This window comes from Lutjanus erythropterus, chromosome 14, assembly GCF_056507025.1.
Source record: "Lutjanus erythropterus isolate fLutEry1 chromosome 14, fLutEry1.hap2, whole genome shotgun sequence".
NCBI lineage: Eukaryota > Metazoa > Chordata > Actinopteri > Lutjaniformes > Lutjanidae > Lutjanus > Lutjanus erythropterus.
This window is the reverse complement of record NC_139330.1, coordinates 26,577,451-26,638,398: the sequence shown is the minus strand read 5'-3', so window position 1 is coordinate 26,638,398 and position 60,948 is coordinate 26,577,451. Positions and strand designations below refer to the sequence as shown.

The 60,948-nt window shown below is 39.8% G+C and overlaps 1 protein-coding gene across 1 annotated transcript; it reads left to right on the top strand.

Moving 5' to 3' along the window:
* The first annotated feature begins 23,059 nt into the window (after positions 1 to 23,059).
* Positions 23,060 to 28,327, top strand: etaa1b (ETAA1 activator of ATR kinase b). The gene is made up of 6 exons (XM_084736604.1): positions 23,060 to 23,377; positions 23,867 to 23,992; positions 24,633 to 24,691; positions 24,802 to 24,911; positions 25,474 to 26,840; positions 27,869 to 28,327. Exons 1-6 carry the CDS (start codon positions 23,239 to 23,241, stop codon positions 27,979 to 27,981), a joined length of 1,914 nt encoding a protein of 637 aa, XP_084592730.1. The 5' UTR covers positions 23,060 to 23,238; the 3' UTR covers positions 27,982 to 28,327.
* The last annotated feature ends 32,621 nt before the right edge of the window (positions 28,328 to 60,948 follow it).

Sequence of the window (60,948 nt, the reverse complement as noted above, 5' to 3'; positions counted from 1 at the left end):
GGACCGCTCGACTGGAAAAGTGGACGCGGTAGGAAGAGGAGGAAAGAGAGAGTGAGGGCTGTGATAGTGAGGAATGTGTGTAGGTTTGCTTTATGTTTTGTGTCTTAATGGCTGTCTGTGTGTATGTGTGTGTGTGTGTGTGTGTGTGTGTGTGTGTGGGTGGTGGGAGCTGCGGTTGTTCAGAGGGCCTGAATGGCACCTGTCAGGCTCTTGATTAACGAGGCCCTCTGCCCTTCAATTCCCCAGCCTGTCACTCAGAGAGGATGCATTAATCTTCATCGCCCGCTTGTCAGGTCAGGGCCGGTCCAAGACACCCACCAGTGTGTGTCCGTATGTTTGTGCGTTTAATGCGTGTCTGTGTGTGTTCAGACGGCGGTTGCACGCATTTCGGAGTGTGTAAGTGCATGTACTGTATGTGTCCTTGCTCGTGTGTGAGATTAAATGCAATGTGTGTGTTTGAGCGCATTGCTTGGGTAGAGGAGGCAAAGCAGGAGGGGGAGGTGTTTAGAGTGAAGTAACAGAGAGGGGCACCACCATGGAAGCTAAGCAATGTACTGCTGTGGACAGGTCAGCATCAAAAGGTATTTTTCACCACTTTACTTTGCCATCAGACAGATCAATTTTCTGATGGGAACCTGCCATTACAGACGCCAAACATCGCTCATCTGCTCTTGTGTTCTGCAAGGTAAAATGACATTTTTGCCTATGGAGTTTGGTTGGGTTGGAGAGAGCAATATTTGGCTTATACAACAATAGTTTCCTTTTAGAAAAGGCTGTCTGATGGCAAAGTAAAACGGTTTTGGAGGAATTACTGTTATACAAGTCTCGATTAGTTAGTTTGGTTGTGTTATTGGGTGATTTTGATGTTTTAAACACACAATAACACAAACTAACTGATTGAGGCAGTGGTATATTGGCAACAGCAAAGTAAAGCCATGAAAATATTCTAAATACAGCGTATACATAAACTGATATTGGTTTTTTTTTTGTGTGGCCGGTGGAGGCACAGCAGGAGGGGGAGGTGTTCAGAGACAAGTAACAGGCTGGACAAAAGTACCAATGACACGACCACAAGGGCAAAGTGTCATCAATCCGAAAACACTAAATCACCAAAAATGCTTATAATTAATATTTGGCCCATCAACAGTAGTCATTTGCATAATTTATTAAGATTCACAAGAGCATGTGCACTCTGTTACACCCACATCATTCCCCTGTGTGAGAGGTGAGAAGAAAGGCTGGGGTGATGGGGGTTTGGTAGCTCATCACTAGGAAGAGTGTGTGCTTGTGTAAATGTGTGTGTGTGTGTGTGTGTGAGGAGACAGATGGAGAGTAGGGCTGCCACTCCTGCCAGCCGCCAATCGCACTCAGCCAACCAGCACCCCACCCCTGAACCCTCGACACCGTCAGTCCAACCAATCGGACAAGCCCAGCCGCACGACCGCCGGCCAATCAAAGAGCCGGCAGTTCAATTAGAGCATAATAAAGGGACATTCATCATTCAATTAGGCATCTGTCACCGCGCCACAAAAGGGGGAAAAACTTGGAGATGCAGAGAGAGAAAGGGTGGGACAGAAATGAAGACAGAGAGCAGGAGAGGGGGAGAAAAGCTGGGGAAGGGAGAAGAAAAAGAGATGCAGGCGATAAATAAACAGACCTCCACAGAAAGGGATGGATAGAAAGAAACACTGAGAGAAAGTGTGGTTGAGATTAAGTGGAGTTGGAGGTTAAAAAAAAATGTAAAGGGTGTAGAGAAAGAAAAACAAGGCGGGGATGCAGAATATTCATAATGTTAATTACAGTGCCATCGCAGTGACATTGTTATGACTAACAGCTAGCTCTGGTGTAATGAGGAGCAGAAAAAAAACAACATATCAGGACATCAGAGACAGATCAGGGAGATTATCTGCTGCTGTGCGTGTTATCATAAAAACTTTTGCTATCAACAGTTTCAGGAAAGTTCTTCTGTAATCAGCCTCCAAAGACTTTTCTCCAGACCACTCTCATCTTTTTTTTAATAAAATATGGAAATACAGAAATACAAAATGCTGCTTAGAACAGCAGATTGGGCAGTAAAGTAGAGTTTCTGACAGTGATAGCTATCGCGACTTAAAGCTAATTGGTCACTATGATGATTATTATGACTTTCTTTTTCTTCATATCCAGATTATCTAATTGGCATTTGTTTATTACATGAAAATAAAGTTATGAAGCTTCACTATTTAGTTATTTTTATTGACTGTTTCAAAATTCAGTACAGTTGTTTTCAATACTTTTCAAATTACTGTACAAATTAAAGTTACTACAGGGAACTTTCATATTTTGGTGCTTTTGGAGGCCCCTATGGACAAAAGTGGTAGTGTTTCCACTGTAATAACCACACAATATAATGTCAAAAATAAAATTAATAATGAAATAAAAATCTTAAAATAAAAAGCTCAACTGATTTCAAGGAGACTCCAACCCAGTGGCAGCCATTAAGAGTAACTGTATAGAAATAGTCAATCTCCTTGCAGATGGTCTTGTTAATTTATGTTAATTTATGTAGGTCATACAGAAGCATCAGTGATAAATGAAGACTCCTTCATAACCAGTTTAAAACTCCTTGGAGTATCTTAAAATGTCCATATTGTCTAAAATTCAAATACACTGCAACACAGGAGAGTAATGTATAGAAAATAAAGCTGTAGCTTTGCTGCTACATTGTGAGGAAATGACTTTCATGATTTTAAAGTGCACACAGAAGCAGCCAGAAAGCTAGCCACAAGCAGACAGGTTACTGCGAGGCAAAGTATCATGGGAGTGTTAATTAAAGAAATATTTAATCATCATAGTTTTAATTTTTTTTTTAAATATGTTGTCATGTAGGAAAAGTCCCAAAATGAACACTATAAAACAGACTACTTGATAAGTAAAAGCAAATTATTTAAACAAAATCTGTATAGGAATTATTCTGTCCCAAGCTTTTTGATCCATATAAGTAGATGATCATATAACCACGATCACAAGTGGTTTCCACTGTAGTATTTTTTAAAACATATACCGCATGGGAATCATCATATAAATCAAACAGATGAGACCATCACTCAAGACAGCTGGGTGCCTCTTTACCACATCAGTGGTATTGTTTATGTTTTTCAAAATTAAGGCCATTTCCTTGCTGAAAGGAGGATGTCTCCACTCGTGGGAGTTGTGGTTGTACTTGTTTGTTTTTCTTTAATCATACAGTAGACACTGAAGGAGACTCTGAAACCCTCAGCTCTTTTCACTCCACAAGCCTCTACCTGATTCAGCTGTAAAGTAAACCAGCAGATTGTTAATCGCAGCGTCTTTTTAGTGACAGTCATGCCTGTTCCTGGAAATTGATCTGGTGTAAAAATGAATGTGGTAACACATTATTCTTATTAACATTAATATCAGCCTCATTTCGATTGCTAGCATGACACGGTGTCAATTTTTACAGGACAGTGCACCTTAAAAGAGTTAATAATGATCAATCAGAACACGTTGAGGTGGGCAGTCACATTCTTTTCGCCACATCTCTTATCATACATATGTCATGACAGATGTCATTTTCTCCATATATTGATTGGATGTTGGACATTTTATGTCAATAAGAACACTGGCTCTATTATTTTGCATATTTCATTGCTTATTACACTTGTGCAATAAAGTCTAAATCTACTGTATAATATGGAAGCAGAAAATGATGTGATCGGCTTCTTCTTGTCAGTAACCAAGAAATTAATTTCTCTTTCTCCACTGTAGCCAAACTTTGTGATTTAAGATATTTTAAAACACAATCAACACACCCGGTGTAGCCTTAAATAAATACTTGTCATAAAAATCCTACTTATTTCAAACACGCTCATCACATTGTCTCTTTCTTGTCTTCCATCGCTCCTTCTCCCTGTCTCTTTCTCTCTGCCTCTCTCGTGCCAGCTGTCTCCAAACCCCTGTGGTCCTCCCTCCTCCTCCCCCCCCTCCGTCATTCCTCCTCCCCTCCGTCTCTCTCACCCCCAAGTCCCCAACCAAGCAGGAAAATGATCCCTAGTAAATAATATATCAAGATAAATGATAATTGCTCAGATTTTTTGTGTGTTCCCCGTCACTTAATGAGCGCCATAAATTAGCAATGAATACGGCTGACAGCGTTTGTCAGAACACGCTCGATGCAAATGCGCCTTGGCATCCCGATGGTTAAAATTTCTTGTCTGTGTTTCTTCAGCCTTGAGACTGGTCCTTTAATTCAAAATATTAAAACTAAAAAACAGAGAGTTCATTACAGAGTTCACTTACTCTTGTATTTTTTTTAGTATTTAGTATTTTAGTATTTACACTTGTAAAGATAAGTTCTTCTAAGTACTTAAAATAATGAGTTAAGTGATTAATAAATCTACTGCACAGAATTTAATTAAGTCAATAAATTAAGTTTCTTAAGAAAGGAAAATGTCAATGGAAATCAAATGTGTTTGTTACGTTTGTAAGTGTGACTGAACAGTTGTTGGTTCAACTTAAATGAATTTTCTGATTATGAATTAGAAGAAAATATTGCAAAATTATCTCAACTTATCATTTAAAATTCAGTCAACATGAAATTTTAAGGCAGCTGGACACCAACTTTAAACTAATGTTAAAACAACTAGCTTATTTTTACAGTGGAGGAAAAGTTTGTATTAAAAAGGTTAAAATGAGAAATATACTTTGTCCTCATGACTGATTTGTAAAGAAATACAAGTTTGACCTAAACTTGACTCGCCTGCATAAAGAAGTCATATTACAGTGAGAACATACTGCAGAAAATAGTTACTATTTTTATGGAAATAATCATCTAGTTTGCTTCATGACATATATTACAGTTCATTATTCCTCATTACTTTTGTAAATAATGGAAAATATCCTGCAATATTATGTCACTGTGAAAAAATACCACTCTGGTCAACAGCAGTAAAAGCACACATACACACACGCACATCCTGTACAGTAATTGTGGACTGGCTGTGGGTGAGCACTCGCGCTTAAGCCCTGTCCCTCCGTCCCTGTCAGACATCAAACAGGGGGCCTTGGCCACAGATCGCACACGCGGGCGTCCCCTGAGACCGCCTGATTGAAACCTGGCAACAGGACCAAACAGCTGCTTCAAACAAAAGACATCTGCATATTTCAGATTTGTTTTTCATAAATTAACACCGCAACCTGCCAAAAATCTGGGCGAGGGAGTCTATCGACTTGTGTATAATTAGATAAAGTTTACAAGCTTTGAAAGTTGAAATTAGCATGAGGTAAAGGGGTGCTCACCGGGGAGAGGTTGGGCGGGGGGGCCCAGCTTACAGGCATGTTCCTGCCTTCTTTTGTAATGACTGGGAGGTGGTGGGGGGTTGTAAGCTGTTCAAGCTGAGGGAAAACATACAAACACAACTCCTCTGGTGTCTGCTGAAGCCACAACAGTAGCTCAGCTTTGTTGTTCTCTTCAGTGAGGTTCAGGGTGAAGTTTTAGCGCGTCTGCGACATGCTGGCAGAACACTCTTACAAATAAAGCTGCTAACCAGAACCATGAAAAGTTCTTCAGCTTGTCCCCAAAGGAAAACCTTTAATAGTTCCTGGAAGAACCTCTTATAAAGATTCCACCTGGAACCCTCTGAGAGAGTTCCACCCAGAAGCCAGCAAAACAGTTATACTTGAACAATCTGTGAAAGAACCATTCTGTGGTGTACTGGTTCCAGTCAGAACCCTCTCTGGATGTTCCACCTAACACCTTTCCACCTTGTAAGAGTGCTAACAAGAACCCTCCCTACCAAGAACCTTTTTATATTCCACGGGCTTCTTCTAGCATCTACCTAGGCAATTCTCTCAACAACCCTTTAAATTACAAGGGCTTTATCTAGAACCTTCCCAGGGGTTCTACCCTTTTATATTAATTATATAAGATTCTTTGGATGAAAAGCGTTCTTAATGAAAAAGGTTCTTCAGAAGCAAATGGCTCTGAGTAGAACCTCAGCCCACCAGGAAGAACCCTTATATCTATGAGTGTTGGTGATGCTGCTGGCTGCAGCCAATTAAAAGCTGTCTGGCTTTTTTAGGCTCTCCCTTTGACCTGATGACGCCTACTGTGCATTTGTGTGCACATGCATGTGTGTATCTCTGTTAAGCTCTGATAGGCCCCCGTGTGGTGCCTTTATGGGGTCAGATAGCGAGCTGTTTCACTTGTAAAAACCCCTTCAATTATTCAGTGAAGTCAAGTCTCCCCTTTATCTCCCGCTTGTCTCCTGGCGCGTTTGGGGACAGCAGGGAGAGAGCGAGAGAGAGGGCAAAAGAGAGGGATGGAGAGCGAAGGGAGGGAGGGACGGCGGGTGGGATGGATGGATAGATGGATGGACGGATGGGAAGGAGCGGATGTCTCCTCAAAAGCATAGCTGCCTAATTACTAGCTCATTTAGATCAGCAACCACAGTTATAAATAACCCAACAGCTGGCGCGATGGAACCAGACAACACCAAACACGGAAACGCAGCACAATATCACAGTCAGCTGAAATAAGCATTGGAATGATAATGGTGTCTGTGGTGCACGCAAAGAGTCCGATGTGTCTCAACATGGTTGTGGTGTTTACAGTCTAAAAGCCCTCAAATGGTCCTGGGGTAAGGGTGAGGTTAAGTGATAAGAATAGATGTTAGGCTGGAGTCTCATTCCAAGACTGTGCTCATTCTGAAAAATATTTGTTGCCTGAACGCCATATCTTAGATGTGAATATATTAAAGTCTTCCCATGATGTCAAAATGCTTTAACTTTGCAACCAAAGTGTTTTGACATAAGCCATCACATTGGCAGTAAGTCACGGATGATAAGTTTAAATGGATGAATGAAAACATAAGATGGTTGGTCACTAAACTCTCAACAAATGGAGAAAAACGTCAATCAGTGTTTCGCAAAACCCAAGATGACAATCAAGATATTCAGTTTACTGTCACAAAGAAGTAAAGAAACCAGAACTATTCAGATACAAGAAGGTGAAATAAGAGAATTCCAACTTACCTTTAAAAAGAAATTCTCAAGCAGACTAACCAATTTGCCATGTGAAGGATTTTTGGTCATGATTATACTGTTAACTGAAAATACAAATGTCATGTTGCAGGAAACTTTTCAAGGTCCAATATGGAAGATTTTTATCTATGTTTTCATTACAGTATACAGTATATCACCTGGAAATAATAAGTGTTTTTGTTACCTTAAAATGAGCCATTTATGACTACAGGGGATGGGGGTCCTCTTCCACAGAGACCACCATGTTGAACCACCAAGTTTCTACAGTAGCTCAGAACAGAGAAACCAAACCACTGGCTCTGAATATGGCCATTCATGTTTCGCACAAGTTTTGTGGGCACTTAAAATTTTCGTACACATTTGCAGGGGTGTAAGACGAGGTGTTTGCAATCTGCAAGATCACCTCTAGATGCCACTAAATCCTACACACTGATCCTTTAAAGTTAAGTTATTCGCCTGGGCAATAAAACAATAATGATATGCTGTCAATAGACACTTCATCAGCACCAATAAGAAAACTGTCTCTCACCAGTGTGTGTTGATAAAGTGGTTAAATTCAACCTTTTTTCACCTGGTCTTTATGAAAAATAGGCCATTATGGATAAAAAATAATTATCAAAATCAAAATGAAACACTTTACATAAAAATGTTCAGAAATTTTTGCACTGTATCATTCAGCCTTTATGAATTGAAACTGAGTTGAAGCTAATCATCGTAACTGTAACTCTCTCAACTCCTGCCTGTTTCTGCACATCTCCTCCATACAACCCTTTGGTTGTGGGCAACATGTTTATGGAGCAGTTTATGGAGCAAGTCATAAACTTCCTCAGACCAGGCTGAGGAGAGGGATCAATGAAAGATGCCCAGACAACAGCTCCCATATTCCTGTGAATTCCAGACATTGTCATCTGTGTATTATCCCCAAGGCGAAAAGGAAAGATTTTTAAACATTTCACTGTTTGCGTCAAACCTCCCGCGAATGCAGGGCTGCTTCTTCTGTTAAGTGATTATACAGACAACTTGGGAGTGATATAATTACCTCAAACATGGCAACTCTAGTGGTGGAGCTTGTGGAGGTGATAATATATGGTAATTACCAGTTTCTAGGGCTGAACAATCTGGAAAGAATGTATTTAAGATAAAAGCATGAAAACAACCCCGGCAGCGCTTTTACATGTACAGCATGGTGTTTGCACTGTAAAGGAAGACAATGGCTGTAAACATTTAAGAAATGGTAATGAGATAAATGCCGTATCCCTTCCGGAGTACACATGTATTTTTGTTCATAGACGTAGAGTGTAACAGCCCTCGCAAGGAAAGGATTTAACAATGGAAAGATTAAAATCTTTATCCCCAGAAACCAAGTAAATAAAATGACTGTCTAGATGGTTCTAATTAGGATTTGATTGTAATTAAAAGTTTATGATTTTGTTAGTTCATTCTGTTCACTTGAGGGGAAGGTAAAATCATTCATGTTTGTTTTATTCCAACCCAAAAATACTATTAAGTGTCTGCAGCATTGATAAAAGCCAAAAAACACAGTCGAGAAATATGAAATAATCAAACTAAATGAATATGACTTTTCCCCAGGCTTGGAACTAACTACTTACACTTATTACTGTAATTAAGACATTTTTGTACTTTCATTTTTTTTCAGGTCTGTGACTGTGCTCATACTCAAGTATTAATCACATTATTTAATCTACTTAGTTACTTTTAAAATCATTACTGAGTACACTTTGAATTAATATCTAAATCTTTGATCTACATATTTGTAGCCAATAAGACTATGTGATTGTGAAATGGCCTCATGAAAACTATGACATATGGACAGATTAAAAAAGTGTATTTTCACCAAAGTGAGAAGAGGCAGGCAGCAGATTTTCAGCTATTTACACCTAACCAACTTAGTTTAACTAAAAGGAATGACAAATTCTCAGTCATTGGAGGTTATGGTGGGTGAGTGAAGTCAGAGTTAACTCTAAAGTTTTAGACTTTTGTTTTTTACTTATTATTATCAGGGTTTTTTATTATCAGTCATTAACTATTCACAACCTGGGTGTAAAGAGCCACATTGGCCACTCTACCCCAGGTGCAAATAGCTACAGTGGTTGTTCCACCCCGAATGCAAAGAGCCACATTGGCTCTTCCACTCCGGGTGTAAATAGCAACGCTGGCTATTTACAGCCTGGGAGCAAATGGCATTGTTGACTATGGAGACATGGGTGCTTGTCTGTGCCATGCTAGTCTATACTGTGGCTATTTAAGTTTTCATTGTTAAATAGCCACATTGGCTGTTCCATCCCAGGTGTACATTGTTACTGTTCCACCCCGGGCGGGACTGTGTCCACTGAGCAAAACAGTGCAGGAGTTGGCAGTAATTTAGACTGAAGGGTGAAACTAATACTCTGAGTAGTTTTTGAGAACAATACTTTGCACTTTTACTTGTTTTTTTTTTTAACAACAGTACTTTTACTTGTAACTGAGTAATATTTCAGTAATGTAACAGTAGAGTATTTTTAGTACTCTTTCCCCCACTGCTTTTCCCTGACATCAACTGAAGGTGAATGAAAGGGTTTTCTCCCAATTAAGCCCTGAAATTTCATTAACTGCTTTGCGGCAAGTGGTGACTGTCAGAAACCTTCACAGGGGAAACACAACTCTCAGACTGAACTCTCAGCGAGCATCAGGGGAACATCGGTTTTCAAAAGGTATTCATTCAGTCGGAGCTCTTTGACGAAAAGCCTGTGATACAGTGGATCTGCTTTGGTCGTTGTCTCTTGACGGACGTTTTGGCAGCAGATGATGGCTCCTCGGCTCGAGACGAGGAGACTAAAAGACTGTAGCTCTCTGTTAGCAAACAATGGCCAGGTTTCTGTTTCAGCAAAGCGAAAGAACAGAGCAAGAAAGGTGATCTTCATGTCCCAGAACACACTCCCAGAAAATGAAAAATCTGATGGGCAAATCCAGTTTTCCACCCCTTATATTAAAGATATTTAATATTACAATATATAATATTTAAACTGGTGTGTCATCTGGTGGTTCACATGGACGACCGCCTACATAGATCATGGTTCAGAAGAGAGGAGAGCAGGTGGGTGAGATCAAGATATCAATTTACTGCATTTATCTTTATGTCGCTCATTTTTCAGGTTCGCTGACACTCGGATATTTAAAAGCCTCTTGAGTCTATTAAAAAAACTTTGCCTCGTAAGCATTGCTGTCATAGCTACAACAGTGTAACTAATTTCCAACATCTCTAAACCCAGAGTGATGGAAGGACTCGGGGAATAGGAGATGTTAAGAGTGGGCGGTCCCCCCTGTTGTAGGAAACTCCGGTGAGGGGTGTTCGCCATATGCTCGCCGGGTTCCGAGGGAAAAGGGCTCAGAGGATAAAAGTGAGCGCGGCGGCAACGGCCCTCCATCAGTGTGTTCAAAGCCTCCATATGAAAATGACTGTGTACAAGACTTCTACTGAGGCCAAATTTAGATCAAAGGCAGCCCAGGAGGAGGGGAACAGAGGGAGGGGGAACAGGGTTGGTTTGGGGCAGACGGGGGAGTTGTGCATGAAATGAAAGTTTGTGCAATGTGATGAGCAAATCTGTGTGTGCATGGGAATGTTAATAATAATAAATGGGGAAATTTGTCAATTTATTTTTCCCCTTTACACTGAGGATGTCAATACCAAATTGGAGCTGTTAACTTGTGATGTGACTTCCAGCTGGGTGAAATGAAGTTGTGTCTTTTCCAGGTCACCAAACTGGCACTTTTACTGTACAGACGCTGTACAGGATTGAATTTAGAGAACGGGACGTGTAGCAAGAGATGCAAATTATCTTTTGATGTTTTGACTTACAGTATGTTTGTTTCCTAAATTTAGCTTTAGCTGTTAGCTGATGTAATGCAATAATTATTTATAAGGCATTATGACCCATCTCTTGAATAAATGATCACATATAAATGATTCCTTAATCATTTAAAAGTTATTTTTTTCCTCCCAAATATCTACTGTACATGCAGTCACAAATGAAACTTTGTGATTACATTAACAGTTCTTTTTTTGTTACTTAGATACTTTATAAGCTGTTTCTGCATTTCTGCACTACAAGGACTAGAAATCTCATGTCAACCAAACAGCGTGGGTGACTCCAAAACATGTAGTATAAGACAGACATTCCTTGACAATCTTAAAACTAACTAGTTCATCTTACTGCATTCTAACTGAAGATGTAATTTAAAAAAAAAACAGGTCACAAATATATTGTTTTGTTTTTAGAAATGCCTGAGTATTGACAAATAGGTATGGCTGTAACAATGAATCGATTAATCAATTAGTTGTCACCTATTGGATTAATGGTCAACTATTTTGATAATCAATTTAATCAATTGGGTAATCATTTAAAAATGAAAGTCATCTCTGACTCCAGTTTCTTAAATGTTAATATTTTGTGGTTTCTTTACACCTCTTTGACAGTAAACTGAATATCACTGGGTTGTCGACAAAACAAGACATTTGAAGACGTCATCTTGAGTTTTGAGAAACACTGATTGACATTTTTCACCATTTTCTGACGAAAAGTATGTTTTGGTGTCAAGATGCTATTTTCCTAAGCTCTTGTGAAAAAATCTTTCCATGTGACTCGGCATGTTGAGGGAGGGGAGCGGAGGGCATCGACACTCTAGCATATGTCACTTTAAGCTGAGTAGGAGTTTCCAATTGAAAATTAATCCCTAAAAAGAAAGCAGATGAAGTTGCCTTTTAAACCTAAATACTAAAAGTGTTTGTGCATTTCTGCACTACACTTCCCAGAGACCACACAATAAAATAATGTGGCTGGCATGAAAATGTGTCTTTGTAAAGGATAATGCTAGTTTCTGACTTCTCTACTCTGTCTGTGGCAATTAATCCAAGACTAACTGGCTCTTGTACAGCTCATAAAACCATTTCATTTTTAGAAAGGACCAAATATTAACAAATGCGTAAAGCTGCAACAATTAATTGATTAGCTGTCAACTATTAAAATTAACTGACACTTATTTGCAATAGCAATTACTCTGATTGACTAGGAGTAAGTTTTAAGAAAAACAAATCTAAATTCGAGTTGGCAGGTGAGAAACACTGATTGACATTTTTCACAATTTTCTGACATTTTATAGACCAAACAAGTACTATATTAATCAAGAAAATGATGAGCAGGCAATGAAAATAATTAATAGTGGCAGCCCTACAGCTGGGCACTGACATTTTTAGCAAATGCTACTCATACAAAAGTAAACTGTCCATTACATGGGGACTATTTTCAGTTGTGGATAAATACATATTTGGTGTGCTATTGGGAACTAATGGCACCCAGACTATGTATAACAGTTTTTGGACAACAATGGAGCTCTACGACATACTGACATAAGATAAAAGATATAGAGTTTGGCTAAACATGTAACATTTGTTCATAGGATCAATTCACCGTTAGTTTTGGTCTTTTCATGGGATGTGCTGACAAGTAAGAAAATCCTACAACTTGGATGCTCAGAACAGCTAATGTACTGGCAATGCTTTCAAGATCTGGCTACATGCTATATCACTGTGTTATATCATTCACAGATACAAAGCAGAACAGCGTAGATTTATTTATATAAAAATGTTATTGACTTACAATGTGTATTACCATGAATCACAATCTTAAAGCTCCTGATCTTACTCCTGGAACAAACGCTAACACTGATATATGAACGGCTTGGTCGGCTCCACTCTTCACATCTTTCTTCCATCTCTTCACCTCCTTTCCTTAATCTCAGTCCCCCCCGTGCCTCCCTCCTCCTCCTCCTCCTCCTCCTCGCTCCTCCCTCCTCTCCTCCTTGCTTCCTGCCTCTCAAGAGAGGAGGTCACATGCTGCAGACCTGCTCTGTGCCATCTGGCTGACTTCCTGTCATCCTTACCCCAGGAGAGAGTGGCTCTGCAGGGTATACGACTGGAGAACCCCCCCCCCCATACTCCACCTTCTCCTCCTCCTCCTCCAGGCTGCCGCACACCTGAGCAGAAAGGGTGAGAAAAACACACAGGGAGAAAAACAGAGAGAAAAGAGCAAGACAAAGAATACAGTGGTAAAGAAACAGATAAGGACAGAAAAAATGGTGGAAGAAAGAGAGGAACATTAGAAAAACCTGCAAGCAAAACTTTAGTGCTGCACCGAGGAAAAGTGATTGATTAGTATGATTTTAAACCATGTGGTTTGGGAAGAAAAAATAAATCTGATGCCATGATAATGACAAATCAAATTTGACCACAAGCAAAACGCTGAGGGGAAGTTATTATGTTAGTATACATTTGATAATCTGGCATTGGAAAGAGCAGCCCCCCACTTTTTCCTTTAATCAGCGACAATTGCGCATATTAAGTTTGGATTTTTTTTTTGTAGCTTGACATTAACCATGAAAATTCAGAAACATCATTAGAAACTGTGGTTGAATTTACATCAAGGTCCTTCATGAAAGCGTACCGCACTTTGTTTGGCACCTTCTCACCTTCCTATCACACACAAGAACGATAGAATTGGTTAAAAGCGCGTACATGCCAGATTAATCTTAATGTCCCACCCATGGTCTTGCATATTCATATAAATATAACATGACTGCCGCTCACATCTGAATTTATTGGTTTTCCTCCTCCAAATTAGGGGGCCTCCAATTGATGAATATTTTAGCACATGTGCACTCTGCGGGACATTTATCATCGGCTTTGCTATTATAAACAGAATAAATGAGCAGTCAAAGTAGGCTGCTGCTACAGTGTGCTGTATGCGGGCACACCGCCCCTCTGCGCTCTCCCGCTTTAGCCTTCCTCCACAACTGCTGCTGCGTCTTAATTCTGTGAAATGGCTTCCTCTTTGGTGTCTCCTTTGCATGTTATATGACGCCGCCCAACACATATGGATGAGGATTTACCATAACGCATTATATTGCAGGTATAGGCCCATAAATGTTGACTATGGAGATCATGACAGGAAGGTCTTACACTTAATCTGTAACACCTAAAGCAGAGCTGCAGTCAAGACAGACAACCTTAGTTGAATCTATGTTAAGTGAAGCCCTAAGGGGGTCGAGACAGAGGTTAATTGGATATACTAAAATTATGTTATTTCATTACAGATACTAAGTTTTGGAGGTTAGCCTAATAAAAAAGATGATTTTTTTAAAATAAAGGTATTGCTTAACACTGAGGTTCTTTTTTCCCTATTCTTGTTGCTAAGCTAATCATTGCCTTCTGTGCGGCGCTCTCTAGAGATCAGCCATCAATCAAATAGTTTGGATGGTGCTACTGATGTCTTTCTTGTTGGATTTCTGAGGATGAAGTTTGAGTTTTATACAGGAGTTTTCCTAAAACAAAAAAAAAGCAGAGGTGGGATTAAGTCACACACGTGCAAGTCTGAAGCAAGTCCTAAGTTACTGTTGTGATCTGAAAAGTTTACTTTTATGCAGTCAGACAATACAATAAAAACACTGTACTGCTATCTAGCAGTCAAAGGTTCAAACACAACACAAAATGAACTACAGCCACAAATCTCTGCATGTATCACAATAGTGTTATGAGAATCCATACAGTATTACAAAACATAATACTGCAATTCTCATGTGTATTGAGATTTTATGACACCCCAATTTTCACAACAAAAATGTTGCAGCCTGCTTGCACCCTCTAAATCTTACTGATATTTGACATTTTAAGACAATCAATAACAAGCCTCCTAAATGAACACCAGTCGAGAGAAGGGCTCTGTAAATATAATATAGCCTTATCTCTACATGACAGTTCTCAAATAAAAACAAAGACTAAAGTTAACTGTCATGTTTAATCTAGGGCTGCAACATCTATACAATGTCAGAAAACAATGAAAAATGTCCATACTAGTTTTTCAAAGTCCAAGGTGTGGTCTTTAAACATCTCTTTTTTTCAGTCTAAACACAATTATATTCAGTTTAATATGATAATAAACAGAGAGAAGTGGGAATCTCAACATTTGAGACTGAAAATCAGCAATTCCTCTTAATCAAAATAGTTTAATAGTTTAATTGCCTTACCACTTGCCTAATCAGACAAGTGAGTTGCCAGATGTACTAGCCCAACATGGCATTTTACTTGACCTAGGCAAGCAGGCAGTACTTATGGAAAGAAATATCTGAGGTCAATATAATTCTATTGTGACAAATTAAAGTCTTATTTTATGAGTTTGACACTGCTATCTTAAAAACCCTCATCGTGTTCCCTGTTCCTGATGGTACATTCAAACCAACTGGGAACTGGAAAACATGTTCAGTAAATGTTTGACTTGTTCAGAATCCTGAAATCACACCAGTCATGTTGGCCAGCAAAATAATGGCACAGAAAGCCAAATCAAAATGACACCACAACTGTCCCGCTTTGATGTCCTCTCATCTTCCTTCTCTTCATCTCGACCATCCACTGTTGGTTGAGGGTGCAGTTGGACGCCCTTTAGCGCTTCCTTTTCGCCCCATGCGACCAAAAGCGGCCACTGGGATTCTTTCAGAAGGACGCCAAGCCACCGTAGGCTGCGTCTAACCACTGCTGAAGCCCACTGATCTGACGCTGCAGAACCAGGCATTGTTTCAAATGCTTTCATTCACAGTCCCAGCCATTGGCAAACACTGTGAAATGGGTGAAATCCCAGCTTGGTGAAGCTGGCACAGAAACCCGGCATCCTGGATCTCTTCCACTTCAGAGAGCTCTGCCACATGCTAACTGTCATCCATGAGGCACTGCTAGCCCAAAGGGGGGTCTGGCAGAATGGGTGTGGGGGTGAGAGAGAATGGGGGGGGTGGTATAAACATTGGGATATACTCTTCACGTACAAACATGGAAGACAACATGGACTCCTTGGAGATGCAGCACCAGAGGCCATCGGAGGTGATCATTATTTATGCAGACACTATTCTGAGTTGAGCCCCATATTCTCCTGCTTGTCTCACTCACCTGGCATCTGCCCAGTGTGAACCATCCCTGGGATCCACAGCAATGATCACCCCCCCTACCTCACACACACACACACACACACACACACACACACACACACACACACACACACACACACACACACACGGACACACACTCACAAATCTCCTTGTCCTCATTGCTGTCTACGCCTGGTAGATCCCCTGGCATGTTCGCTCCTCCTTCATAAACACTAGCAGCTGCTTGGGCAATTAGCCATTAGCTCTTTACTTTTTACTATAATACCCGGTCCTCAGAAATCTCCACAATTAGCTCCTTAATTGCTTCTAAACAACCCAGGCGTAACCAATAAATGGAAGAAGGCGGTAGGTAGTTAGGTGAAGAGACAGGCTTCTGGGAAGGAATCAAGCTAGCTTGGAGAATTCAGGCTAAACTGTTCTTCCTCTCTCCTCCTGTGCAGCCTTTGGCAATTTTTTTATGCCGTGACACGGCTTGGAAAGGCTTGTAGAGGAGGAAAGACAGAGCGGGTAAAAACACAAGGCAGCGGAGGGCTGATGCCTCATATTCAAATTGAAAGTGACACATCCATGCCCTTTATTCTGTGGTCTAACTATCACTTCTGAGAAATGCTAACATTCAGTGTGACAGAGGGTGTTACGGTGACTTTTAGACGGGCAGGAGACGGCGCCCCCCGGGCGTGGATTTGCGTGGCAGCGTGATATGACACAACTCGCTTGACAGAGCAATGGGGATACCCCCAAGATTAGCTGAATGCATTAAAGAGAGGCATGAAACGTAGCTAACTGTTGATTAAATCGCTGTTATATCCACACTGGCAGTTCCAGTTAACCTGTTTAACATTGACAACAGCTACGCCACTAACATGACAACGGCCTATAGGCCTAAATGTGATGTTTGTTGTGTATGGCTTCACAAAATAAATGTTTATCTAAGGAAAGAAATGCCCGGATAAATGAAATACATTTTTAAATATCTCTGGGCTTAAAGTTTAACTGATCAGTAAAAAATGAAATAGTTGTTTTTTTTAAATGTCAGAAAATGGTGAAAAATGTTGATCAGTGTTTCCCAGAGCCTAAGATAAAATCCTCAAATGTCTTATTTTGCCCACAATGCAAAATATTCAGCTTACTGTCATTATGGACTAAAAAAAACAGAAAACATTCAAGAAGCTGAAATCAGAAAATTTGGATTTTTTTCTTAACAACTTTTGAAGGATTGACGAAAAAACTGTTATATACATATATGTATAAATCAGTATTAATCAATCATTATGACAACACACTTATTAATATCATTTCTAATTTTGTGTCTGTCTGTCCAATTTTCTGCTGGTTGTTTTCGGTTGTATGGTCAATGTCTTACATTTGGTTTCCCCGTGGTCACCACAAAAAACATTAGCACATTTCTATCAGCATGGAGGATCTGGGGCACCTGAATGTTTTCCTTCATATTTCTTTCCTGCAACAACAACGTTTTTGATTCACGACATGAAAATGAGTTTGCCCGAAAGATGACACATGTTGCAGTTGCCCTCGACTCCCAAGCATTTATCGTTAGCGGTGGCTAAATATCTGCTGATGTTTTGATGAAACAAGAATTATGCTTTAACCAGGGAAGTGGAGGCTCTGGCTACAGGTCGTCTGTTCGTAACAGTTTCTGGCGTTCAATCAAAGAAACACAGTTGATTGGCTTACCCAATTCTCTACATTGATAAACCGCTTCCAAATGAAAACAATCAAAGCAGAATCAAGTATAATCAAGCATAGTAATTCACTGCAGCTTGTGTGTATGTGTGTGTGAGTGTGTGTGTGCGCGCACGTGTGTGTGCATGCATGTGTGAGTGTGTGTGTGTTGCCTATTACAAAACTCCAGCAACACAGCATCTCAGTAAAACATTTTCTGCACAAATCTCTCTGCATCCAGTCCACAGTGACTTTACTTACACTGTATCTCTCTTTCTTTCTGTCTTCTCTCTCTCTCTCTCACACACACACACACACACATACACACACAAACACACACACAGTACTAAGGAGGTATACAAGCACCATCTAGTGCTTTATTCTGGAAATTGCTGTGCAGAACGTCAGAAATGTGTTGAAGTCTTTAATTCTTTTCAGTGTAGAATATTTGTTCATAATTAATTTGATGTTGACATCCAAACCTCTACATGCAGAAGGGTGGCAAATTAATTTTGCATCACAAAATGAGAACAAGACTTAATGAAGTCTAAATCCATCACATTAAGCAAATCTGCAGAAAAACAGTACAATAACCAATTATATTTCAAATCTTAACTTGCTCCTCCTCACTATCCTGACATCTGACCTCTGGTGAAATACGTGTTTCACAAGGTAGGGGGGATAAACACATTCTGCCTAAAATGTGTAATGGAACGATCAACAGGTGACTTATAATTCAGTAATCTCTGCCAATTTCTTATCAAAAGTTTGGTTTCCTTTCAGGAATATGAGAGTTAAGTTTCTGTTTTTTTTAAATTAAACATTTCAGTCTTGATCAAAGGAGTCATACAGTGTGTTCAGTGGAAACTCTGAATACTTTCTGTGAGTGTGTGTGTGTGTGTGTGTGTGTGTGTGTGTGTGTGTGTGTGTGTGTGTGTGTGTGTATGCATCACATAGCTCAATACATGACAGCAACATTTGTCATGAACCTCCTTTCCTCAGCTTTCACTGATAAGAGGATGATGACGGTGGAAACATGGACTAGTTTCAACAACAGTCTCACTAACCTGTTAGCACAGAAGCATTATTCATCTGACTCATGCATGCAAGAAGCCAGATTTCTGAACGTTTACTCAGCAAAATGCCAAATATAGTTTGGAGGAATGATATTACTAAGGTTTCGCTCAGTCCCAAACAGTTTCCAAGACCTGAAGTTTTAATATTTAAAGGCATAATTTGCAACATTTTCTGAAGAGAAAAAAACAATTTATATACTCACATACACATAACCCCTCTCAATCATCACTTATTCCTTCCTTATTTTTTAATTTTTGCTGTATTTGGAATGCTTTATCAACCCAAATAGTATTTGACCTCCTGGAAATGAGACTCAAGAATGAAGTGTGTTTATGAACAGCCCTGACAAATCCTACTGACTCTACCTTTAACTATTCAAAACACTACTGCACAAACTTCCAGAGAAAACAAACAAAGGCAGACGGAGTAAAGAAAAGAAAACATGTATACCTAAGATTTTTCTACAGGCTCAAGATGACACCCAACAGCAGCCATAATCAATGACAAATTCAAAATGCCAAACAATCTGGCATATAAATGTCAGAAGAATGGTGTGGCTATGGCAACTATGTTCAAACTTCTCAAAACTGAATGTCATGTTTGACAAATGTGTTTTAATAAGAAGTGTAAATCTGTATGAGACTAAGATGTTCTTCACTCCCTAAACACACTAAAACAAAAGATAAGCTGCTGACCCACCAGCCACCTTGGTTAAAAAAAAGCCTTGCAGACATACTTCCCCTAAGTGCATTGTATTAATAGTTTCTCTGACCTTTGATCTTAAGGCTCTGAAGCAGTTATCACTTCAGGTTGGTCAGGAAGAAATTCCTGCCTTAATGTACCTGAGTGAGCTGCAGTCAAGACTCTGACTGTTACAACTGAGAGCGTATCTTCTGACTGAGGATTAAAGTCCTCCTCCACTCAAAAATGTCTTTTGCTTATAGTAACTTCACTTGGATGTTTGACCTTCATTGCGCAGAAAGATGAATGAGGAGAGTTTGACACTAGAAAGCTTGTTTCAGATTCATCCGTTTATCTGGACTCATCTAAAATCTGAGTTTAAGACGTATAAATACAGGAAAGATTTTCTGACTTCACAACATTTTAGAAGGAAGAATTGTGTCCAATATGCAGCTTACAAGTGTGATGTGGAAATTTAAATCCTCTACCACCCATACACTGAGATTGGACATTTCAGTGAAGTAGGAGACATCTTGTATTCAGTCATAAAGCTTAAGAAATGAGAGGTATTTGCATATTCATGGATTCAGCGTTTTCCAACAAGGGAGATGTAATTTTAAGGATTTTTTAAAAAGATAATTGAATTGTTTTGTGGGAAAAAAAATGTATCAGGCACAAATTATTATTCCAAGAAAAGTATTTTTATATGTCTTCACTCGCTTCTCAAGGGGGTCTTTAAATAAAAAAAAAAAAAGATTCTTTGAAGGCTGATTGTTTTGGGTTGAAGAATTCCAATAGCTGATATTATGTGCCAGTATTTCTGCACATTTGAATGACTGAGAACAAGATGGAACACTAAATTGATTTAAAACTAACGCAAATGAAATTCTTATGCTTGAAACTGTGAAGCAGATGAGACCAGTTTCATCAAAGAATTTTCATTCCTTCTCCTGTTACTTTTTTTAGTTTTTGGTCTTGGTTTAGGCTACAACATATCAGGGTATGTCATGATAAAGCTGTGGACATCACTGGGTGTTAAAAGTCCAACAACCTTTATCAAGTCAGGCACATACATAGAAGAACTACATTGTGCTGTTGAGTAATCTCACATCCTCAAATTGACTATATTAGAAGTTACCAAATCAGAATGGTTGATATCTGATTGTTGCTGAAAAGACAATACTGAGGGCTGGTCCTCACCTGACAGTCATTAAGGGAAACTACTTGCAGACACATTTATAGCCTTAGTACCATGGTAACCTCAAGAGAAATTTGTTGCATTTTTGACATGACATGTAATATGAATTGTGCCTGCAAATTTGTTTGAATCATATAGTAAATACTGGAGAAAAGTGTGATTGATTTGCTTGATAATAAGCATGCAAACCACACAAACAACACACTTGACAACAAGGCTTCAACAAACAAACAAGCTTCAGGCCCAATGCAGCCTGCAGAATAACAACAGAACACATGGGCAGACCTTGTACCAGGCTGTCTGCTGGAATATTCACCGTATTGTTTGCAACCAGCCAAGAATAATACAAGCTCAGACTGAGTGTTTGTATTTCATGAAAGCTCCAGATAAAGCACAGAGTCTGGAGACATACATGTTGATTTGCCGCTTCCACTTCAATTAAACTAACTCTGAAAAGGAAAAACTGTAGTGATAATTGCATTTTCAGAGCAACAGTTGTGTTGCCAGAACCTGAAAACATGATGAGACACATTTTCTGGCGTTATGTTTACTGGGGCTTTGTAGTCTGAAGAACTAGTGCACAGCTAAAGTCTAGGGACTGTCAGGGATCCTGGAAGGAGTTTCAAAGGGTCCAATCATTATCACTTTTATTTCTTTTCCAAGGTAAACATCATAATGACATGTGTGGTGATGCCTTCTTCATAGTTTTTTTCAACCAGTCAGCCACTAATGTTCAGATGTTTTACTTAAGTAAAAGTATCAATACCACAATTACAAATAATCAATTACAAATTTTACATTAAAATTTTACTTAATAAAAAGAACAAAAGTATTAATAGCAAAGTGTGGGCTATTTAAAGAACAAAAGTAATAGTACTCACTATAGAGTCAAAATGGGCTCTGTCAGTGTTAACAGGATAGTTTGGGCTTTTTGAAGTAGGATTGTAAGAGGTACTTATGGTAGAGGTACGTTAGTTAATGTATTACTGACAAAAGATGGTGACATGCCCACAGTTTGGAGAAGCAGCAGGAATCCTGGCGTAGGAAGTTAAGCAGCATACTTCTGTTGACATGAAAATGTATTTTAGCCACATAAAAAAGGGCCACCTAAAGAAAAAATCATTATCAGTTCAAGTTTATGCAATATTTTGAATAAATTCACTACTTTACTCTCTCCTCAGACAGCCTTTTTCCAACGTGAAACACAGTCATGCAAGGCAAATATCACTCTCGCCAAACCAACAAGACCTCATTATCAAAATCATTCATTTTACCTCACAGAACAAGGGAGCTGCTGATCGACGGCTGCCTCAATCAGTTACACTGCTTGACTTATGTCTTTTAAAAGCTTAGTTTAGATTCACCATAGTCACACAATAACACAAACAAACTAGCAGATCCAGGAAGCCATAGCTCAGTAACTCTTTTAAACCCTGTTAAAATAATCTTAACTTTAACTTTAAATTGTTATCAATTATACCATTGGTTTATTGTTACCTATGCATTAACATGTAAGCAATATTTCAATAATTTAGCTAGCTGGAGTGGCAAATTTTACCCATTTTATTTTGCCTGTTATTTTGTTTGTTTAATTTACTAACAATGTATTGTCTTTTATATGCTCATTATATACTCGGGTTTAAAAGAATGTTTATCTGCTCATTGACTAGGTGCCAAATAAATGCAGTGGAGTAAAAAGTCATGTTAGGCCCCAGTATTTCCCTATAAGGAGGTGTATGAAGCAGCATAAAACTAAAATGTTAAAAATGTCAACAGTAACAGTCATGCAAGCTACTTTAAAACCACTGCAAATATTTTCTCATACTGTCTTTTGCTGAACAAAACAGGATGTCTTTGTGAACTAATGTGAACTTACGGCAGGAGTTCCCAAACTTTTTCATGTCGCAGACCCCCACAATAGATGCACATTAGACCAAAGACCGCCAACTGAGGGGATTTTGTGTTAAGGAATCCCCTTTGAGTTGTTTTAAAATTATTTTTAACTTTGAAGATGATAAAGTTTGTCCATCAATGATTAATCTAGGCTCACTGTAAATTTCAAAATGGCTTACCCTTGATGTTTCAATTTCCAAAATATTTATTAAAGTGAGGACCCCCTACAACCCAGTCAAGGACCCCTGTTTGAAAAGCGCTGGCTTGCAGTCACTTTATAAAGTTTGGGCAACACTTTTTTCAGTATGCAGTTCATACAACAACCATGAGACCATGAGAGCGACTCACAGACACGCACACTTCCGTACATACCTTCCAGCAGCTCTGTCTAAGTTGCGCCAAAGGTGCTCCAGTCTGTCTGCATGTTGAGTCTTCATCGAACGCGCAGCGACAAACCCCGCCCGGCACCCGTAGTTTGATGACGTCGCAGACAAACATGGCGGCTTGCTCCGAGTGAATGAACGAAAGGCAAAAACACAACAAAAGTGTTGGCGAAAACATGAACAAACTTTGAACAAAAAAGTATCGGCCGCGCTGTTTTAAGCCACGGAGCATCCAGGAAGCAGTTAATATAATAATGTTGAACAATGGCTGCGTCGCTCCCGCTGTTTTAAAGCACCATGTCAGAGCCTGCTGCTGCAGGGAAGACTGAGTTCTCTGACCTGTGGAGGAGTGTCTCCAAACTTTGTCACAGCAAAACACAAGACAACATCACAGGAAAGCAGATGCCAGGCACAGCAACATCACCAGTGTGTAAAGGTGAGGCCGCGAATCGATTAAAATACACAACGATCTGCTGCTCATCGCTGATGCCGAATAACGGAACAAACTGATGGCATGGCAACATTTAACCCCTAACTGCGGACACGAAGGAGGAGTGGCGGCGGCCATTAGGCGAGAAAACAGTCACAACATGCTGGATGACTTTTTACTTCAACTGATTTCACATAACACACAACTTATTATTAAAAAACACCAGCACATATGAGTTATTGACACTGTCTACATGATGTTGTGAGAAAGACGAAAATGAGATATATCTGTTGAGAAAAACATCTGTGTGAGATGGTATTTGGATTGCTTCTATGGTAAAATGTTAACATTGTTATACTATAAAAACTCATGCATAACAGTCTAATTATGTATAACGTGATGTTAACTACACTAAGATAATTAACCATAGCAAATGAACTGTGGATGTTCTCATCAAGGTGATATGATCTAACATTTGATATCTGTTTGATACAGATTTGCAGAGTCCTAATCGCAGAGGCTGCAGCAGATATCCAGGACTGAATGATGGAAATTCTCCAGATGTGGAACCATCACAAGACATTTTCTGGGATCCCACGTCTCCCACTCCAGCTAATACTGGTAAACAACACTGATACTCAGAAATCACATGTGAATGACAGGTTATACATGTATCCTTGTCGCAATATGGGAATTTCTAACTTCAGTACAATAAATTCCCTGCAATATCAATATTCAATACTATTTTTAATACTATGGGGAAAATATGACACAACATTAAGGGCACAATTTTTTTTTTTTTTTTTTTTTTTTTTAAGACAAATATATCGAGGCTATGACATGGCAACCAAAAAGCTAACCCCTTTGTGGTGGAATATGAGTGTTGAATCCATTTCAGACATTCAGAATTCATATGTATTGATAAGTCGATATTTTTGACAGCACAGCATGAATGGCAACATACACACCTGCTCAGCATGCTTCTTGCTGTTTTACTTATTGTCCCTGGGCATTGTGAAGGAAACTATCACATAGATGCAACTAACTGGAACATTACCATGCATTTGAAAGAAACTGAAAAACTGACGGTCTTGAATGCTTTTCAAAGATAAATTAAAAAACAAGGTCCTATTGTGCATTTAAATGTTGTGATGTTAAATGTTTCAACATGGGTCTTATTTATTATCATGTGTGATTTGCATTGTTCTTAGTACTGTTAGTAGCATAACAAACATCTGTTTTAATCTGTTCTCTGGGGCAGGGCTCAGGAACACCAGAGTTGTTGAAATATCAGATATTGTCAACCGAATTGCTCCAAAGGTCAGTTATTTCTTCAGAAATATTTGATTTGACTCAATCATCATGTCTGAGTGCTGAGTGATGGGAATTTATTTTAACATTAAACAACTTTTTGCTTGTGTCTTACTCAGGATGTGAAACGGAAGGCAACTGAATCTCCTCTGCTGCAGTGGATCGGTGACAGTGCCATCCCCTGTACACCAGACATTCCCAAGCCCAGAGTCAGGAAGAAGTCCTCTCGGTGCGTAATCAATGTTTTGACCCAATTTTACCTGTAGCACTATATTATTTTTACAGTTGTTCCTAATTGCCCCTGATGCTGCTTAAAATGCTGGTATCTGCAAGTATACAACCATTCCAATAATACATAACCCCAAAAAGCAGGGTTTCCTCCGGCAAAGCTGTTAGGCCGACTGGCAAGTATCTTAAACTGGGGCTGACAGCCAAGTGTTTTTATTTTTGTTTTTTTTACATGTGCCAGTGTCAGACTGTTGGCAGCATTAAAATTAAGAAAAGCCATAACACAGATTTCACTGGGCCCAACATTGCAAACATCCTAGAAGTACTTAATTAATAAATAAAATGCCACCAGGCTTCCAATACACCCGGGGGAAACCCTGCCACAACAGGACCCTGCTACTTCCCAGCAGCGTTCCATATGTCTTTTTTTAATGCACTGGTATGGGATCGGTTCAGCTATTGGAATCAGTATTGAGAGGAAAGAGTTGAATAAGTACAGCTCTTTTTTCCTGTCCTTTTTGGACTGCTAATTATTTTTCTTGTCTATCGTTTCCCCTCTACAGGCAGAGCAGTGTGGACGACCTCATGAAACTGGCCAGGCAGTTTGACGAGAACATGCAGCAAGACCAGGAGACTTCGGAACAGCTCAACACTCTTAACTACAACCACAATGAACGTTGGAACAGGTCCAAAACGAAACTGAGAGAGACGTCATCCCCTTGCAATGTGAAGGACCTAAAGTGTCCGTCCTCATCGGATCAGATAGAGGCGGAACTGCATGCTCTGTTCGACTGCTCCACTCAGAAAGTCAGCGGCCGGCTGAGCCAGGGGTCCTCAACATCAGCCCTTTCACAGGAAGTAAAAGACCAGCCTGTGACTTCAACAACAGCTGAACCCCGACAATCAGAGCTCAAATCAGCTGATAAGTCTACAGCTGCACGTCCTGCAGAAGAAAAAGGGTCCTGGGGTTTAACTACCAACAATTGTGATGACTTTGATGACGACTGGGAGAATGATGACCTACTTAATGACTCTTTTGTGCTGGCGATAACTCAGAATCCTGACCAGCAACATGACAGCAACCCTAAAACCACCTTGCAGTCAAACACTAAGACAAACACTACTCCGACCAAACCTTCTGCACATCAGCCTTCAAACCTGCACTCCAAGCCAAGCTGCAGTGCACTCCAGGAACTGTGTCCCAAACCAAAGACTACCAACCGAAGCACTTTCAAGTTAGAGCCCAACCCTCACTTCCAGGCCAGGATGGCTGCTAAGGACGTTTCCAAGTCCGGCTTCACTGTTATACAATCCAAACCACAGATGTCTGAGCAGAAATCTGCTACCACAAAGACTCCTCAACCTGACAAGATCACTAACGATCAGGCGGAGCCTGCAGACTCTGTTAAAGGCATTTCAGACAGCTTATGGGACGATGGGGATGACGACGCGCTGCTCTACCAGGTATGTGACAGTGTGGAGAGGATCTCCAACAGTCAGCCACAACAAGTGAGCCCCAGCAACTTCCAAGAAAAACAAGATATTGTCGTACACACTCAGCAGAAAATCACCGCACCTCTGCCAATCGACACAGCCCGGTCCACGAACGCCAATGCCAGCGCTAACAGACAGTCGGCATGTGCTTTTGTTCGTTCTAACTCATTACCGGGGACTAGCTGTGAAGCTGTGAACTACCAAGGATGGAACGTTCCCATGAAAGGTGCCAACAACAAATCACGGATGTCTCAAAGCCTCCCAGGAAGCCACATGAGTCTGGGCACATTTAGCCAGTTTAAGGATTCTTCTGGAACTTTCCGGGCAGGGAATATGGACATGAAGCCACATACAGTGACAGCCAGAGCACCACAGAAGTCCCACCACACAGCCTTCAAGAGAAATGTGTCGGACTCAGCAGTTATAAGCAACAAAGGTAAGCTGTCAGAATGTTGGTATTTGCATCTTGGCAATATTAAAAATTATATTAGGGAAGCATCTATTTTTTTCCCTGCCAACACCATGAATTGCCTGCTTCACATGACTGATACTGATAAGATAACTGACAATTCCCCATTTTTGCATTTTAAAAATGCAAAATAAACCTGTAGTTTCTGCACACCTGAGGGTAAGAAAAGCAGAATATGATAGTTCATGTCTATAGAGGGAGAGGGTCCTCTAATGCCAAGACCCCCATGTTGTACTGGCATGTTTCTTTCTACAGTAGCCCAGAAGGAACAAACCAAATGCTGGCCTTTGAAATGGCCTTTTGCCTTTTGCATGGGTTCCGCAGCCACCATAGATTCTACATGCTTGGAAGGGGATGGTGAGACGAGGTATTTGCAGTGTCCAAGCTGACAGATAGATTTCACTAAATCCTGCACGCTGGTCCTTTAAGATAAAGTTCAGTGCTTTTATTCTTCTTGGTAAAAGTCTATTTTGGTTAATTCAATGCATCTTTGCAGTTCTCCTCATCTCCTGTCCTTTAGTGTTTTGCTTTAAGACTGGATATTGAAGTGAAAACTCACAAGTAAAACAGATGTCACATGTTGTTCTTATAATCACTGACAGTTCAGTGCATGTGCACATGAACAACTCTTCCCCAAAGACAGTAAACACAGTGCCATGGCTTTAATTTGTGGTGCTGTCAAGAGGCCAAACCTCAGGAAGCTTCATTTCCAATGAATTGCAGACTGATTTTTTTTCTGGACATGGAGGGATAGGGGGGTTTTGTGCCTCTAAACGAGCTTCACCACGGGCACCCCCTGATCTAAGTTATGGTAGCACTATTTTTATGTTACCAAATTAAAACTAAGTTGTTCAGAGCCATAGCAACGACACACAAGTTCTGACGTAGGGCTGATTTACCCTTTTCTCTTCAGGTCTTTGCAAGTGCTTTGATTCTCAGTATAAACATATTCAGTGTTTCCATTCATTTTTCTCACTTTCCTTCCTCCTTTCCAGTTTTTGTCACAAGCCAGATGACAGGGAAGTGCTCTGCAGCCGAGATCGAGAGGAAGAAACAGGAGGCTTTGGCCAGGAGGAGACTGCGAATGCAGAACACCCCAAAACCATAGAAGAGCTCTGTCTTAACTGAAGGGACATTATTTTATTGTAATAAGCCTTTACAAAACTCGTCATTCCATACCAGTAGTACCTGCTTACTAAGATACTTAGTTATCATCCCTGATAGTTTTAATAGTTCAGTATTAGATCACCAGGTTTTGGATGATCTGCTTGACTCTGCACTGAAAGGACAAGTAGATGCCTGTTGTTATCGCTGCTAATGTTAATGAGAAGGGAGTTGAATGCGCCGTTTGATGCAAGTCTCAGATCTGGTGCTGGGATAACATTAAAAGAGATTTTCTTGAACTTTTTCACATTTTGACTTTGACAAATTCTTAACATAAACCAAGTTTTAAAGTTCTTCCACATGCTGACATTTTTCTGTTGTTTCTAAACGTTTTACACTATTTTCTATTAAGTAATTAGTTCCAGCTGTAACTTCTCAAACTGCAGTGCAGCAAACATTGAAATACAGTGTGTTGTAGATGTTATCCACCAGAAACTGGTGCCTACAGTTTACAGTGAACACAGGCAGTGACTGCTGTATTCTCTACCGTATGAGTTTGATAAGACACATTATGTTCCTGCAACTTCTACTGATGATACTTGAAATAGCTGGCATTCTCACAACAGTTGAAGTAAATTAATAGAGAAAACTTTACTTTGGGGCCAAACTGTAAAATTAATGGATGAGAAAATGTCTTTTTTTTTTACTAATGAAAAATAAGCATGCCATCATTCAGTCGCTCTTGTTAATATTTCTTGTTTGGTTTTGCTCTGTATTTTATGTTTATGCATGCCATTTTTTATCATTCCAGTTTTGCACAAGAGAGAATCAAGTGTCACACTATAGAGAACGTGTTATGGCCCTCCTCTGTAGGCACAGTTTATTGTGATAGCTATGCTATGCACCTTTTAGAAAAGCTTAATCCAACAACCATGGACATGCACAGGATGAGACTGAAATGAGGAAAATGGCCTCACTACAGTTCCTAGCAGTTTTGATCAGCTTTTATAAAGGTCTACCTGAGTGCCTTAGTAGGCCTATGTCATAACGACATTGACTCCTGCCCCAGTCTTTGACTGCATGATGGACTCCTCATAATTTATCTTTCATGATGTTTGTGCCTTGTATGAAAAAGCTGAAGCTGAATGCAGTTGCTACTTAAACACACTTAAATGTAGTTGTTTCATTTAATTGTAGTTTGAGTGACTACTATTCTGACTAGTTCTGTTTTCAAAGTGTCTTGTAGTTCTTTTTCTATGATTTGCTCTCACCTGCCAAACCTGAAACAAAGGAATAAACATTTCACACTTTGAATAAACTGTCTCAGTCATATTTGGTGTCCAGCTCTAACTGAATGTCAAGGGACTGATCTGATAGAAATTTGGCCCAATGCTTTATTTTTTAAATTATAATTTTGTGTCTGTGTCTGCCAGTCTTTAAAGATGTACTGAGGTGATTTAGAAATGCACTTGAAAAAATATGTTCAAAACCGAAGCAGCAGAAGAGTAGAGACATCCTGACTTTTAGTTCTTAGTATAAGCACTCAGTCCTACACTTCCCAAAATGCAAGTCGACAGCTTCTGTACAGATGACCCCTAATGCCTCCCAAATGCCCCATTTTTTTTAAATCCCACACCTACAGTATGTAACATATCAAATTAAGATTTTAAATCCAAGCCAAGATAGCATCGATGAAATCATCAGGGTTGTTTTTTTCACATTTTGAAAAAGTCCCTTTAGAGCCACAGAAGATGTACAGCTGTTTTCCCAGGCCGACTCCGAGCTGGACCTTGTGTTAAATTTGACGGAGTTCTTTGTCTCTGTCTTTTTTGCTGCATCACTGGCTCCCACTTTTGTATCAAACAGCTGGTCAGGATTTCGAGTGCACACAGACGGCAGATATTGGCGTCCATTACTCTAACCTCTGTGTATTTCAGGACCGCTGACAGGTCGAGCAGATATGACGGGCCCATTTCGCAAAAACACTCAAACATGTTGTCAACAAGTTGCTGCCTGAGAAGGAAAACCATTGTGGACGTGCAATAGCCTCAGTGTGGAGCATATTATTGTTATTAGATGTGAGGGATTATTTTAATATGAGGGCTAATTTGTCCTCTGGCCTCTTATCACTCTACTCACCTGCTGTAGTGTGTATGAGGGTAACACAATGTTCCTCTTTGTAATCCCAAGAGAATTCCTCAGTGTTCCTCCCTCGAGCCCATCCCCAGCCATTACATGCCTGTGAGTTCCCAGGTGTGTGTGTGTGTGTGTGTGTGTGTGTGAGACGGGTGGTCTGCAGGTGTGTATATTTGAGTATTTATCCCATTCCGAGCACGTAATATGCCCCATCCTACTCCTCCTCCCTGCCCTGTCTGTTTCCCCTCCCCACACAGTCCGACTGTAAATCAGATGGCAGGGCAATTTGGCAACAGCATAAAGGCCCCTGGTTTTTATGACTATGATTATGGTTATGATGATGACTAGTATTTATTTCAACTATCTGATGAAACCCTTGGCTAAAGCTAACAGGTGTCGAGCAGGTACAATATCGTGCTCGCTGAAGGATCCCTGTAATGTCGCCATAGAGAGCGAAATATCGTCCGCCGAACAGAAGAATGGGCTGTTTCAGCGCCCACTCGTCACGCCATACACGGAGCAATTTCTGATTATTGGATGGGAGTGGAGCGCCACAACGTCCTCTTTGTAGAGAAAGAATGATTTATGGCTGTTAGTCAGGCAGAAGGCAGTAATTGCCGCAGTGACGATTATGTTACCATGGCACCTGTTTAAACTGTCTATTCTTATGTGAATGTTTTCATTTTTGGAAGAAGGGAATTTGCAGCTTGAAAGTGATGTGTGGAGACATTAATTGAAGTTGGGAAAGGGTCTGGGATGGTGTGGAAGTAATTTAGGGGAAAAGGAGAGAATGTGATGGACAGATTAGTGCTGTGTTCTCTGATATATCAGGTAAAGTTTATTAAAACAATCCACCTTTGAATAGTTTCTTAAACTTGTAAGACAGAAGCAGTCTATTCAGCAAGTATGATACATACACTGAAATGTGTACTAATAATATCAGGGGTAACAAAGGACAAATACTTAGGTTACTGTGCCTAAAGGGATAGTTTGGATTATTTAATGTAGGAGGTGCATCATGGTCAGCCAACCCCAGGTTGGAGAAACAGAGAGGGGCATCAGCACGGAAGTTAAGCAATGACCTGCAGGGTCAGCAACAAAATATATTTTGGCCACTTAAAAAGGTCCACCTAAAAAAATCAATATCAGTTTAATTGTACACTATATTTAGAATATACCTCACCATCAGACAGGTTTTTCCGACAAGAAACTACTGTTATACAAATCAAATATCTCTCTTTCCAAACCGAACAAACTCCATGGACAAAACCAGTATCTTTACCTCGCAGAACATGGGAGTTGCTGGTCTACCTCTGCCTTGATTGGTTAGTTCATGTGGTTTATTGTTTGACTTTGGTGTTGATTCACACAATAACACAAACAAACTAACCAATCAAGGCAGCGGTAGACCAGAAAGTCCTGTATTCTGTGAGGTAAAATTTCTGATTTCACCAGTGGAGTCTGGTTGGTTTGGAGAAAGTGATATTAAGCTTGTATAATGACAGTTTCCCATCAAAAAAGACTGTCTGACGGCAAGCTAAAGTGGAGAAAGTATTCTAAATATAGTGTACAGTTGAACTGGTAATGATTTTCTTTAGGTGGACCCTTTTTAAGCAGTTAAAATACATAAATACTGTCCTGTTCTGTGCTGGTGCCCCTCTCTGCTTCTCTTCTTCATGCTGTTTATTTCAAAGTCTGTACTTTTTCACATTTATTGGAATAAAGAAGTTGAATTAGTAGTTTTGTTTTTACCAATATGTCTTTAATAAAGTATCTGTACTTCTACTTACTGATGATAATTTGGACATTTATATCAGTATGTTATTGTATTTTGTCCAAAAAAAGAAAATAAAATCTTAGGGACAGTGCACTTGAGGCATGACAGCTTAGAGCCTGTTGTTCTGTGCTGAGCCTGACCTTTGACCTCCCCTGTGTAGGTGTTTGAATGAAAAGAGGATTTCTACTTCATGGATCAAAACAGTATCTTTGTTGAAGCCCTGTTGTGTCACAGTTTAGAAAGTCAGAAGTCTGCACTGATGAAGGATATAGGGGGTAATAACCTGTAGGACGAATCCACATTTCCTCTGAACAGGTAAATTAAATGAGCTCTCCCTCAAAAACCGCTGTGAAGACACGCACCTCCAGGGATGTGTTGGCATGTGAACCGACCTGAAGCCCAGTCTTTTGATCTGTTGAATAGAAATGACCTGCCATTACAGGTATAATCTATATGAGGTCAAGTCTCAATCTCACTGACAACAGAGCAATTGCATCTGCTAAAGTAGGCCGTCAGATGTGGGCGAAAGCTTAAAAAAACATGTTGGACCTTGTGTTAAGAATTGTTTCGTTAAGTGGTGGAACTTTTCTCAAGTATGAAACCTTTTGTTTTTTCCTCCGCACTTGGAAGTCAGATACCAGGGTCAACAAAAAAGGAGCAGAACTGAATCAGAAGCTCAAACTGTTTCCTGCCACTATAACCTCCCCTTATTCATTCCTTTATTTGAACATTTGTATAAAATGGTTGCCATATCAATGACTATGCCAAACTAAGCAGAGAGCAAAAGAAAAATGGACTATAAAACCCTCCGGCAGCAAGAGTGCTCCAGTACTGACTTGTGATAATCCACTAGCCACAAATGCAGATGAAAGAAATCATATTAGATTCCATCTTTCATGCATTCTGTGTCTCAAATGTCATTTGGTTGAATGACCCCAATGATCCAAGTGAGTTAGCATGACAGCTTTCACTAAACTGCTAAAGGTTTGTGTGAAAAGAATATTGTTCAAGCATCCAGTTATCCTGCTAATGCAATTGGAGAGATGTTTGCGTGTTCCGCCTTTCCTCAGTCAATATTCCTCCAATCCCTTCAAACTGGCCTTTGCATATGTGTTTAGCAGTTTTTGTAATCATTTCATTTCATGTTTCATGTTAAAATACTCAGCAGTTTTACTTTTTACATCTGAATCCACATTAAAGTGTCTAATCTACCTGAAATATAACAGAAGAAGAAGAAGAATCTCAGAAGAAACTAAGAATGAATTGAAAACAGTAAAGACAGGAAATGAGATGGAAGAAAAAGAAAGTATTTGCAGAGATTGGAGGACAGTCTAGTAATAACAAGTTACATCCAGAAAGGCTATTCGTTAAGAAATTGGGTCAATTAAACAAGCAAGATTTTTGAACAAAGGAAGATTGTTGGTATTAATGGCGCTTGAGAGATTGAATTAAAAGCTGTGTCCCTGTGGCAACCTGAAAGATATGTTACATGATTACTAAAGTCCCATTAGAAATCAGTATGGAATATCTCAGGAAAGAAATCACAGGGGGTAAAGTTACTGTGTAATGCCTTTTAACTAGATATCAGGGTAAAATAGTGGATAGCTTCTATGTTTTTTTGTCAGTCCACTATAGAAATCTAAGGTGATACTGTTTTAGCAACCAGAGCTGAAAGAGTAGCCTTTATTCCCCTTTTTGTTACCTCTCACCGCCGTCTTTCTACACTCATCCCAGTATGGGGTTGAAGTGGCGGAAGTGAGTAATGAGCCCTGGAGGCATACTAGTGCGCTGGATTACAGATGCATTTGCAGTAGATTCATACGAGCCAAAATTTTCCAAGGGCATCCACTGTTCCGCAAAACAGACTCCAAGAACAGCAAACATAAATTAAACATCTTTAGAAATACGACCTGAGGTAGCTATTGCCTCCTTAACCCAAGTGCAGAGAAGCCATTGCAGATAGCATCTCTAATCGCTTTCCCATGCTGTGAGGCCACGCTGCAGTGAGGCTCAACACTGTTTTCATAGCTCACAGATTACCTCCCAATGTATGACTAATACATATCACACATACATCAGCTCCCTTTTTCCACTCTTTCTTACTCTGGCTATCTCTCTCTCATCTGTTTGTATCTGTGTCCCTCGTCTCACACACACACACACACACACACGTGCAGAGGAGGAGGTGTGCAGCGCTGTGGCAGCAGCCTGTCAGCAGCGTAAATGACCTGTGAAGAGTTTCACGGTGCGTGTCATTAGGCAGCTTTAGATTTGTTTCAACAGCGCTTTACCTGAGGGCTCCATTCATGGGCCCCCAGGTATGACTTCCCTCCCAACTAGGGGGGTGGGGGAGAGTCGAGGGCAGGGGAGTTGCCAAATTCCCCGACTCCCTCTGTGGAGGACAGTGATGGAAAGCCCATGAGCATGATGGGGCAATGCTCAAGAGTAGAGTTCAGGGTGCTTGGGGAGTCGAGCGCTGCAAGAAAAACAGTATCATCTCTGAGATCATTGTTCAGATGAATTTTCTACACATTTTTGCTGATGTTGTTTCTCTGGAACCATTTTACTGTTATTGAATATTTATTGGTTAAACATGTTCTGCTCTTAAGAAACACATTGTTTTAGGAGCTTCATAGGGAGAAGAATGTGTCAGGCATTAAAGCAGGATATACATTATGCCTTTTCAGTGAACCAGGTTTTTAGTTTTCAGTGGTGTTTTTATATATACTTGATCCTTTTTTAATAATTCATGTTTAATATGTACATATATTTGCTCTATTTGTGTATTTTCTATAGTGATTTATTAATCAATTACCTTATTTATTTATTAATCAATATAATAATTAACCTATAAAATATTTTGCTTCCATTACATACCCATCATGAGTCTTAATCACTTTTGGGGGATAACTGCAAAAATCAGTGTTTATGTATATTTTATATTCTGCATAAAGAATATCAGCAGATATACAATACTGGATTTTTTTTTTCTCCCTAATATTGGTATTGGCAATGGCCCCAAAACTCCAATATCAGTCAGGCCCTAATTCTGGTCTATTATCAGCACATACTGGACAACATATATGCTGTTACTGATATAGACCAATATAGCTTTGATAGGCCTGTATCGGGCTGATGATATTGGTTGACTGATATACCGGTCGGGCCCTACTTAATATATTGCATTTAGTGTGAAAACAACATACCTCCAATATCAGTGATTTTGAAAGTCTGAAAGTGATTTTTTCTTCACCCACCTGAGGCAAACCTTACTTTCATAACACTCTTATCCAATAAATTTACAGCTAGCTAATTGGCAGAACATCTTTTCTTCCTAAAATAAGTCATGTGAAGGTCAAAGTTACCCAGACGTAACAGTGATAAGGAGTAAAGGGTTGTCTACCAAACTCTTGTTATTAGAATCTAAATCATTTCTTTGGAATGGAAGGAGTAACAGTAAAACACCTCTCCTGAAGGATTTATTAGCCCACTGAAAGCTCTGCAATCAATTCAGCTTTCTAGAATTCCATGTCTTGTACACCATTCAACCCCGGATTATCACTGTTTTTTTTTTTTTAAATCTGCTCCATCCAAACTGATCCCGTATTGATATCCCAGCATCACCACGCTTTATTAAGCATGCTGATAAGGGTCTGCAGACTTAACCGTGTTTGGAGAAACAAGACTCTCTCGCGCACAGCCAACAAATATCCCTGTTGCCACATTCCTCCGGCCTATATCTGCCAACACCTTTGCGCTACAATGGCTTTGGCCCTTTTTTCCCCAGCCCTTAATAGTCAGCGTGGGCTGTAATGGTCTGTTGACAGGTTTAGGCTGAGGTAATTTTGTTGCTGGGCTTTACAGTGAGGTGCCAAATCTTCCCCTGAGGAAAAAAGGGAACAGCAGATGCAGGGAAGCTAGCTATTAGCTTTCTAATACGCACTTTGTTATTGGCCAGTTGTTATTATAAAAGTTTGGGAAGCAAGAGCCTGCAAATCATTTTTATATCAGAGCTTTCACATAATTGGTTCATCTTTAAGGACTCTGAGGTAAATGCAGGATTAGTTGTTGCTTTGTTGTACAGTAAGAGACTCAATATGTTAGCTGGTTGCTAAAATGTTAAGTGGTGTTAGCTCCTGCGAGTTGTGTTCTCTTGAGTTAAAATGGCTCCCGCTGTGCAGAGACACAGTTCATTATTTGAAGCAGGACTGCATAAAGAGGCCAGCTGAGTGGAACTCCAGCTGCTGGACAGACACACACACACACACACACACACACACACACACACACACACACACACACACTCACAGATGCAATGTAGAGACACACCATGGAAAATGCAAGGCAAAGCAAGACTGTTGAGGCCAAGGGGTTCCCTTAGCAATGTGCAAAGCAGATCAACCGCACACACACACACAGAGGATCCACAAGCACCTGCCAGCTGACCATCTCCTGTGGGGTGGAGGCCCCGGGGTTCCCCAGTGCTCCAAACCCACACAACCATTACACATACACACATGCATTGGTCATTGTGACCTTTTGCGGGTTGTGCTGGGTCCTGTCTGTGCCTGCATGCTGATGGTGAGTAGTTGATGATGTCTGGTCTTTGTATTGTTAGATCATCTGGCTCTAGTTTAAGACTGGTTGCAAGAAGAGAGAGAGGCAGCTTTTTTCAAAGATGGGACAGACAATTTTGGAGAAAAATGAGCCTACTCTTTAGTTGTAATACAAGAAAGATTGTGACCAGGTGACTAGGCTGCCATTTTGTTTATAGCTCACAATGGCGCATCCTTGAAACTTAGATCAGACTGTATAACTAGGTAGAACTAGGCAGTGCTGATCAAATATGGATCAAGATTCGGTTATTGCATGACCTATTTCTATTTCTTGCTTCAGAAATATATTTTAGTGCACTATTTAGTCGTAATACGAGAAAGTTTGAGACCAGGCAGGCAATAATTATTTCCTGCTGAGTGGACAAGCTACACCAAGCACTGCCCAAGTTGCGGTATATAACCCACAAGTTCCATGCTCTCATCATTATTGCACATGCCCTGGTGGCAAAAAACAAAAAAAAGATGGCAAACCCTTAATGCCAAAGTCGAGGCTTCAAAACAGTAGTCCGCAAACCGATGGGTGACTGTGACTCTGTCCACTAACTCTACAGTCAATGTTTATGGCTTGAAATTCTGTCTTTCCTTTTTCTGCTCATGCTAACTAACTACTCAGAGTGTCAAAAGAAAATTCTGTTGTTGCCTCACGCATCCCTCCCTTTATGTTTTTTCCCAGCAAAATGCTGCTGGGCACCAAATGTTCCAAACAGCAAATGTAAAAGGCCTCCTAACTGGAATATACTGTGTAAACACTGTGTAAAACATGCACAGAAGCTTTTACTCCAGTCCAGTCCAAATCCTAATTCCAATCTTGACCCTAAAATGACATCTGACCTTAAAAGAGCCTTGTGAAGTCATTTTCTGTTTGTAACTATAGAAATACAAGCACACACAAACACACACCCCGGTTTAGAGCCCGAGGTTGGTCCAGGTCCAGCCCTCAGCACGGTCTGCTCATTGTCAGTAATTCCATTTCCTGACTCTGATAAAGTATGACAGATAGAAGAGGTGTAAAGAGGCTCATATGGACAGAAGATCAACACTCTCTCACACAGTTATAAGACCATAATTCTTTGTTATGTTCACTAATATACAGCCTTTCTCTATCTCACACTCGCAAACAAAATGTATGCCAAGTAGAAAGCACAGGAAAGGAATGCCAGCTCAAAGCAGAGCAATGTTTGCAGCACAGTCTTCTCCTCAAAGGCAAATTGGGAGTCCCCAGTCAAATTACTCGAGCTGTTTCCAAATGCAAATATGTGTTATCAAATCAACAAAGCAACTAAAGATGCAAATCAAGAGATCCGTGCTGCTCGTTTAGCATCTGTTGGGAGGAAAAGAAATGAAACATTTCCATCAAGGCTTTGCCCCGTGTTTTCTCCGCTGAGAGCGCAGAGAACAGATTTGTATGTTTTTGTTTGAAGATTCGGTTTTGAAAGTCTTCACAAGGAACCGGGGCCCTCCCGGCAGCATGGGAATTCACCACGCGTTTAGTTTCTGAAACAGTCCCATTTTTTGTTGGGTTAGCTCGTCGCCAAGTCTGCAGTATGTAAAGAGAGGTTGGAAACAGGGGAGACGTCTGAGCCAAGATGGAGGGTTCATCCCTGCAGCTAATATACGCTCCGCTCCAGAATGGAGGTTGGTAGTAGATGTCCAGGGTGAGTTAGCCCCACACTTTGCATTTGGCGGTTGTTGAAGGAATTTATCATTCCCTTGCAAACACGCTCTGCTCCTCTGTCTGTGTGAACTGGTGCTTTTTATGTAGTAAGAGTGATGTTTGATTTATGAACCATTTCATTTAACTAGGAGGGAAGGTATAATACAAATATGGTAAAATACTGTTAACTGTAGTAATGGGTGGTTACTTCAGGACCTCTAAATACAAACTGTCATTACAATGAGTTATACTGGACTTCTTTAATGCTATGATAATGCAAGAGAGGTTATCCTGGTGTCTGGGTTGTTTTCTTCTTTGACAGACTGCACAGCGTGGGGGTTGATGGGTAAGACAGAACTGCACGCGTAACAAATCCAACAAAGTCATGAATCAATTTTGGCCCTACAGCACTGCAGACACAGGAGGAGAGCCTTATGACAAGTCAAGAAAATTTATAGAGTGTTTTTGAAGAGACCGGGGGCAACTGTAACAGGGGGCAATTGTAAGACACTCAATTCCTCCAATTAGAAACAAGCTAGAGTGATGAGACTGCACTGACACTAGGGTATGAACATTACTTTTTAGATGTACAGTATTTTTCTTCTGCTGTCCAAAGTTTAAATTCATCTGAATTTAAACTTACATCAATTTCATCTCTAGATTATTGGTATAAAATAAACTTGAACAAACTATTCTAATATAGGTGTTAGCAGCTACCTAGCTAACACAATTTGATCATGGCCACAATAATGGTTGTAACACAGTATTACAACTGCCCTTGAGCCACATGGCCCAAACTAAGCACCTTGTTTGTCTGTGTTGACATACTTTACTTTAAATGAACATTTTTCTCTAAATTTGAATGTAAAATTACTTTAGTAACCCAGGCATGGGTCCCTCCACACCCCTCGTTCTACCCATTAGTGGTCCTTTAATAAATAATTAAAGGTCTGAGAAATAAACTTTTATTTATGGTAGAGTGCACAGATATAGCACTATTATGATATAGTGGGGAATACTTGTATTATTATTTAATTATTAATGTTCTTTCAGTGTTAAAGTGTGTTAATTGCCACCCACCAAGGTGTGACCAAGTATGGTCTTCTCCTTATCAGTGAAGATATATCAATTGTATTATTAATTAATGTACATACATGAGTATTTTATTTTAAAAAATGACTAGTGTTTTTCAAGTAGTCTGTGAGCTATGAAGGAATATGCAAAATGTGTTACTACTTTTATTTTTACTTTGGCCACATCTCTGCCACTAATCCTCACAACTGTGATGTTTCTCCACAGGCCATATTCTCCTTACATTTGCTGTTAAAGAAGTGTTTTTCTTTTGTCTGTTCAACATAAATGTTGTGGATGCTAACTTCCCACATCATTTGGTTACTCCAACCAAACTGCTGTCACTGCTGCCAGCAACATCAAGGGTATCCTTTCATGGGCACCAGAGAGGTTGTGCCAGGACAGACCACAGACTAGTGGTCTCGTGCATTGAATACAAGGGAAGTGGCTATATGTGTTGTATTTCATTACTTCAGCAGATTATATAGTTGCAGTTCTTTGTCACCAGTAAATCTAAGCAAGGACATATGGAGGATGGCAGCAACAAATAGTAAAAGTACATGACCAAGTTCAAGAATTGGCGCTAATGTAGGATGTTTTTGGTCATGTGTGAGCATCAGGGAATGCCAGAACAGCTATCAGAGACACACAACATGTGACCAACTCACCTCGACATTGGGTTTGTCTGTCAATAGTGTTGAAACATGTCTGTCCCGTGTCAAACATGCCACCTTGACATATAAGGCCTGTTTACATACTACTGACCCCCCCTACACACACACACACACACACACACACACACACACACACACACACACACCGCCACCCAACCGCCCACACACCACCCACGCTAAAGGTTACCATGCCGGGATTTTAATCTACATGTGAAATGTGCTCTCCTACGCTTCTTCTTCTGTCTTGTCAGCAATCTGGCTATTGCCCCGTGATTCAGAGAGCCTCACTTTATTGATTGAATGGGTTTTAGTCTGGAACACACACACTGGAAAACATACATCCATCCACATACACACACACTAGTGACTTTGTTGCAAATGGAGGGAGGGAGAGGGATGAGTGTCAGGCCTAGCGTGATGGGTGAACATCAATCATTGCTTGTCAGCCTTGCCTTTTTTTCTCCACCCCAACCCCCCCTCCGCCTCCTCTCACTTTTCTTCTGCTTCACTGATCAGCCTTTGTTTTGAATGGTGGTGTGTGTGTGTGTGTGTGTGTGTGTGTGTGTGTGTGTGTGTGTGTGTGGAGAATGCAGTCCGACCACATGGACAAGATGCTGGCTGTTCGCAGGTGTTACCGTTCTCAGCTGCCAATTAGGTCTTGTTTCGTTTGCTCTCGTACCTCCAGGTCATGACAAATGCGATGCATTTTAATAAGTTTTACATGTGATAGACATTATAAGGACATGGTCTGACTGAAAAAGACAAAATTAAGTAACAGCATACTTGGTCAAAATTGAGTTACAACCTGTATCTGACTTTCTGACATCTGTTAGGAAGAACTATGGCATAGAAATGTGTCATTTCCATGAAAACAGCATTTTAAACTTGCAGGGACCACAAAACTAACAAAAACAACTAAAAACTGTGTAGTGTAGTTTACTGTATTCTGGCGGATGTAGTCCATTGCTGAACAGGCTACAGTTGCTATACTCTCTGCCATATAAAGAAAGCTAACTAGACAGCTAAAGTAAGAGGGCTACATCAAGTGAAAGCTAGCTTAGGAGATACAGTAGCCTAAAGGCTAAAACAAGAGCTAGGCTAGCGATTTCCCCCTGGTCTTTTCTGTAGTCTGAATGAAAAATATGCATATTGATGAGTTGACATTTTGTTTTTCAGTGTGTTATTCAGCATAAATAAATAAGGCAGCAGCCAAATCAATTTATGATGGAGGAGAAGAAAAACAAAGCTTAGCCATGCACAACTAGCTCAGCATAAAGGTAGCTACATTAGCAGAAAAATGCTAATCACACCTTCAATAACTTGGATAATGAAGCTGAGAGAACACAATTTGTTGGTAGACAGGGGAGACTGGGGATAGTTGCAGCACTTTTTGCATTTTTCTCTGTTTCTCAGAGACTATTTGCACTATGCAAGGAATACAGGAAAACTGAAACACAAACCTTTATTAAACATGTATGTACAAAACAAGATACTGCTTAGTGGTCACTAGGTTGCAAGAGCTTGTTGCAACCCTCTGCCATGACAAAACATCATGTGCTAGCTAGATACACTGACCTTGACACATGCCAACATGTCATTAAGAAGTCAACAAAACAAAGATTTAAACTAATTAAGTATTGATTAACTCATACAGAAACAATACGACAAAAGTACAACACATAAAACCTCAAAGACAATAAATAAATGCAGCAGCAGATGTTCAATGTGTCTTCGTTGGTGGAAAGTTTACCTGAACATGTACAATATGAGTATTATCATTTTACGAAGTTGCTGATAGGTGAAATAAGACTTGTTGCAACCATCCCCTGTTGCTACCGTCCCCAGTTTACCCTACTGCAGTTGCATTGAGTATCCCATGAAAATTATCCAAAGGTAGAGTGGAAGAAAAAGAGAAGGTTAGGCTATTGAAGATTTTTTATGAACACAGCTGGGCCTTCAGAAGCTATTTTGTCCTTGTCGTCTTGAGTGAAATTAGCACACTGCAAAAAAATTTTTTTCAGGGGGAGCTGCACAAAGTCTGATAAACTGCACTTGAGTCAGCATAGTTTACTGGAGTAATGTGACCTCTATGGCCTGCACACCTCTGTTTTGGCTAGCAGCTCAAAGTTACATTTGCCACTCGTAGCATGACACATGCAAATCTCTGACTGAACTGTCGGCAAGCAAGTTGCATTGTGGGTAATGGTTTTTGACAAGGAAGAAGAATACATGGAGAGGAAAAGATGTATGTCTGGCTCTGCTGCAACAATACTGTCTATTGTGAGTCCAACAATGCAACAGATGTACAATGCTGAACTGATGGAGTAGTATATTAATTGTCCATTTTTAAGTATTAGTTATTTCCTTAAAATAAGCAGTTTTTTTGTTGTTGTTTGTGTTTTTTAAGAAAAATCTGTCAGTGCAGCACCATTATGTTCCTGATTCCCAAGTCCAGCGATCCAGTCTTCTTTTGTCCTTTCAATAGACACATTCATTTCTAAAAAGAAAAAAAAAATCCAGAAGTATCTTGATTCAAAACAGGTTTAGACATTTAAGGCTCAAGAATAGAAAAAAAAATTAACAATGCAATGGAGCCTTTTTGCAGTCTGTTAGTGTATATTAAAAATGTGCAATATGTGTGTTTATGGTTGTTTCTTTCCATTTGTCTGTTTCTGTGTCCATCTGACCTTCTGTGTGCTTCATGCTTAAAATTTCAGAGAAACCGGAGGATAAGAAGACATCCGGAACTAATAGACTTTCCAAAGACTTGAGCTCAGAATATGACGATTTATGAATCGGCCCGGGACAAGTGCTGCGTCTGTTTGTCAGGGAAACATATATTTCTTCTTTTCCCTTTTTGGAAATATGGATTTGGCCGTCCACCAATCACTGGAAGCGTGTTCTCTTCATGTTGTGCCAAAAACTACAGCATGCTTCTCTTTCTCTGTTGGTCGATCTGACTCTATTTGTTATTATGCTTTGTTTTGTGTGGAGAAAAGCCCCAGTGTGTCTTATTTGTAATGGGTGCCAGGGGCCGGGGGAGATGTGTTTTCAATTACCACTTGGTAGAATGACTGATGGTAAGACAATCAAGCACAGAACTGCAGCTCAGTGTGTGTGTGTGTGTTCGTCAACTATGACTATGTTTGTATGTGTGCTAGATTGTATATGTTTGTGTGTGCATGCCTGCATCTGTGTTTTTATGTGATCTGTACGCTGATTTTTCCCATATTCTGCTTTCATTCAGCACTGTTGGGTCAGCAAAGGAAATTGCCACCACTGTAACAGACATAATGGAATGATGGAACAACCAAATTCAGTGATTCTTCCAGCCACAACACAAAGCAAAAGGAAAGACCCATGCTCAGAATTATCACTTTTATCTTCTAAATTCCCAAACAGTCCTCAGGGATCCCCCCAAATCATTTGTAGTTCAAAATCATACCAAAACCAGATGAAAGAAATGAAACCAAAACCCAAAACAAATCCTCTGTAATGAGAAATTACAAGGAATACTGAAGGATTGTCCTCACAAAACCTGAACTGGAGAGACACACCATTCCACAGCTTGCCTTCATAATCTGACTTTTACAGAAGAGTATAAAATAACAACTATTGTGGAACATTGATTTAACTTGGCTCAATCATTATACCCAATAAAGATGCACCCAAATCCGAATACATTATTTGGGAAAGCGAACGTACTGTCACAGAAGCAGATATTTCTTTTACCCAAAGTTGCTCATTATTATTCAGAAAAAAATCATTTCTAAAATTTAACACAGTAATGTGAGGAGCACTACTTTTTTATTTTGATCTGAGTACATTTTTCCACAGGTACTTAATTTTAATATTATAATATAATTATAATATTTATCAACACATAAAGGCATCACTTTTGCAATTCAAGATTATTTCTTTCAACTAAATCATCCTGATCATTATGACAAATTTGTGAAGAACAAAAGGGAAGAAAACTGTCTTCAGTAGTTTTTTATATGGCCCAGTGAATGTGTCAAGTTTGAAAAGCTTTGTATTTTATTTTGAAAAGAACTACATTTTATTTTGAAACATTGTATTTTATGTGTCCATTTGCCAGTGGGCAATCACAATGAGGGCAGGCAGAATATTAAGTTAATTCCACAGTGGAACGTTTTGTTATATCTTGTTATAGATTTACTGTAAAGAGTTCCTGTTTCCAATGCTTTCAAAGTTTCTTGTTGTACAATATCCCCCAGTCAAAGGAGGAGTGGTGGTGGGATTCAGTTCATAAAACTTTGTTTAGTAAAAAAAAAAATAAAAGTAAAAGTGAGATGAAAAGTACAGTACAAGGATGTGGAAATTTGTTTGAATAATTATATGCCAATATTAATTCAACTTGATGCTTTGAAGGCACAAAAATGCATAGCCAATGAATATTACTAATATTACAGAAACAGATAATGATGCGCTGTCTGTAACCACAGCGACTTGAGTGAATGTAAAACAATAAACAATGCAAGTCTCATGAGGTTTTTACACAATATTTGAGGCATGTTTTCTTGTGTCCATCCTATATGTCCTTTATTTATGGAGATGAAAAGTGTGTCCCTTAGTCCCTGTTTCCCGCTGTATTATAGAGCCCTGGAGTCTGCTGCTGACTGAAATGTCCAGGACACAGATGGAGCCTATGAATGATTAATCACAGGTGATGTAGTTCACAGCCAACCAGTCACAACTCCAAGGTGTGTAATATGTGAATAATGAATTATCTTTAGGTCTATGATTTTTTTAAGAACTTTGACTATTAGAATTACAGTTTCTGCAGCAGGATCAAGACATTGCTGGAATTTCTGCTGGTTACTGTACAGTATTCTACTTTTAATTATAATTACTCCAGCATGGTTAAATGCATTATGAAACATAACACAACGGGTGTTTTTTTTTCGAAAACACATGTGCACACACTCACATAAAGACACGCAAACTGCAATAGAGAAAGGACATATTAGAGCAGTGTATTGTATATTTATGAGGCCACGTAATGCATCACATTTGCTCCATATTCATTTAAAATATTAAAGACCTTCCTCTCTCCTCTCCGGCAAGAAATGGCACAATGCAGGGGCACAAGTTTTTTGGGAGCGAAAACGGAAAAAGTATGAATGTAATGCACATTGTAAAAAAGCATTACATAAGAAAAGATCATTTGTTAAACAAAGTTCTGTAAGAATGAAAAAAAAGTGACGCTAATAACAGGTTTATTCAGCAGTAAGATTGCCTGTAGGTGTCTGACGTAATTAGAAATCACAAAAGACATGTCATGTCACATGCATACAGAATATTTGATATGTATGTGACATGGCAACAAATATTAAGTGACATCAACAATTTATGAAATGAAACCGTTTAGCAGGAAAAAGTTAATTTATGGTTCACATCCTCCATTCACTAGTCCCTGTCTTTCCTCTGGAACTACAACAGTGACCTCTAGTGAGGCTGCTTCCCCTGAAGACCTGAAAGCAACACTCACTCTGCAGCTACAGAAGCCTTCACTACAGTAATGATTACAGCTAAGTGATTCACGTGTACCTCAGTGACAGAAAATTAATTTCACTTGACTCTTTATTCCACTCTGCTCTGTTTAGTGAACGCGCCATATCGTTTGAGTGATGGCAGCGACGTGTTCAAACCCGCTGCCTTCCTCAGTAGCTGCAGGTGATTCTGTTGCAGCGCCACATGAGTCAGAACAAGATTTCAAAATAATTTCCCATGTTTGTTTTACTCTGCTTGCAAAACCAGATGGGTGGAGTTCAACACAGGCAACAGACACCAGGAAGTTTAGACAATCCTTGGAAGGTATTTAAAAACAATACAGCACACGCACTGATTGAAAACATTATTTGTAAAAGTACAACATTGCAATTATGTGTTGAAATACTTGTGAGAACCACATACACTGTAAAAAATCATACAAGAATTTAGTGGAATCATATAATCTTTTCTTATTAATTTAACATAGTTTCTAACATATTCAGGTTAATTGAACTTAAACTTTCTATTTATTTTCAGACCACAAACATGAATTCTTCTAACTCTTACTTGAAATGATGAGCTGAATTAATGTGCTGTACAGGTTCAATCGACTCATTAAATTAGGTTTCTATAGAAACATGGTCAGCGTATTAGCAGACTTCCCAGCATGCATTGTTTGAGAGTTTGAGATACACTTTACAATAAGTCATGGTTACCCATTTTCACAAAAATTAAAACTCTGTGAACCATGATAAAGGTTAGTTAATTAAACGTAAATTAATTATAGTAAATATTTGCCAGTGTGACTGAAGAGGTCTCCAACTTAATATTCTAAGCTTATTCAACATGTTTTGTTTATTTGACTAGAAAAGCTTATTTGTTTTGCATCACTACAAAATTACCGCAATTGGTCTCTTCATATCCAGTCAACTTAAAACTTCAGAACTTGGAAACACAAGTTCCTCCATGTTGATGTCTTTTGACTTGAAATGAATTGAATGAATGTACTGGACAGACTTAAAGTTGCTCATTAAATCAATTCTACAGAAATATCATTACCATATTAGCAGCATGCATTGTTTGAGGGTCAAAATTCAGAAAATGTACTCTTGAAAATGTGTACAACTGAATACGTTTATTTGACTAGAATACGTTTATTCATTTTGAATCATTACAAAATTACCTCAACTTATCTTTTCAAATTGAGTCAACTAAACTTAAAATTTTCAGACAGGCCGGACACTTACTTTTTTTATGTTCACACAAACTGTTTATTTTTACAGTGCAGATGACTGTCTCATGATTTTTTTTCAGCTCAGAAAGATATGAGATGGAAGTCTTCATCTCTAAATTGAGTTATATTTTATCTTTAAAAATGGAATCTGGCCCTGCACACACAAGCAGATGCATACATACATACATGTTGGCATACATACACATGTTACAGACTGCAGTTTAAAGCATGAGAACTGGTTATCATCTCCTAAAAAGTACTTTTTGTATGATGGGCAGTAGTCATTGAAACAGTAGCCTTGAAAACTGAATTTCCTTCAAGGTAATAAATGGCATCACACTAAATCATAAATCTTGTGGCCTGGTTTTATGCACATACCACATGCATACATACAATCTGCAGGTACCTGCACATGGACTGCATATGCAGAGACACCAACAACACCCCTGTGACAACAAACTCCCCACCACTACAAATGTCAACCAACCCCAAATCACTGCATCTCAGAAACTCCTCTCTCACACAGACACACACACTCACATACACACTTGTTCTCCACCAGCTAGGCCCTTTAGCCTCAGGCTCTCCACAATGAAATTTTCATGCAGCCATATGGAGGAGTATTGGTGATAGAGATTTACTGTCAGGGCTACACGTCCCGCTGGAGAAAACAAGGAAGCCTGAACATATTGGCTTCTGTAAATCAGAGAGGAGAGGAGAGGAGAGGAGAGGAGAGGAGAGGAGAGGAGAGGAGAGGAGAGGAGAGGAGAGAAGAGCAGAGGAGAGGTTACCATTGACAATAGAAGTCTTAGCATATGTGTGTGTCTGAATATGTGTGTCTGTATCATCTGTACATGTGTGCTCGTGCCGGCATATGTGCACAGAATTTGTGTCAAAGTTCAGCTAAGCAGGTACAGGAGCAAAACAGCGCAAGTGTTGACCCCTATTCTTTGTCGTGGTATTATGAAGGAAATAGAGGAAATGGAGCTCAGAGCCTTTAAATTGACCGTGAACTTTAGAAAAACAACCCGCTGTGAGAGGAAAGGTCACTGTTATTGGAAGACAAAGAACGCTGACTGATACCATGTTTGCAGTGATGCAATACCTTCTCTACGGCTATGAGTGTGTGTGTGTGTTTTGTATAGCAGGCATAACTGCTTCTGTGCATTCATTGACAGTGGAGCAAGAGACAAGAAAACACAGACTACAAGTTGTTGGCACTGTCAGATTGCTTGTCAGCCATAATATGTAAAACATTTTTACTAAAATTTCTAAAAATGCTAGATATGTACATGTTATTGAGTTGTGTACTTAGATTATCAAAAAAGTTTCAACTCTCGAATGCAGAGAAATGCATAATTTATTAATTTATTTTTTATTTAAAGTAAGGCTAGCTGCTAGTTGCTATAACCTCTGGGAAAAGGAAGGAAGCTTGAGCAAGACAACGACTCCCATGATCCCACGCTGCTTTAAGACACCATCACACTGTGTCTTTTGTCATTGTTTTCATGTGAGACACCTTGTGGCTGAATTTAAAAACTGTGTGTTTCAAGAGATTTTTTTTTTTTTAATTTAGGATATCATATTTATGTTTGCGTGTTAAAAGTTGAGACTGCCAATGTTTAGCTTAGCTTGGCATAAAGAGTAGGAGCAGGAGGAAAGCGCTATCCTGACTCTGTCCAAAGTTACCAAAACTGCCTACCTGCACTTCTAAAGCAAACATGTATCTAATTAGTGGTATTATGGGAAGTTAATTAGTTCTTGGTGAACTTGAATTTAGGTTTAAAAAGTCACAATAATACAAAAATACTGTATAACCATTACAGGGAAAGAAACATGAGGCAATACAGAAAGTAATCTTAAAAAAAACTGTTAAGTTAGAAGTAGAGGAGAGGAACATGATAGCTGAATTTATTGACTAGCATGGAAGCTAACTAGTCCTTGGTTGATTGTTAAAAATATACTCTTACTATATTACATTTTATAAGTAGACTATAGAATAATAAATGTCAGCTAATGATTGATTTCTCAACCTGCTACTTGAGCACACTGAGAAGAATTTTGAGAAATAAATCCTTTGTCATGCTTTAAACAGTTTTCATTGGTAAGATACACCATAAAATACCAACTTTGCTTTAGGAAAGTGTTCCTTTGATCTCAGGACCCCCTCCTTCCCTCCATGTTTGAACCCAAACGCTCCAAGACGGATCAGCGAGCAGCACAAATGTGAACCAGATTCCCAGTGTTACGGAGTGGGAATGCTGAGGGGGATTATGGCACATGGCCGCCCGTTTCTGATAGCCTTGTTAGCATGCATACATGCTAATGACTGGCTTTAGGATGCATGGATGATTAGGCAAAGACAAGTTGGCTGAGTGTTGACACTGTAATGAATCTGTGGGCTGAGAAAGGAGATTTAGAGATTGGAGGTTGTTTGGAGTGGGCTGAAGGAGAAGCCTATAGGCTTAGTACTTTCATTACAAAGCAAGCAGTCACACCTGCTGCTATCATCAAAGTTACAATAGGCTAAAAAAAGACTCAGCCTGGGCACAAATGGTCTAGACTGTGACAGTGACTTGATCTAGCATTTAAAACTTATCGACTGTATTTTAAATGGAACTTTATTTCAACTGAAAGAGAAATATGTAATATATTTACTATACGAAGTCTTACATTGATAATGTGTCATTAGTCATTACAAAAACATACTCAGCTGAAATACTGGCTTCTCCAACAACAATGGTTCTGTGCAGAATGTCTGTTTCACATTTATTCAACACTTAATGCTACAGTGTTGCATATTTCATCTTTAATGTACATTAATGTTGTTGCACTTCAAAGCACAGATTGTAGTTTGATCATAGTTTGGTACAAACTTGTGGCTAACTAGCTAACTAGCTATCATAACAATTTTTTTTGTTCAAAAGCAACCATGTGTCAGGAAAAATACGGTGGCCAGATAGGCATTCATTTTGACGTGGACTTTACTGAGTAGCTCTGTTGCAACAGCTGGTTAGTTTAGCATAAAGACTGCCACAAGATGTGACTCAAGCAGAAATCACGTTCATAGACAAAGTAAAGTATTTAAGTTTTATTCACATTATATGTAATCACGTTCTGTGTCTTCATTCCTCAGTCTCTGATATATTTGACATAGGCTGTGTTTTCCCTGAAGTTATAGCAACTTGCAACCTGCTAGCATCAGCTAGCAGGAAATGCATCATTGACTTGAATAAATTATGGATTTCTCTGTGTTTGAATATTTGGGATAATATAAGTGCAGAAATCAACAAAATCTAGAACATTTACACAACAATTAACCATAAGTTCATATTCATTTTTTTAATGTTGACATTTTAAGACAAAAATAAAAGATGTTGTATGCAGTGTCCTCGTACATGGCTGCTGCAAATCACCTGAACATCCTGTTTCCATATTGAACTCCAATGCTGTTATGGATGCATGTGAATAAGTGTGCAGTAAATATACTAAAAAACAGACATGCGCACTGTTTCTTAAACAGTTTATCACTTCATAACAATGGCCAGATTTATTAATGCCATTGCTTCCTTGTCAAAATCTGTTGGTCTGATCCAGCGCTAACAGTGAAGGGATAGTCTGTGTCTGTCTGTCTCTCTCTGTCTCCGTCTCTGTCTGTCTCTCTGAGGTGAACCTGAATCGGTGCCAGTGTCAGGAGAGCAGTGTAAACATCCAGGTCTCAGCTCAGGGCCTGCCGTTCCAGACCGCACAAGGCCCCCAGCCTCAACCTCAGCCAGCACATTCCCCCCGCGTCACTCAAAGACCACAACAATCACGTCTTTGTCGGCCAGTGATTGATGACACACAGGAATTTCATTCACGGCCGCCCCGTGTTTTTGGGTTACCGTGACGACCAGGTGAAAACAGAGCACATCGGGGGTATTGAGTTTCCCGACCTTGATCACAGGGGAAGAGGTAACGGGGGAAAAAAAAAGGAGAAGCAACAACGGAGAGGTCACTGTCGAAGTTAAACAAACAGCCATAGCTGTTATCTTAGAAGATAAGCGCTGGGAATTATCTTGTTGATTGTTCACAGGTCCAGTCGATGCTGAGCTCACTGTGCAACGCTCAACACAGGTGACATGAAATGGATGATTTCCACCTCAGATGTCTTTTTTTCCAGTAGATGCCAAAAAGTGCTTTTTAAAATAATTTTATGGCTTAACAATTTGCTATACTGGATCATTTTTGGACAGTTTGCATTAGTTTTACCCAAAGTAGTTTGCACAAGCACAAGGAAAACCAAGCACACATCACTTATCCACGTAAATAAGGGCTCTGTCCTCTGCCTCCCCCCCACCATTCATGCACATACGCACACACTATCGCTCATGCACACACACATGCACATACATCCACATTAAGAACACTCATTTAATGGAAATAGCTAGTTGGTAAAGTGCACCATTAAGAGAGAGGAGAGCTTGAGCATAACAAAGCTCTGATGCAATATTCATGTATGCTCATTCTGGGCTAATGCTGTTTTCCTCCATTCCAAAGCAATGGATTTGCACATAACATGTCTCTATAAAGCGTCTTAAAGTGTACGTGGAGGAGATTTTCTCAGAGCACTCGATCACTTTATCCCACAGAGGGTAATTAGGAATTTGTTTCTTCACATACCTATCTGATAGACATGGACACATTAAACTAGAGGTCAGAGCTATGGAGAGCAAGTTAAGTGTTCTGTTGTTTTCCCCAAGGGCGTTTTGCCACAGATGGACGCGAATCAAACTTAAAAATTCATCTTTAGTGCTTGCTGGTATAGGTATGGATTTACTTAAGTTAAGCAGTCAAAGCTACTTTCTCACTATAACGACCAAGTCAGAAAGCCATAGTGTTGACTGAGTGTCGACAGCAAGCACGACTAATAGTCATTTTTGTGTCTTTTATTCAAATGTTATTTATGTTACAAATTGTGCTATATTTATTAATTTATTTGGCAAGCACATGCAAATAAAATTACAAACAACACTAAATTAAAACAGGTTTTGCCAGCCTATAATCATTTGTTGAGATAATTTACTTTTCCTTAGATAAACTTGAATCTTTGAATCTTTGTCATTATTCGGGTCCTCGAAAATTAAATGTTTCCAACTGAAAATATTAAAATATTGACCATTATTACTTGGCTTTGTTAAATACTTGATTCTGATTGGTCAGCAGAACAGACCTTTACTATGGATACAGTTCTGAACATACACAATAAAAAAGCAGTAAAATCACTGCTTTACATTAATATTTTGGGTCAAATTATTGATTTTTTGTAAGTAACTAAGCAGAATAATGTACGGTGAGTGAGTCATTGCTGCAAAATAAACTTACCTACATCACCCTCTATGGGTTGGGATGGTTTGGAAGTTTAATTCAAAATTTGTTTTGAATTAATTAGTTTCAAAACTCAAAGATTTGGTAAAGACGGTTGCCTTGAAATTACAAGTTTTCTCTGCTTTCCTAAATATAGTATTGATTTGCACAATCATTTTGCCAAATAAGAGAAAAACTACTGTCTTGGCTCAAACAACTGAGGCCCAGTTTGACACTTCAATACAATCTGAACTGATTGAAATCTGAATACTATATGCAGCACTCAGTGTCTTGTTCAAGAGGACTTGGGCAGAGCAAATACTCAAAAGGGGTTTAAGTGGAAAAAAGCTTTTTCATTATACTTTCAGTTATTCCCAGCATGATAGTGAACAATCAAGAGGTTCTGGGTATAAGTCAAATAAATGCCAGATATACATATAAAGAGCTTTTCTCTCTCTTTACAGAGTAAGATAAAAAGGAGATGACATGATGTGTTGATAATAAAGACGAATAATCTTGGCATTCACACCCGATCAAAATAAAGTGACTCTGGCTGTGATCCAGCAAGACAGAGAAGAAAAATGCCAGTAACCTGCCAAACTCCCCTGTAACCTCACGGAAACAAAAGCCTTTTAGTGACATAGATTTGCAGCTAATAAAGCACTCGAGCAGATTTTAGCCTTCATCTGCCATGCAATAAATTAATATATTAAAAAAGGTTGGATATCCTCATCTGAGCTCCCATCCAGACATGAATTATTCACCTCAGCACGGCTACTCCATTATGTGGCTACATTAGGCCCCCCTCTCTCTCTGTAGCACACATACGCAATTACATACAGTGCATGTGCACAGACACACACATGCATCATTGACGTCTGCATGCACGTAATAAACTTTATTTATATTTACATTGCACATAAATACAAATATCCCATATAAATACAGTAAACACTTACATGCACCCAAGACATCAATGCATGCCAAGTGATTCTGTCATTCAATAAAAACCTTACCATGAGTATGGAGACATTTCTCTCTCAGACTCATGCACGCACACACACAGAAACCAAACAGTATCCTCTTTATCTCCGGACTTGTAATCAGTGCCAAGTCGAGATCATCCCAACAGTGTACACACTGTAACCTATCATTCAAAAAACCCAGAGTGTCATTATCGACTTCCCTCTCGGTTAAAACACCACTCCTTTATCTGGCGTTGGTTGTTATCAGTTGTTTGTTTTGCGCACAAACCGCAAGGCAGTACAGAGGGAGACGTGAGGAAGCGACCTCTGGCAGCCCAGACTGATGATGACAGCTTTACAGCCCCTGATTGGAATACAACCATCAATTATGGCACAGTGCACGTAAAAGTAGACAGTATCAAACTCGCCTGGTATCTGATCAAACTGCAAAGTAGACACACAGGCAAACAGCTGAACGTAAGAGCTCATGTGGAATTTTTGTTTTCGTCTGTTGTGGTTGTTGTTGTGGTTGTTGTTGTGGTTGTTGTTGTGTTATACAGAAATACACATACAAATGCATATAGCAGACAGCTGAGTCTGTAGTGGATTGTTTTTTTATTGTTGTGCAAAAAAAAAAAATCTGGCAACACAAACCCTCACTTGCACTTTTTGATAGAAGCCAATCACAACATAGGTGGTTTTTCTGACAATCATTCACAAGATAGGTGGAGTTTGCGGCAGCCAATCACAACACAGGAAGCTTTCACAACTGTCAATCTCAACACAGTTTTGTTTTTTTGTATTTTTACAACAGTTAATCACAAATAGTGGTTTTACACCAGCCAATCATTTCAGAAGGGACTCTTACAACAGCCAGTCACAACACAGGTTTTTTTTTTTTTTTTAACAGCCGCCAATTACAAGACAGGGGAGTTTTACAACAACCAGTTACAACAGCTAATCCTGGCACATGTGTTTTTTTAACAACCAGCACAGTTTTTTTTTTTTTTTTAGACAACCAATCATAGAAGAGGTGTTTTTTAAAACAACCAACCACAGCAAGGGTGGTTTTTACAATTGTAAATAACAAGACAGGTAGTTTTTACACTAACCAATCACAGCACGGGGGAGTTTTACAACAACCAATTATAACACAGGTGAGTTTACAGCAGTCAAACACAATTTGTATTAGACCCTGTATTACACTTTTATTAGACTTTCTTACAGTGTAATTTGGAACACAGTGTAAACTGAAATGAAATCACAAATCTAGACTGAAGCCTTCTACTTTATTTACATCACATCAATTGATTACAATGTATTGCCATATGTTTTTGCCATATACCGGTGCCAAAGATGAAATTCCATTTTATGTGGATTTAATGTACAATAAAGTAATCTAAATCTGAATCTGAATTTAAATGGGGAAGTAGCAGATATATGATTTCACTTTAATTTAGGAATATTTTATCTATGGGTGACTCCACAGATTTATTATAATATACTGTAGGCAGATGATATGATTTGAAGAAGCAGGCATTGGTCTAGAAGTGGTAGATATGTGATCTCACTTTTTACAGTTTACAGTACAGTTCCTGTGTAATGTGTCCCTAAATACACTCTAATAAGCACTAATAAAGAGTACTGCCTTATAGAGAACATATTATTTCTAGTTTTGTCTAATTTGATACAAAGTACAGCTTGTTGTGTCTTCGTAGTGTAATGTAAAATAAAGCGCAACCACACTAAGTGCTATTAAAAAAAACAGGAACCATCTGGTTTTTAAATATGGAGCTACAGTATAAACATAAGGGTACCAGTGTTCTTCAAAAACTGAAAAAGGCACTCAGACAGAAGAAGAAAATGGCCTTTGGCTCACTGTAATAGGGAACAGTTTTACAGTTACAGTTTATATAATAACATACTCAGTGAACACTCTTAATATCATAATTTGTTTTGGGCACACAGGCTGACCTGTTACAGAGCCATATAAAGATTCAGACTGATCATTTCATCCACAGCAAATAAAAGCTGAAGTTTCCCTGCGCTTTCAAAGAGGACAAAAACTTTTGAGAATAGCCCTTAAGTCAGTGATTAACTTTCCTCCCGTCTGCTGCAGGCCCAGCATGCGTCTAGTTCCAATAGCACCGGCAGTGTGATACATTACACTACGTTCTCATTATGGCCACCTAGGGTTTTCCGACAGCTTGTACGGTCCGCGGTGAGTCTGCTCTCCCGTAGCGCACAGAGGGTTGGGCACTGCTGCTAGCTAGCACCAGGTGTGAGGAGAAACTGGAGCTCCCTTTCCCCCTTCCTGTACCACCACATGGATCTCGGAGCCAGAATCACTTTATTTTCATCAGGTACAAATGCACAAGGAGATAAACTGGGCTTATTTACTTGCACCTGTGTAGGTTATGAGAACAAAAACTTCTCTACCCTCAGTTCCTGTCTCTTGTTACTGTGCATAAAAAATCTGCTGTAGATGGCCATTTAACAAAGCAGTTTTCGCAAAGTTTTCATGCTCCAGTTGGAGCTGTGGTTTCCATGATTGCATTCCTTGGTCACTTGTAATATAGTGTTGATAACAGAGAAAATGAAACACACAAACTAAAAGAATAAGGTTGTGGTAGATGTTCTGCAAGGTAAAACTGCTGATTTTGCTAAAGGAGTTTAGTGACTTTGGCTAGAGCAATATTTAGCTTATATAACAGTGGTTTCCCATTTAAAAAAGGCCGTCTGACGGCAAGTTAAAGCTGTGAAAATATTCTAAATATAGTGTAGACTAAAAGTGGTGGGCCTTTTTGTAAGTGGCTAAAACACATTTTGCTGCTGACCCTGTCCACAGCAGTATTTAGCTTCCGTGCTGTACTCCTCCCTGCTCTCCAAACCCTAATGTGTGTTGATCTACTGTGGGTATTACATTGACAATAAATAAGTACCTCATACAATCCCAGTCTAAACAATCCCTTTAATTCATGTCTAAACCTTTAAATACTTAAGCTTCTTCAACACTGCAAATGCCCTCTTGATCCTGTATTAGGTGTATTAGTGTGCACTGTGTGTACTGTGTGAGGCGTCAGTGAGAATTCCTGCATGTTTACGATAATACTTGGCAATTAAAGCAGTTTTGATTGTATCAGAGAAGCAGAGGGAGCCTGGAGAGGACACTGTAGATTTCGGGTGAGAGGGGAGCTGCAGCCTCAATCCACAGCATCACCCCATGAAACATGCATGCAATCAACAAGGTCGTAGCTCCACCGACAGTTTCCAGCCAAACTCATCCATCACGGGAAACTGGATCTGCGGGGGCCTCCATTCTGGCTCTGCACTGACCAACCCACCCGCACAGAACGGTCCATCAGCAGCATGCTAACACTAACAGGACTACAGAGCAGCAATACGATACATGATAAGCTTTCTCCTAACAGCTCCTGGACTGGTTCCAGTACTTTTTCATTGTTTTCACTCTTTTTTTTTTCTCTGCACCCCCTGGTTACAAACCAAAAGGCATTACCTCAGCCCCTCGATGAGGTGATGACTGAAATGTCAGTGGCTGTAACATTAACGTGACATGGCGTAAAAATTTCTAAATGAAAACCGAGGAATGGCACTCCGCAGGCTGTAATGTTTCAACATGAAACCCGGCTCCCATTAATGTGGCCTGTGTTTTGAAACGAAGTGAGCGGCTCATTTGATGTCCAGCTCTCTCGCTCGTTCACTTTAAATGGGTGGAAATCAATTTTGAGCAGCAACGCAGACAAGTTGGTTTAGCCCTTGGATGTTTTTGAGGGTGCCGTTTCCATGTGGTCAAAGTCGCAGCGAACAGTGTGATCACTGAAGATGGATTTCAAAAAAAGTGACTGTGGTTTGTCATCTTTTCCTACATGGTATAAGCATGAGATTTTGAATTGCTGTCAAGCAGTTTGTCTATATGTGTTTATCTATCAGATATGGCCATTATATATGAATATTCAACAATTCATTCTTTATTTTTCATTTTAGTGTGCGACATGAGTATGTTTTACCAGTAAGACTGGTTTTAATGCATTTTTTCATCATCCGTGATTTGAAAACATCAAATTTTCACACAGTCAGAGGAAGTAAGAGTGTGTGTCCTTTTGATTGTTCAGCTATATAAAATCCCAGCAAACCACTTGGTGATCGCCGGAACAGTGGAAAGACAAACCAAGACACTTTTGGTGAGTTTTATTTTGTTTCTGTCAAGTTTGAATGTAGCTGGTGACGATGATGTTAAAATGACTTCAAAGGGAGTCTTGTTAGTTTGGCAAGAGCAATAAAACAGCTGTTTCTGGTTACACAAAATGTATTGATCCATAATGTTGTCAGTTAGAGTAACACTCTGAAGTGAAGTGGCTGACACTCCTCTCTGCTTCCACCACAGTTAGTTTTATATCACTGCAACGATAGACCTTTTTGTAGTTTTTTTTTTATATATTATTATTTGGGCTTTTGCTTTTATTGCGATAGGGACAGCTGAAGAGATGACAGGAAAGGGGGGATGACACAGCAAATGGGCCACAGGCGGGAGTTGTACCAGCGGCCTCTGCAATGGACTGACAGCCAATACAAGGGGCGCATGCTCTACCAACTGAGCTATAGAGGCACCACAACCTTGTGGTAAAGTTTAACCAGAAACAGCTGATTAATTGTTCTTGCCAAACTTAACCAAACTTTTACAAAAACAGTAATTTTATCACTGTTAAACCACTTCATTCAAACATAACAGAAACATGATAAAACTCACCAAAAAAATGTCTTGGCTGTTCTTTTCACTGTTCAAACAATCACAAACACTGGTTGTCTGGCCGAAATAAACCCTATGAAAATATTATGGCTGTTTCTCTGATGTCCAGCCTCCTTCCTGCTTCTCTCCCAATATGTAATGTGGTGAATAAAGGCTTTATTTCGACCAAACTAGAATTAGTGATTGTTGGAACAGTGGAACGACAAACCAAGACCGTGTGGTGATTTTGTTTGATGATAATGATGATAAAATTACCGTTTTTAAACATGGCTAAAACTGTTAAATATAGGCCATCGCCAATAGACAAGACTGATATCTATCTATCTATCTATGGTGCTCAGAACCAAAATCCTCCACTCTTCCAGTTTAATTACATTCTCCTCTGTGATGCAGTGTGCATATCAATCTCCTCTTCCCCTCTCTGTCACTCTCCCTTCGACAGCTTTATTCGCCTTGTCGACGACCGCACATAATAAATTTGTGCCATCTACGGTTAATGTTTATTCTTTGTAAGAGAGCTCCCTGCAACGAACCAATAAAAAACTAGATTTACTGCTCGCTGAAAGCCACGCGGAGGGTTATCACAAAATTCCAGCACCGCTCCCTTTGCTTTCGCTCGCCTATCCATATTGTGACGGAGGCACACGTTGACGGTGCACATGCTCGCCCGGCTAAGGTAATACATTTCAATACGCCAGTTAATCCTCTTTTCCCCAGCATGGGAAATGGCCAACCCCTTAAATCAGCCACAACACCGGACTCGGTGCGGCAGGAAGAGGAGCTGCTGTATCCAATGCCCCTGGCTGACCCTCTTTAAATAGGATGTCTGGATGTGTTATGGGGGCTATTGTTTCCTATAAACATCTAGCACCGGGGCAATAACAATCGCATCAGGCCAAATGAAGTTATCTGAGAATGGAATTAAACTCGGTGTGACCCCGCTGTCTGCTCGGCTCACAGGCCCTCCATTAATAATGCCTAATCTAATCAAGGAACTAAGATGGATGGATGGGAGGCCTGTGTGTGTGCGCATGTGTGCATGTGTGCATGAGAGTGTGTGTAGGGGATTTAATGTCTGCACATACGCCTGTGTCTGTACTTACATGTATGTTTATGTTTCTAAGCGCTTGTGTTTCTTCCATATGTACGTGCTGGCAGCCTTTTGTGTGATGTGTGTGTGCATGTGCATACATGTGCATGCATGTATGTGTGTGTGTGTGTGTGTGTTACAGGGGATCAGGGCCAATGCCAGGCTCCATGCCAGACCAGTGTTCTTCTATTCAGGCCCCAACCAGACCCACGCCTGCTGAACTGGGCTAATGAACACAAACAGAAGACAAGAGGAGAAAAAGAAGGGAGAATATGAATGTGTGTGTGTGCGTGTGTGTGTGTGTGCGTGTGTGTGTGTGTGTGTGTGTGTGTGTGTGTGCATGTGTGCATGCCCTTGCAAACAGGGAGAAAGTGGGGGAAAATGAAGACAGAGGAAATGGGGGCTGATAAGGAGGGAGGACGGACAAAGGAGAGTGGAAGACAGAGAGTACGAGAGAAAGAGGACCACCACATGGTTTCATCCTCTGTTATCTCACTCTTGGCAAAGACGTGCCCTTGTAACTGATAGACAAATAACCCTACTGTGACTGATAAAGCCTGGTTACAGATGGAGAGAGAGAGGGAGGGGGTGAGGGGGTTTAAAGAAAGGGAGAGAAGAGGGGAGATGAGGAAGGGAGGAAAAAGAAAGGTTAAAGGAGAGATGAAGGGAGGAGACGAGGAGGGGCAGGGGGATGGATGAGAGACCGTGGGAGTGTGGGAGGCAGGAAAGAACAGGGGTGGAAGGAGATAGAGAGGAGAGAAAGATGGAAGGAATGACAGAGACAGACGTTACTCATTCAGTGTGAGGGTAACTGGAAGAACAAGACCTCCTCTGTCTATGAAGAATTGAGATCCTACCGCTCAGTGACTGCAACATACACAAGCACATAATGCAACAGCAAAATACAAAAACATGAATGTGCAATTTCACACTTAAATTGCTCAGGTAGTGGTTATTTGAAGTGAGGTTGTGTGAGGTACTAATTGATAGTCAGTACATTACAAACATGAATAGATGCCAGTTGGCATGCCCCCAGTTTGGAGGACTACCAGCACAGAAGCTAAGAAATGTACTGTTGTAGACAGGATCAGCAGCAAAATGTATTTCAGCCACTTAAAAAAAGGTCCACCCAAAAACAATCAATATTAATTTAAACGTACACAGTATTTAGAATTTTTTCACCGCTTTACCTGCTTTACCTTGCTGTCAGACATCCATTTCTAATGGGAAACTGCTGTTATTGTTTCCTCCAAATCAACCAGACTCTAGTAGTAAAATCAGTAATTTTACTTTGCAGAACGCAGACGTTGCTGGTCCACTGCTGCCTCACTTGGTTAGTTTGTTTGTGTTACCGGGTGACTTTTGTGTTTCAAAAGGATAGTTCAGATTCATTGAAATTCCATAATTACACAAACTAACCAATCAGTGCAGTGGTGACCAGCAGCCCCTGTGTTCTGCCAGGTAAAACTGCTGATTTTGACTATGTAGTTTGGTTACTTTGAAGAGGGTGACAGTTGGCTTATATAACAGCGGTTTCTCATCAGAAAAGGCTGTCTGAAGGCAAGTTAAGCACTGAAAATATTTACTCTTAAACATTTCCTGGGTTGACATTTTTTAAGTTGCTTAAAATATAAAATACTTTTTGCTGCTGACATTGGTGTGTCTGTGCTGCTTCTCCAAAATGGGGGTGAGTCAACCTCCATCTACTATAGGTGATACACTTACTCTTGATAAGTACCTCATACAGCCCCACTTCAAATTATCCGAACTATCCCATGTAGATTCCAGTGTGTCTATAAGGCTGAAAGTATGTGGACACCCCAATCCCATTAAATGTGGTCTGAAACCCTGTCATTCCCATTAAAGAAAATCTTGCAGTAATGCAACATATCAAGTCTGTGGCAATAGTTTGGTGAAGACATTTTTCTGTTTCAAAATGACAATGACCAAGTGCTCAAAAGACAGGTTTCTGAGTTTGGTGGGGAAGAACTTAACTGTCTTGACTTCAAATCCATCCGCTGTGTGACAGCCAGGCCGTGTCATGCAACATCAGTGTTAAACCTCGCAAATGCTCTTGTTGGGGTGTCCACATAGTTTGGGCCATGTGGTGTACATACTTGCTTCCT

What these genes read in the sequence shown, in the direction of transcription:
- etaa1b (XM_084736604.1), top strand. Translation starts at nt 23,239, where the DNA reads ATGTCAGAGCCTGCTGCTGCAGGGAAGACTGAGTTCTCTGACCTGTGG. An exon ending in AACATCACCAGTGTGTAAAG is followed by an intron (nt 23,378 to 23,866) that starts GTGAGGCCGCGA and finishes TGTTTGATACAG; the next exon opens with ATTTGCAGAGTCCTAATCGC. An exon ending in TCCCACTCCAGCTAATACTG is followed by an intron (nt 23,993 to 24,632) that starts GTAAACAACACT and finishes TCTCTGGGGCAG; the next exon opens with GGCTCAGGAACACCAGAGTT.